At 35.7% G+C, this 72089-nt stretch overlaps 2 protein-coding genes and 3 pseudogenes across 3 annotated transcripts; all 5 read right to left on the bottom strand.

The window, feature by feature from the left end:
- Positions 1-18834: 18834 nt before the first annotated feature.
- Positions 18835-26754, bottom strand: LOC106836024 (olfactory receptor 8B8-like). Of its 2 annotated transcripts, XM_044752711.1 has the most exons (2): positions 25833-26748; positions 18835-18842 (listed from the first exon to the last, which is right to left on the bottom strand). In XM_044752711.1, exons 1-2 carry the CDS (start codon positions 26746-26748, stop codon positions 18835-18837), a joined length of 924 nt encoding a protein of 307 aa, XP_044608646.1. The 2 variants fall into 2 exon arrangements, with proteins under 2 accessions (XP_044608646.1, XP_014704118.1); XM_014848632.2 differs by lacking the exon at positions 18835-18842 and having other exon boundaries at positions 25813-26754.
- Positions 26755-41851: 15097 nt separating this feature from the next.
- LOC106835988 (olfactory receptor 8B8-like) lies at positions 41852-46207 on the bottom strand (annotated as a pseudogene).
- A 3369-nt stretch (positions 46208-49576) lies between these two features.
- On the bottom strand, positions 49577-50532 carry LOC123278877 (olfactory receptor 8C8-like). Its single transcript, XM_070491489.1, is given in 2 exon segments — positions 49577-50196; positions 50199-50532. Coding segments are annotated over 2 exon segments (930 nt in total). The 5' UTR covers positions 50509-50532.
- A 7078-nt stretch (positions 50533-57610) lies between these two features.
- LOC139041234 (olfactory receptor 8B3-like) lies at positions 57611-58529 on the bottom strand (annotated as a pseudogene).
- A 5735-nt stretch (positions 58530-64264) lies between these two features.
- LOC106835991 (olfactory receptor 8B3-like) lies at positions 64265-66016 on the bottom strand (annotated as a pseudogene).
- Positions 66017-72089: the final 6073 nt, after the last annotated feature.

Genomic DNA, 72089 nt, shown 5'->3' with positions numbered 1-72089 from the left:
ATATGCACTTTAAACATTACCTTCTCAATGAATTAGGATCCCTGTCTGATTTATCTTTGTAATCTAAATGTTTAGCATGTTTCCTGACCTAGGCTTTGTCCTTTCTAATTTAGATTGCTTCTGCTTCTTAAACGCCATGGAGCTGGGGTATGGCTACTACGAGGTTGTCTCTTACAATGTAAGTTTAATTTGATTGGCTCTAAAATATTCTATTTAAAATTTGCTGAAGAACTACTACTTAGCTAACACATTTTTTTAATTTTAAAATGTGAGAACATTTATTGTCATAAATCTTGTTGGGTTCATGGATGAACACAACACATCTTTCAAAATATTTCACACTAAGGTGACCTGACTCTCCAATATTTATTTCCTGTTTAATTTTTTGTTCATTTTTCTCTTGATTTGGATAAAGTATTTGTAACCTAATATATTTCATAAAATTAATTGAAAAGAATTCTAAATATGGACACAGATCTAGTCTTAGAGTTGTCAATTAAAATATTGCCAACAGTCCTATACACAAAGTTGAATCGGGGAAAAGGGTGAAATTAAACAATGACCTAGATATAGAAATTCAGTTTATTTATAAAAATAGATCATGCTAAATTTAATGGTGTTTCAGTAAAACTTAAATTCAAAACCCCAGTTTTTTTTCTTTTTGAATGCATAGTTTCTAAGATTTTACTAATGCTTATCTATTTGAATAAAATAATATATTCTGGTTAAGGAGAGAACTCCTGTTTTAACTCTCATGAATCTCAGTACTTACTTAAAGCTCTCTGTGTGGAAAGAAAGAAAGAATCTGAAAGACAAAAATCAAGAAGTCATCATATTAAACCTCTAGTACACTGGCATCAAACACGAAACTCTTGTGACTCGTTACAACCACATGGAAACACTATCCTATAACTCAGCAACTAATTATTAAAATAAATTGGTTGGGTATCTATGAGGTAGTAAACCTGAGGAATTAACAGTTATCAAAGTAATTGTTACCTCTGGAGATCTTGTACTTTAGTAAGGAAAGGAGATATTTTCTGGGTAGAGATGCACAGGGCATTCTTCAATTGGGAGCTGGGACTTTTCAATTAAATATCTAGTCATTGAAGTTCGTTTGACTGAAATGTAAAACTAGCTAAGACTTTTCAATTTAGATAGATTGATTTGAGTTTAGACACCAGCACTATTTTAGAAATGTAAGTATGCAAAATTGTTTTATGTCTATATAAATATAAATGTATATATAATAGTCCCCTTTTATTCATGGGAGACACATTCTAAAACCTCCAGTGGATGCCTGAAACCGCAGATAGTACAAACCCTATATTAACTAAACACTTATCATGTACTGTGGCTGTAGCTTTTATAGTTTGAGGTGCGACAGCAAAACTAACACCAATTTCTTTCTTCTTCTTTACTATTTAACAATAGATCTTTTTTTTTTTCTTTTACCATAAATCTTAGCAACCTCAGCATACTATTTCTTTTCCCCTTTTAAGTTGGGAACTTCCACCTTTCCACTTAAAGAAAGCATTTTATGGCTTCTTTTTGGCATATCAGAATTACCAACAGCACTACTTCTGCACTTTGGGGCCATTGTTAAGTAAAACAAGGGTTACTTGAACACAAGCACTGCTATACCAGGACAGTCCATCTGATAACCAAGATGGATACTAAGTGACTGATGGGCAGGTAGTGTATACAGCATGTATACTCTAGGCAAAGGGATGATTCATGTCTTGGGCAAGACAGAGCAGGACAGTGCAAGATTTCATCATGCCACTCAGAACAGCCTGCAATTTAAAACATGAATTGTTTACTTCTGAGATTTTCCATTTAATATTTTCAGACCACAATTGACTGTAGGCAACTGAAACCGCGGGAAGTGAAACTGCAGATAAGAGGTGACTGCTGTATAGGCAAATATGTGAGTATTTAGTTGTAATTCAAATCTATGTGTTAATTTTTAATAGTATCTGTCTTTTTAATGCTTCTTTTTCTTCTTTTATGGTTTTAATCATTTTAAACAAGTGTTGTATTCTCAAGTAGAAATTCAAGAACATAATACATAACAGTCCTCTCCACTAAGTTCGGAACGGGTAAGAAATAAGATATATTGGAGACAAAATATCATCTTTAAACCATAAATTTGGTGTTGAAGACGCTAACATATTTTAAAACAAATGGACTTTGTTGTACTTTGTAATACTTGATTAATAGTTACTGATCTGGTCACCAGGCTCACCTCTCCCTACAGTTATCAGGGCCTGATGTTTGATACAGAGGATCATAACAGGGCACTTGCTTCATGAAGGCAGTCAGGCTTTCTATAAGGAAAAGAGAAGAAGGGACACACTATCACCCAATCAGGTAAGGGCCAGACAATGGGCAGGTGATTCCACTAATGTCCCTCCACATGGAAGGAAAGTTCAAGAGCAGAGGATAATGATCTCTTCTATACTCCACGATAGTGTTTTACAGATTAACATTCTACTAACAGAAATTATTGAGGTCCTAATGCTACTATTTGTTGGGTATGTCACGTCCCACTAATAATGGTTTATTTCATTTTGTGTTTGTTAAGTGTTTATTTTTCCCTGAGGAAATCTCCTACAGCATGACTCATAAAAAAATTTCCATCCAAAGCATTTTTGCATTTTTTTTTAGTTCCCCTAGGATTATTACCTTATCCTGAGGGAGGGAACAAAAGAATTGCCAAGAAAGTCAAGATGTTAAGCAAATATAAAAAGATAGGAGATACTGGGAATATTATGGAATAAAAGGGTTTTAGGGGGTTAGAAGGAGATAGTATACCAGAAGAAAATGCTAGAATTTTGATTCAGGCAAATTATGAAAGACAGTATTCATCATGGTATTTATTTCAGATATACATACACATTGGCTGCTATTTTAGATTTTTTCCATATTATCTTATTCTGCCAGCGTAATGTCACTATGAATCTCTACATGGTATATTAGTTGATTTGCTTTTGAACAAATATATGGCTTAGATTTAGTAAAAAGGAATAAAATGTCAATACCCTGGATGATGAATTTAGAAATGTTGGGACTCCTGGGATAGGTTTTCAAAATAATATTCTTTTACTCACTGATATCTCACTTATATTTTAAAGTAAGCAGCTTCCTGTACTCTTGAGATATATCTCCTGGAAATTGCTACCAGTGTTAACAAAAACATCTCTTGCTGTTCTAACACTCTTTTAATTTCTTTTGGCTTTTTCATTTTTCCTCAATAAAATTTCTTATTTTTTTCCTCTGCACAATTTCTCCTGTTAATGAGAAAAACAATATGCTTACTATGTGCTAAAATTTGAAAACCTACTTTTTATTTCTAACCAAACTCTAAGACAAATGTCTGTTATCTAATACATTGCCAAAACTAAATGGAATTGTTTTCTGTCAGAAATTAACAAGTGCTTTCATATATTCTACTTGTGTGTTAAGATATGAAAGTGTAGCAACTTTAAAACTTTAAAATAATTTCTGATGAATTCATGCTTGTACCTTTTGGCAACGTTTCTGCAATTCCTCTCCCCCTCCTCCTCACCTCTGGTAACCACAAATCTGACCTCTTTTTCTATGAAAGTGTTTTCTTTTCATTTGCTTTTAGATTCCACATGTAAGTGAGATCATACAATATTTGTCTTTCTCTATCTGACATATTTCACTTAACATAATGCCTTCAAGTTCCATCCATATTGTCACAAATGGCAGAATTTTCTCTTTTTTATTGCTGAATAATGGAATATTCAATGGAATATTGCGATTCCAATACACAATGGATTTTTGTATATATGAATTTGCAATGTAATATATATATATATGTATACCACAACTTCTTTATTAACTCTTCTATTGATGAACACTTAGGTTGTTTCCCTATCTTGGGTATTGTAAATAATGATGCTATGAACATCAGAGGGCAGATATCTTTTTGAGTTAGTATTTTTCTTTCCTTTGGATATATTCCTACAAGCAGAATTGCTATATCATATGGTAGTTCTATGTTTAATTTTTTGCTGATTCTGCATACTGTTTTCCATAGTGGCTGTACGAGTTTACAATCCTATCAATGGTGCACAAGGGTTCTCTATTCTCCACATCCTCATCGACATCTCTTATCTCTTCTTGAGGTTGACTATTCTAACAGGTGTGAGGTGATATTATGAGCAAATTTGGAATTGTATCTGTATCATATGAATTCTACTACCAACACTAAAGACATGCTTACAATAGCAGAGCCCTCAGGCTATAGACATATTGCTTTGTTGTGTAGGTAGATATTTTGTAATATTATTCAATTAATCAATTATAGAAACTACAATATTTGTCCCAGAGATAGATGTCATTCCACACTGCAGAGGAAAAAGTAACAAAGCTTTAAAAGAAAGAAAGAAGAAAGAAGAAAGAAGAAAGAAAGAAAGAAAGAAAGAAAGAAAGAAAGAAAGCAAGAAAGCAAAGGCCCTCGTTAAGGTAGAAAATGAGTTCCACTTGATTAAGATGAGTACCAGCCATGAAGAACCCCAAGAAAATCGGAATAACCCTGTGCTAAAATTCCTCATATGAATTCTGTTGCTGCTCAAGAAAATGCTTTTCTTCTCAAAGTTTTCTTCAGAAAAAGTGTGATATCCTTATTCCTCAAGCTGTAGATTAAAAGGTTCAGCATGGGTGAGAATTTGTATGAAATATCCCTTGGTTCACAGACACTGCATTAAAAGATTGGAGGAACATGAATGCTGCTGCCCCAAAGACAAGTGAAACAGTCATTATAGGGGCACTGCAGATGCTGAATGAAGGCTTTATCCCTGCCCTCTGTCGAGTTGATGTGGAGGATGCTGGAGATGGTATAAGCATAGGAGATGAAAGAAGGGCTGGTGCACACTAAAATCTTCATGCCTATTAGAAGAAAGACCACAATGTCATTGGTGTAGGTGCTGTTACAGGAAAGCTGGAGCACAGGAGTTTTTCACACAGATAACGGTTGACAATATTGGCATGACAGAAGGTTAGTCTTACCATACAGAGAGGGTGGTCTGGGAACCCCAACATCCCGTCACATATGTCCAAACACGAAGAACAGATTCATGGAGACAATATGCCATTATATAGCAGTGACTTGCAAATGACAACACAGTGATTGCATGCCTTTGCTGTCAATATGTAGCGTTTGGCAATGACAAAGAAGCAGAAGAAAGAGAGTTGAGTAAGGTACCCTGTATAGGAGACTATGTTTTTCTCCATTACAAAGTTAATTAGCATTTGGGGGTCAAAGACAGAGAAGTTATAGGTATCTATGGATGGTAGACTGAAGAGGTACTAATATGTGGATGTGTGAAGGTGTGAATTTAGTGAAATTAATGAAATCAAGCTCAGATCGGCCACCACAGCAACCAGATAGATCCCTAGGAATAGGAAAAAGAAAGGCACTTAGAGTTCTGGCCTATACATTAAACCCTTGAGGATAAACTCTGTCATCAGGAAGTAGTTTCCATCTATCATTTTTCTGTAGGAGTCAATCAATGGTGATGAAAGAAGATCCAGTTAAAGGAAAATTGAGCTTTTCTGAACAATTTCTCAATCATGAAATGGCACACAGACTGATATTCTCTGGACCCTTGGGGTGACGTTTCAGACCCTGAGGTATGCAGTAACATCTTCTGATTTACAGAAGGGCTACAGTGTCAGATGGTTGGTCCAGAGTGTCTGAATAGAAAAGACTGGAATGGCTGGAGCCTATATAGAGTTAATGATAGTTTTAAGATACAAGAGTGATGAAGACTTGAAGTACATGATAATTTGGCAGATGATTTTTAATTGAGTTGATATTTGGTCTCCTGATGCTAAAGTATTGAACTTTCAGTCTTATTTTTTAACCATGTGTTGTGTCCCATGTCACTGAACCTCATCCAATCCCTAGGCTTAACTCAGAGAGATGAATGCACATCAGAGATGGTGTGGATCAGATTCTCAGGATGAGTGAGATTCAACATTGTGTGAGGTACATGGGTAAAGTGAGGAAAGATGTGAAGTTCAAGGACGGAGTAAGTATAATGTAGATGGTGATTGATGGAATGAGGCACAAAGATGGAGAGGTTAACAATGTAGAAGGCTAAAATAAATTGAGGAATAGACTGAAGCTCATATATTATCTGAGGCTCAGGGGATGGGGTAATGTTCACATGTGGGGTAAGCAATTGGGGGAGATCTTAAGCATGGTTAAGGGTTCAATAAGTCGGGAAGATTAACAGGGGTAGGAAAGGATTAGAATCTCTATTTTAGATGCCTCAAATAAGTGGAATCATGAAGAATTTGCCCTTCTGTGACTAATTCATTGAACTTAGCTTCATGGTCATATTTTTTAAAAATGGTAGGGTTTCCTTCCCTTATAAGGCTGAATAATATTCCATTGTATGTATATACCACATTTTCTTTATTCTTTCATCTCTCGATGGGCATTTGGGTTGCTTCCATATCTTGGCTACTGTGAATAGTGCTGCAGTGAATATGAGATTCTCTTTGAGATTTCAGCTCTTTTGCAAATATACTGAGAAGTGGGATTGCTAGATCATAAGGTTATTAAAAATTATTTTTAATTATTTGAGGAATGTCCATACTGTTTGTCATGTATTCACTTTTAAAGCCATTTATTTATGAAACATGTAATGCAGGCCTACAATCCACAAGCCCCTGCAAAGGTCTTGCAAAGCCGTGCACCGAGAATGCAAATATGCATATCTTTGCCTTAGAAGAGAACTTCATTATAAATTGGAAATTTTTGAGAAAGAAATCTTGAAATTGGTGACTTGACAAGTGGAATTGTCAGAAGAAAAGCATTATTAGAGTTAAAGGGGTATGAGGAAGGTACGGAGGCAGAAAAACACAGGCATATTGGGGAAAGAATGACCACTTATTTTTAATTAAGGCCAAGAATACATGTAGAATAAGCTGAAAATCAATTCAGAACACTAAGTCAGAATAAATTCTCTCAAATTGGTTGTTCTTTTTGGAATTGATCTTTAATGTTATGAAGAGTCATTAAAGGATATTGAAGAGCAGAATGACATGATTAAACCACTTTCATAAAAAAAAAAAAAGATCCCAGGTGTGATTTGTATTGAATGGGAGGAGGAGTCTTCAGACAGGACTTCAGCAGAAGGTCCATGCAATAATAAAGTAAATGTGACCCGAGAGACAAGAAGACTTTACATGGTAGAAAATATGAGATACAGAGCATGAGGAAGAAGTTTAAAATGACAATGTTTTGGGATCTTGGAAACTGAGGGAATGGCATTGTAATTAATAAAAACGAGAAGATATTAACAAAAACCAGATGGGGAGAATGTTGATGAATTCACTATTGTTAATGTGAAGAATCAGGACATAATTCAACTCTCATCCTGGTGTGTACCAACAGGCACAAAAAATGCAATTCTAGCCTATCCCACCATCACCACCAACACTAAGACTGTTCCTTCATAAGTAGACAAATTCTTACCTGACTCAGATCCCAACTTACATATCATTTTCTTTAAGAAGAAATTTGCTCTTGTAGGGCTGAGCCAAACTCTTCCCCCTGTACTTCCAAGTGTTTTTACTCTATTGTAGAATTTACCACAGTGTATTGAATTTGCCTGTGGTTACTTTCCTGTCTCTTCTTCCAGACTGTAAGTTCCTTAAATAAAGGAATTGCATTTTGTTGAAAGAAACTTACAAAGTATTTGTCACACCATAGAAGCTTATTAAATGATTATGATGGTGTTAGGTGTAGTGATAGCATGGTGGTCACAGTGAGTTGGAGAGGACAAAGCCAGCAAATTAAAGGAAAAAGTTACCTTAATAGTAGTGAGATTGTTGAAGTTATATGGGGTGAACGAGATTATTCCAAAGAGTAGATAAAGGGCAAATGGCAAGTGGAGGTTGGATAACACCCACATTGGATAGGACTACCACTATAGCCAACAATGCAGAGTCTAGCACTTCATCTTCCTTCACCTGTCCATATCAGAAGCCCAATTTCTCTTCCTTGTGTACAACCTATCACTCTAATGATTGTCAGATCTATTTTACATGCTATATACTTAACACTACATTTAAGAGATGGAAAGAGACCCTTAACAGGAGAAACAAACTGATAATAATAATTGTTATGAATTAAACAAGACAACTAAAGCACTTACTCACTAGATGTTGTTCCTAACTAGATAGCAGGATTGACAAGGGTTACCTATAATACATGTGCAGTTTCAAAATACATATTCAATAGACCTGTTGCATGCAAATAAAGATTACAAAAGTTTGAATTCTACAAAATCTTCGTGTCTTCTGTTTACATACAGTAGAATTAAAAACATTTTAGGTGCCATTGTTTTGAAAAGATTGAGAAACATGGACTAGTTGGTAAGCTCCGGGGAGGCCAGGACCCTATATATTCCTTATTTACCTTTGTGTTACAGAACGTAGAACACCAAACTAGTGTTATATAATGATATGTAGTGAGAAGTGCTGAATAATTATTTTTGACTCAATAAATGAAATTATTTATACTACCTATTGGTATATTTTGCTCTGAATCTTCTTTTATAAATGTAATGATAATTTTAATTAACTTTTATCTATTTGGCCAAAGAGTTCTCTCTTTTTTTTTTTTTGAGGAAGATTAGTCCTGATTTAACATCTGCTACCAATCCTCCTCTTTTTGCTGAGGAAGATTGGCCTTGAGCTAACATTCGTGTCCATCTTCCTCTACTTTATATGTGGGACGCCTGCCACAGCATGACTTGATATGTAATGTGTAGGTCCCCGCTCAGGATCTGAACCAGTGAACCCCAGGCCGCCGAAGTGGAACACAGGAACTTAACTGCTACACCACCAGGCAGGCCCCAGGGATTCTCTTTTTATTTAATATAGGGTAGAGATGCATAATCATTAAATTTCAGGAATAACTAATATACAGGCTGGTTATACTTTGGCACAGTTTAGACTTACTAAGAGGAAAAATACAATCAATTTTAACTATGGAACAAGCATCAGGTAATAAGATTATAAACATAATGAAAAAGGAAACAAGAAAAAGTAGTGTGCTCTCTAATATTCAATCCTTAATTTGTAACTTTCATTTAGAATTCTCTCCAAAACTGTAGTTAATCTAATGAGTCTCTGTGCTTATTCCTAATCCCCCTGCATACAAGAGAAGATCCATAGTTCCTCAGTAAAAACCTGAAATGAATCCCACAAGATAAGTCCTCTTTGTGTCCTAAAGGAGATGAAGTCCTCATGGATTTATTAAAAGTATTTGTTTCCACAGGGAATTTTTGAGAGCTCATCTTTAAGTGATGTAAGATGCAGAGATAATTCATTTTCCATTTCAACTTCTAGGGGATTTCATCTCAAAGGAATTAAAGTCAGATTTAAAAAATGCAAATTATAGTGTTCAAATTAAATGTGTGAGAACAACTTTTATTTCCTATTTCCTAATGAGAAATATGTCTAGAAATTATTATTTTCTTTACTGAATTCTTCCTCCATCTCCATCCCTTTTCCTCTCAAAAAAGGAGCATCAGCTAAGATGGGGCAAATACTAGGGAGGTAGGATAATTATTCCTATCTTCAGGGGCTTCACCCTAGAGTACTCTCATGATGAACAAGACTTCAAGGTCTCTCAATTCTTAGGCCCAATATACTACAGTTTTTAGTAAACCAAAAATATAGAAGACTCATAGTTACTTGGATCATGAGAGACTAATGAATAAACTGAATGCCAATCTATTTTCTAATTGAGAAATATAGCTGCCATCATAAATTATGATATATCTTGAATAAGTAAAATAAAATGCCTTTCCACATCTACATAGCTAATAAGGGGTGCAACTGGACCTTGAGTTTTCATCATTCAGAACTCCTCCCATTATATAAAATACCTTTTTCCCACCCCTCCTTGGTTCCTCTACCCTGCCTTCCACTTCTCTATTCTCATTGACATCAAACATTTCTCCCTTAAAAATGACATTAAAATGTTATGTTTTAGAGTGAATAAGCATCAAGAGCTCTTGTTGCTCTTAAATGAAGTACCAATGCGCTGTGACACCAAAATACCAATCATAACACAATGAAGTTGTACATTAAGTGCTGTCAGGCTAGTTTATGTACATATATGTCTACTCATGCATGAAATGGTTGTGGAAATGTATAATAGCTGTGTGTGTTTTTGTGGCATATTGCTTATGTACTCTTTGATTTTTATTTGTATTAAGAACAAAAATTTAGTAATAATTCATCTCACAAAATAGAGAATCTCCTTGGAGACAATTTCCAGGATTGCATTTTTAGAAAAATGCTATGTGCTGTATGTGCATGTGCATGAGAGAAGAAGGAAAGAGAGAGAATCTCAGGCAATGAAAACTCATAGTTAAATAAATTTCTTAAACTGCACAAAATAGATTTAATATAAATACTATTTATTAAATAGATCTCATAATTAGGACACATCTTCTGTTAAGTAATGTCACAAAAATTTGTATAATTATAGTCATGAAAAATGTCCAGCATGAATTTTCATTGAGTTGTATTATTAGCATGTGAATGGGACCCACTTTGAGCAAAGATATAGTCCTGCCTGCATGCTTCTTGCTTCTGCTTTTGTTTCCTCTCCTAATTCCTCTGGAAGCATCTCTGTCATGGCACCGTCAATTCCATTGCTCCTTGCCCTTCTGCTATTTTCGTGCAACAAAACTAAATGAGACTGCACCTCTAAGTTGTCTAGTCACTCCCCCAAGCTGATGAGCATTACAATTCTGTGCCCATGATGGCTCTGACCTCAGCTAAGTCTTCCTTCTAACCCTCTGTCAGTCTCAGTACCTACTAGGGATTATTTTAAAACTTCCTTTCTCTCCTGAGATTCCACCTTCATTATCACGTCTAGCAGATGACAATCTCTTTCTCTCACCTGATGGAGAAAGAGAATCTGGAAGTAATGAAAATAGTAAGACTTCCCCCTCCTGTCCAAGGGTAGTACAGTCTCCTGGCTGATATTCGCTGCCTATAGGATGTGCTACTATCTGTTTTCCCCTCTCATTCTCTAGGCTCAGCCTCTCTCTTCTCTACAGGCTACTTTCTCTCAGTTTCTCACCATGCTGAACTATAGTAATTCAAAAAAATTTTCATATAGTTCTACTCCTTATTTGTCCTTTAACATCTGCCCTGTGTCTTTTCCTCTCCTCTTAGCACAATCTTCTTTTGTTGTTGGTTTTGTTAATAGACTTTAGTCTTTTATGTTTAACTTTAAATTTTTTTTTATTGTGGTCTAAATAGTTTATAACATTGTGAAATTTCAGTTGTACATTAATATTTGTCAAACACCATATAAATGTGCCCCTGCACCCCTTGTGCCCACCCTCTCCCCCTTCCTTTTTCAAGAGAAGTTTGAGGTTCACAGCAAAATTGAGTGGAAAGTATAGCTCAGCTATGAATCCAAATCCCCCTTCCCCACACAGATGAACAGCCTCCTCTACTATCAACATACAACAGGAGAGTGATGCATTTGTTAAAATAGATGAACCAAGATTGACAAATCTTTATAACCCAAAGTCCATAATTATGTTAGAGTAACTATGTATTGTAATTCTATGGGATTTGACAAATGTATAACAGCATATATCCACCATTATAGTATCAAACAAAGTAGTTTCAGTGCTCTAAAAATGTCCTGTGTTCCTCCTGTTTATCTCTCCCTCCTCCCCCAAACCCTGACAACGACTGATATTTTTACTCTCTCTAGTTTTGCCCTTCCCAGGATGCCATATATTTGGAATCATACAATATGGACACTTTTTAGGTTGGCTACTTTGACTTGGTAAAATATGTTTAAGATCCCTCCATGTCTTCTTATGACATAATTTGTGATTTCTTTTTAGTGCTGAATAACATTGCGTTGTATACATATACCATGGTTTAGTTGTCTATTCACCTGTTGAAGGGCATCTTGCTTTCTTCCAAGTTTTGACAATTCTGAATAAAGCTGCTGTAAACATGCAGGTTTCTGTGTATACCTAAGTTTTCAGTTCCTCTGGGTAAAACCAGGGAGCATGATTCCTGGGTCATATAGTATGAGTATGTTCAGTTTTGTTAGAAACCACTAAATATTCCTCCAAAGTGGCTGTGCCATTTTGTATTTCTACCAGTAATGAAAGTAACTTCTTGCTGTTCCACATCCTTGTCAGCATTTGGTGTTGATATTTTGTATTTTAGCCATTCCAGTAGATGTGTGGTAGTGTTTCATTGTTTTAATTTGCCGTTCCCTAATGACCTACGATATTGAGTAGCTATTGATATGTTTAGTTGCTGTCTGTATATCTTCTCTGGTGAAGTGTCTGTTGAGATCTTTTGCCTATTTTTTTAAGGCAAGTTCTTTATTTCCTTATTAAATTTTGGAGTTCTTTGTATATTTTGGATGAAAGTCCTTTATCAGATATGTCTTTTACAAATATCCTCTCCCAGTCTGTGGCTTATCTTATTCTCTTTAGATTCCCTTTTGCAGAGAAGTTTTTAATTTTAATGAGGTCCAATATATCAATCCTTTCTTTCTTTCATTGAGCCTTTTGCATTTTGTCTAAAAAGTCATTGCCAAACTTAAGATCATCTAGATTCTTCTCCTACGTTATCTTCTAGAAGTTTTATAGATTACATTATCTTTTTAAAGGATTCTTTTGTTTGTTTCTAAAACTAATATGTGACTGCTGTGGAAAATACAAAAATAATATAAAGTATAAAAATTATCTTCAGTATCCTTAGCGTGTTAAGATGCAGATTTTCAAAATACAGCATTTATACATATGTGCATGAACGTGTGTATCTGTGTACATTATATTTATGTGTATTTATATATAGTCACACGCATATATAATATACATTGTAAAAATTGAGATCATATTTTACATAATGTTTACAACTTGTATTTCCACCAGAGTATATAGTTCATACACATTTTTCATGTTAATATTTTCTACAACATAAATATAAAAAGTCTACAGTTTCTGATTGAATGCTTCCACCATGTTGTTTAATGAATTGCCTATTGATGAGCATTTATAATGTTTCTCATTTTTCACAGTTAATACCGACTCTACATTCATATGTATTAAAATATACTCATTTTAAATTCTTTTAAAGTTCTAGAATGTAGCTCAACCTAATAACATCATACCTTTTCATACATTTTAGACTTAATTACAATAATACTTAATAAATAAAGGGAGAAACAGAGTCAACGTACTTGACTGAATATTAATTATATTTTCCTTGTTTTGCCACTGCACCCTAAAAAGCTCAGGAGGAACTGGGGTAGAGATAGTTTTTAGCTGTAAGAAAACTATTAAATAAAAAATGCCTCACTGTATTTTTCCCCTTTTATAATATATTTCCAGTGATGTGGAATGGTTACTTTATTCTCAGACTCCTGAAAAGTGGAAGAAAATTTCAGAGTAACAAAAGAAGTCTGGTTAAAGTGTAATTCCTATGTAAGTACATATAAAATGTCTATTCAAAAATAAAAGTCATTGGTTGAATTAAACGGTGAATTTCATGAATACACAATTATATTTTGTTATTCTGGTCATTGGAAATCCTTTACAAATGAAGTGCCAGAATACCAGTCTGGTTTGCATATTACAAGTATTTTCAGGATGACATGCTATCCAGTTCCCCCATATCTAGCAAGTAAACCTTTGTGCACATCTCTGCTTATCTCCTTGGAATAAATTCTTAATGTTCAGTTATTGGATCAAAGGAATGAACACGCTTAGCTCTTTTTAATATAATTGTCATCCAAATAAGTTATACATTTTACTCCTACCACAAGTGTATGAGAATGCCTTTTGTCTATAATCCCAGCCAAAACTGGATGTAATTATTTTTCAGTTCTTTGTCACTTTGATAGAAGGAAATGATATCTCAGCATTGTTTCAGTATACATATTTTGTTACTACTAAATTGATTTTTTTCATGTATTTGTCAGTCATTTGTATTCTTGTCTTAAAAAATTTCCTATTCTTGTGATTGGCCCATTTGTATGCTGAGAATGTTGATTTTTTTCTTCACCATCTTTAAGAATATTTATTTTGGGCTTGTATTTTGCAATATTCTCCTAATTTTAAGCCTGCTTTTTCTTATTTTTAATATCAGACATTTTAAATCCTTATACATAAGATAAATGTAAATTATAAAGTATAATAATGAAATCAAAACTTTGAAACTACAATCCATATAAAGACTGAAGTGTTGTGAAATATGAGTGAATGTCTGTGCTCTTTTTCCCTCTCTTATCCTTCGGCTCAGCCTAGATGTCATCACTGCTCAGAATTTTGTGTTTTAAAAGTCTCTATATTTTTACTAGTTTTACTTTTTATGTGTTTAATTCATGGAAATATATTGCTTACTATTTCCGATTTTCTGCTTTACAAAATTGCCGTTATTACATCTCACAACTAGAAGGACCTGCAGCTAAGATATACAACTATGTACGGGGGGGGTGGGGGGTGGCGGGGGGGTTTGGGGAGATAAAGCAGAAAACAAAAAAATTGCCATTATAGGAAAGTAGTAAAGAGCTGGGACTCTGGAGACAGATAGCCTGCATTCAAGTCCGAGTGAACACCTTTGTAGTTGTGTAACAATGCATGTTAGTTAAGCTCTCTTTTCTCACTTATAAAAGGAATATGGTATATGCTATCTACCACATATAAAAGTCCTGAGAGGTATGAGTTAATGTGATGCCTGACATACAGTATGGGATATTTTAAGCATATTTTAGCACAATCATCATCATTATTATTTTATAACAATTCTTCACTTTACTTTTTCTTTTCATTTTGTTGAGGTAGCATTGGTTTATAACAGTATATAAATTTTTAGTCTACATTATTACATTTTGATTTCTGTGTAGACTATACCATGTTTGCTCATCACGCAAAGATTAATTATCATCCATCATTGTACACATGTGCCCTATCACCCTTTTTGTCTTCCTCCATTCTGCCTTTCCCTTTGGTAACCACCAATATCACCTATATCTATGTGTTTGTTTGCTTATTGTTCCAGTTTTTATCTTCTACTTATGAGTGAAGTCATACAGTATTTGACTTTCTCCTCCTGATATATTTCACTTAGCATAATACCCTCAAAGTCCATCCATGTTGCCACAAGAGGCAAGATTTCATCCTTTTTTATAGCTGAATAGTGTTCCATTGTGTATATATACTACATCTTTATCCGTTCATCCCTTGATGGGCAATTAGGTTGTTTCCAAGTCTTGGCTATTGTAAATAATGCTACAATGAACATAGAGGTGCATATATATTTATGCATTTATGCTTTTGTATTTGCATAAATACTCATAAGTGGAATAGCTGGATCATAAATAGTTCTATTCTCAATTTTTTGAGGAATCTCCGTAGTGTTTTCCATAATGGCTGCACCAGTTTACATTCCCATCAGCAGTGTATGAGGTTTCTGTTTTCTCCACTTTCTCTCCAACACATGTCATTTCTTGCCTTATTAATTATAGACATTTTGACAGGTGTGAAGTGATATCTGATTGCAATTTTGTTCGCATTTCCCTAATAATTAGTGATTTTAAACATGTTTTCATGAGCCTGTTGGCCATCTGTGTATCTTCTCTGGAAAAGTGTCTGTTCAGATCTTTTCCTATTTTTTTAATTGGGTCATTTGTTCTTTTTGTTGTTGAGATGTATGAGTTCTTTATGTGTTTTGGATATTAGCCCCATATCAGATATATGGTTTGCACATATCTTTTCCCAATTATTAGGTTGTTTTTTCACATTTTTGATGGTTTGCCTTGATGTACAGAAGCTTTTTAGTTTGATGTAGTCCCATTTATTTATCTTTTCTTTTGTTTTCCTTGCCAGGTGAGTCATAGTATTTGAAAAAAATGCTGCTAAGACAGATGTTGAAGAGTGTACTGCATGTGTTTCTACTAGAAGTTTTATGGTTTTAGGTCTTACATTCAAGTCTTTAATCCATTGAGTTAATTTTTGTGTATGGTGTAAGATAATGGTCTACATTTATTCTTTTGCCTGTGGTTGTCCAGTTTTCCCAACATCATTTTCAATAAATAGTTTTGAAGATTCCTCCATCTTGTTGCATGTAGCTGTAGCTAATTCATTTTCACTACTGTATAATATTCCTTTGTGTAAATATGCCAAAATGTACAGGACTACCTTCTGTTGGTGGATATCTGTAATATTTACAGACTATTGCTGTTATGAATGATGTAGTCATAAATATTATGGTATATTTACTTGTGCACATATGGAAAAGGTTCTATGTAACATAATTAAGAGTGGAATTACAGGATTATAACAAATTAATTCCAATGCTATCATACTAATTTATACTCACAAGAATTTATAGATACCTCTTTTAAGCTACACTTATATAAACACTTGATTATTCTCAGATATTTTAAATTTTTGCAATCTAGTGGCTATGAAGCTGTATATCACTGTGATTTTCATTTGTATTTCCTGGTTAAAAATGAGATCAAGCATATTTACATAAGCTTAAAGGTTATTTATGGTTCCCCTTGAACAAAATTTCTGTTATATCTTTTGCCATTTTTTCTACTGGATATGTTGTTCTTTGAATTGTAAGATTAATTTTTATGTTAGGGATATTGTCAGTTTTGTATGTTCCAAATATCTTCTCCCAGGGGATGTTTCCTTACACTTTCTATGAAGTATCTTTTAACCAAAAAAAAAAGTTATTAAGGGCTGGCTCAGTGGTGCAGCAGTTAATTTAGCATGCTCTTCTTCGGCGGCCTGGGGTTCACAGATTCAGATCCTGGGTGCAGACCCATGCACTGCCTGTCAAGTCATGCTGTGGCAGGCATTCCACATGTAAAGTAGAGGAAGATGGGTATGGATGTTAGCTCAGTGCCAGTCTTCCTTAGCAAAAACAGGAGGATTGGTGGCAGATGTTAGCTCAGGGATAATCTTCCCCCCAAAGAATGTTATTAATTTAATGTAGTCAAATTTATCAGACTTATTTTATGGTTAGAGTTCTTTGTGTCTTTCCCTACCCTCACAGTCATAAATATGTTTTCCTTTATTTTCTTCTAGATGTTTCAACTATTCTTTTTTATTACATTTTAATACACATGGAATTAATGTCATGCAAGATATAAATCAAATTTACATATTTGATTAGATTTAATTCTAGGTTCTCTTTTTTCTACTATAAATCAAACAATCTTTTTCTTTTTATTAGTGGAGAACAGAAATACAATTGATATATTTGAATGTTGACACATCCACCTTGCTAAACTCTATTATTATGTATACTAGTTTTGTAGATTCTTTTGCATTTTCTGCATAACTTATCATAGAAATTCCAAATAATGACAGTTTTGTTTTTTCTTCTCTAATCTTTGTTCTGTTATTTCTTTTTATTCTTTTACTGTATTGGCTTGGACCTCTAAGACAATTCTGATTAGTTGTTGTGGTGATAGTGGATATAATCATCTTGTTCCTGATTTTCAAGGGCATGTCTCTTACCACTTGAAATGGATAATTCCTGTAGGTTTTTGGTAGATATCCTTTAACATATTAGGGATAGTCCCCTATATTCCTAGACAGTTAAGTGCTTTTTATATGAACAAGTACAGAATCTTAATAAAATTATTTTTCAAATAATTATCTTGAATAACATTTTTAGATTTTCTATTATTAAGCCCTTTGTGGTCCAAAAATAAAACTAGTTAGGATCTTTTTATTCACTGCAGTATTTTACTAGTATTTTAAGGGATTTTTACACCTAAAATCATGGGTGAGGTTCCTTTCTCAATTTTTACTTATCTGCCTTTGTTTTCAAAATTATCTTGCTCTCATTAAATAAGGTGGAAGGCATTTCTTTTTTTCCTAATCTATGGATGACTTTGTCTACAATTGGAATGATTGTCCTTTGATAGTTTGGCTCACTTACTCTACAAAGTCATATGAGTCAGTGTTTTATTTGTGAGAAGACTTTTAACTACTGATTTGGCTTAGCTCTATTCATCTATTTTTTCTTTCAGTGTACTTTTGTTGTTCTAATTTGCAAATTTTAAACATTTCTACTTTTGAAATTTAGGGCTTCATGGCTCTCATTTCTATCTAAGTACTTTTCTGAATCCCATAAATTAAGTATAAAATATATCATTATTGTTTCTCTTTGACCCATAATTTATGTATAAACACTTCTATTTTTTAAATTTCTAAATGTTGATGAAGGTGTTTCTTATTTGTAATTGACTTCTAAAATGATGACCTTATGACTAGAGAACACACTGCAATATTGACTCTGAAATATATTGAAACTTGATCTTTGGCATAGTACACGGACAAGTTTTGAAAATATTTTATATATGCTTAAGAAAAATGTGTATTCTTTAACAATATGGAACAGAATGTTTTACATTTTCAATAACCAAATATGCTACTTGTGTTGTTCAAATCTTCTGTATCTTTATTTTATCTTTGTTCGCATAGACTAAAAAACAGTTGGTAAGTAAGTAGTGAAATCACCCATAAGGTGGTAAATATAAACAATGCTTTACTGTAGTACAATTTTTACAATTTTTAATTTTAATTTACTCCATATAATCTAAGAATTGTATATTTCTGGTCAGTTGAATATTTTATTATTATGTAATGACTCTTTCTATCTCTGATAATGCTTTTAATCTCAAAGACAATTTTGTCTAAGAATAACACAGCTACCCTTGCATTCTATTGGTTATTATTTTCCTGATATATCTCTTTTCTGTCATTTTACTTTCAGCTTTTCCATGTCCTTATTAGGTGATTCTCTTGAAAACAGCTTAGAGAGAAATTATTTTATTTTATTTGTTTATTTTTTTGAGGACGATTAGCCCTGAGCTAACTACTGCCAGTCTTCCTCTTTTTTTGCTGAGGAAGCCTGGCCCTGAGCTAACATCGTGCCCATCTTCCTTTACTTTATAAGTTGGACGCCTACCACAGCATGGCTTGCCAAGCAGTGCCATGTCCACATCCTAGATCCGAACTGGCGAACCCCAGGCTGTCAAGAAGTGGAATGTGCAAACTTAACGGCTGCGCCACCGGGCCGACCCTGAGAAATTATTTTATTATTAGCCAAATTTATAATCTCCATCTAGTGAGTTTAGCCTAAACAGATTTGTTATTGTATATAAATATTATTATTTATTATCAGATTTTTTTTTACCATTTTTATTTTTTCTCTCTGCCTTGCCTTTATTAATTTCAATTTTGTATGTTTGTTTATTTTCTGAATTTGTATCCCTACTCTTCAGATTTGGGAGCATCATTTCCTGTTTGTCTTCTTTTAGCAGTTACCCATATAATTTGCCACGCACACTTGAGGCCTGAAGTGAATAGCTTTAGCTCCATTTGAAAAATCTAAGGAACTTAAAACTTCATTCTGACATTCCCATACTAACATTCACATTAGTTTCATACACTATTTCAGTCCTAAATTTAAGAAATATTCTTGTTTGACTTATTAATAGAACTAATATATTAAGTAGACAATGGTTGTTTAGATTTAATTACACATTTGTCAGTTTTCTTGCTCATAATTCAGACTTTCCTTTTTGATTACCTTTCTTCTTCCTGCAAAACATTGTTTAGAAATCCCTTTTTTAAAATCTGTAGCAAAAAACAAAACAAAAAAACCCACCTGCATTGGGTTTGTCACTATCTTGCACATGTTCATGAAAGATAGTTTTGCAATTTGCAAAATTCTAAGTTTTGATACTTATTTTCTTTCAGCATCTTGAAAATTTTATTAAGGTCGTCAGTGATATCCACATTGCTAAATTCATTGGTCTACTTTTGGTCATCATCTTACTCTGCTCTCAAAGTCATCTGACACTGTTAATCACCTTCTTCTTGAAATACTTTCTTCTCTTGGTTTCATGGACCCTTCAAGCTCTCTGAGGTTTCCACCTACCTCTCAGTTTCTTTTACTGACTCATCATCTTCTCCCAATAGTTTAATGTTGGAGTGTCCCTAGACTCATACGTTGGACCTCTTCTTTATATACACTCACCTTTGATGATCTTCTTCAGTCTTAAGGGCTTAAAATCATTTACATTTTAATGACTTCCAAATTTATATCTCTGGCTTAACCTTCTCTCTAAGTCTCATACGATTACATCAAAATCTTCTTCAATATTGCTTCTTACATGTCTAACAACTATCAGAAAGCCACTATGTCCTACACTGAAATTCTGATCTTGCCTCCAAAATCTGGTCCTCCTGCAATATTTTCCATTTAAGATAATGAAAATTCAATTCTTCACTTATTCAAGCCAAAAACTTTATCAACACCATTGGCCCGTTCTTTTTTTCCCACACAAATTCCAATCAAAGGCAAATACTGTGACCTCCACCTTAAAAACTATCTGTATACAACTGCTTTTTACCACCTCCACCATCTCTCATTTTCTCTTGCCTGCATTATTGCAATAGCCTCAAAATAATTCTCCCTGCCTTCACCTTTGCCATGCTACTCAGTGGCCTGCATGATCTTGTTCTAAGTCAGTTTATGTCACTCTTCTGCCCCAAAACTCCAGTACTTCTCCATCTTACTCAGGGTAAAAGCTGAAATTGCTACAATCGCCTGTAAGTCCTTATACAATCTTCTCCTCCACCCTTACCTCTTGGATTTTTTAATCTACTTCTCTCCTCTTCCTTAACTGCTCTAGTCACATTGACTTCTTTTTGTTCCTCTAATTGCCCAAACACTTTCCCAGCGCAGGACATATGCCAGCTGACTCCTCTTCTCTAGATATCTCCACTACTTACTTCCTCACCATCTTCAAATTTTCATTCAAAAAACAATTTAGTGAAACTTTTCCTGACCACCTAATTTAAAGATGCACTCCCAAAATTTCCTATGTTCTTTTCTGCTTCATCTTTTTCATTATAATTATCTTCCATCATACCATATAATTGACTTATTTTTTCATGGTAAACTACATACAGGCAGGAATTTTGGGTTGCTTTATTTCCTGATATATTTCTAGTGCCTAGAGCACTGTGAGTCATAGTAATAGATATGTGTCCTATGAATGAATGAATGGATTATTTCACCATTTTCTGGTTTATTGTTGTTCTTAGAAGTCCTTGGCAGTTTGTCATTCCTTTTAGTTTGACTCATCTTTTTTCTTTATCCAGTTATGTTAGTGTCTTGATCTTTCTCGTTCTGTAGTATTGTAATTTGTCTGAAAATGGGTTTACTTTTATTTTTCCTACTTCATGTATCTTGTGTTTGCTGTTTCCCAGCATGACCTGTCCCTCTTCCTTTTACCTTTCATACCTCTTACTTATTACCTTCCTGTCATTAACTTTGCTCAGCCAAACTAGCCTGTGACTGTGGATTCACATTTTTCATTGGTCTTGAAAAATGCTCAGCATTCATCTCTTCAAATTATTTCTATCATGTTCTCCATTCTTTCCTTCTAGTATTTTAATTAGACATTTATGACACCTCTTCCTTCTATGTTCCACAATCTTTATGCTCCTTCATATTTTTCACCTTCTAGTGTCTCTGTGCTGAATTCTACATAACTTCTTAACATTCTTCTTTGAAGTTCTGTCTAATCAGAATTGAGTTTATTTTTATTCCAGTAATCCTATTTCTAAAAGCTCTATTTTGTATTTTTGTGTATCTTCTTGTTGCCTGCTAATTTCTATGACTCTATATGCTAGTTCTTTATCATTTTACATATCATTGATTATAATTACATATCTAATAACTCGAATATCTAAAATCCTGAAGGTCTATGTTTTTATTGCTGTTTCTGATGACTCTCTAGAGATTGTTCTTTTTTCCCAATATGAGTTTGATGATCTTTGACTATAAAATTACATTTGATTTGTATTAAGCGAAAAACCCAGAGGCTTAAATTGAGGATCCTAAGATGCTTTTCTTCTATAAGTATTTATAATTCTTTATTTGTCTGTGTTTTCTTTCAAAAAACCAAGGGCATCACCACTGTGGTACCCAGCCTGTCTCCTTCTAGATTCTCAGGTTTAATTTAGGAGTTCTATGTTTAAGTCCCTGAGTTGGTTACTGGCCTAATTGAGTGATATCATCCCATGCTCTTATGCAAGCCCTTATGTGTAACCACACGGATTGCTGCTCCAATATCAGTGGTTTGTTTTTGAAAGTTTGTCTTCCTTCCTTTCCTCCATGCTTCCTTCCTTCCTTTCTTACTGTTTTCCTTGGCAATTTCCCATATATCCTACTTGCACAACAACTTAGTTATATGTTATATTTTATGCAGGATTGAGTTATTTTGTAGGAATGGACCTTACCAGAATATCTAATTCACCACACAGCAGGAGGTGAAAGTGAATATCTTTTATTTGTTATTGTTATATTTACAGAAGTGTTCACCATATGGTGAAAATGGTTTTTTTCTTATGGTTTATCCTTCAGCCTTTACCCAGAGATTAGACAAAATATTCACATATATTCTAGTTAGCTCTTTTATAGTTAAATTTTTATATTTAATTGATACACATGGTATTTATTTTGGAATATGGATTAATGTAAATATATACCTGTATATTTTTTCTAAACAACAAATATATCACTATACCACTATTTATTAGAAATCTACCATTTCCTTATTGATTTGGAATACAACCTTTATTATGTTCTAAATATTGACACATATTTGAGATTATTTCTAGGTTTTCTACATTTTTCCACTGATCTATCTATCTACTATCTACCTATCTTTCTACTCTAATTCATTTCAGAGGAGTAACCTATGAATATTTTTTTACTTCCTCTTTCTTTTCCACGTCTTAATCAATTGAAATCATGTTTCTTCTTCTGTCATTTCTATAAACTTCTCTTGCCAAGTTTGTAGATTCCCAATACAAAGGACATGATTTGATGTTTGTCTCATCTAACCCCTCTACAACAGTGAACACTACACACCCCTCTTTCCATCTTGAAGTAGTTAATTAACTTTCCTGACACCACAAAGTCTCCTTTCTATAAAGTTTATAAGTGCCACATATTTTCCTGTCCAGAGACAATTTTAGAATCACAGAATGGTCGAAGTGGAAAGTTCTAAATCACCTGTTTTCCAAACAGTAATATCATAATAATTTGAAAAGACTTTTAAAAGCTCAGATTCCCAAACCCTGCTCAGAATTTATAGTCTAATTGAGTACATCTGAGACAGAACCATGAGATCATAATTTTAAATGTTTTCTGAATGAATGGAGCATATTCAAGTTGTGAATCATTAATGTAGCTCAACCCTATTAGTATATAAGTCAATAAATTGAGACACATCACAAGATGTTTAAAACATATGGAATATCTGACATTATCCAGCTAAAATTATTATTTTGCATGCTACTAATATGAGGTTATGAAAATGAAATAACGTTGCTCTACAGTGAAAAATTCTGAACTATACCCCTTTTACTACAGCTTGAATCCCAAGCAAATGAATAACAATCTTCACAAAAATCCTTTAGGTAGATATTATTATTTTTCTGATTTTAGAGATGAGGAATCTGATATCTTGAAATGTTAAATAACTTTTCAGAGTCACATAATTAGCAAATAGCAGAGTCAAAATTCAAGCCCAGGTAGTCTACCATCAGACACTGTGAGCATACTCACTCTACGTTGCTTCTAGGAGTCTGCCCAACTTGTAAGTTCCTCCTCTGACTCCTGAATACAGACAACAATCTAGATAAAAGTAACAAATCTTTGTTTTGCATCACTGTGCTTTAAGAGAGGATAGAAAAATGCTATGAAAGTAAATTATTCCAAAAACCATCCTAAGAGGGAAAGTGCTAACAATTCTTTGATGACTCTTCTTCTTCCCAAATATCCTCTCTTTATGACTCAAAATTGAAACATATAGCAAGCATTCACATATTCTACCAATACTTATTGAGCCTTTACTAAGTCCCAGCTACTCTGCCAAGCACTGGATGTGTAAAACAGAATAAAGTGCACATAGTGCCTTCTCTCACAAGGAAGATAGAGAATCAGGCAATTAGAAAAGCATATGAAAATTGTTCTCATTACTTTGTGCCTGGCCTGACTGCTACACCCTGGGAAAAATGAAAAAGAGCACCTAGACTTTGCAAATTAGTTTAGACAGGGTTTCCTTGAGCTGGTATTTGAAGCATTAAAAGAAAACAAAGTGGGTTAGAAACAGCTAATAAGAGTGTACTAGAAAAATAAAAGCAAATAGAATATAACCATGGAAGAAGCCTTATTGTTCACTGAGCAAAATGTATTTTCAAGGAAAAGTGGCAAAAGAAAACAAGAGATACCCTCTACATACTCTATAAATTTTCATGTGATTCTCTTACTATTTTTGGAAATCCAAGTTGGCTAAGCATATAAATCTCTCTTACATCACATACCTCTTTTACTGAACTGAAAATTTTCCTGCAAATGATTTTATTGAAGTTTTCTTATAATTAAATAAATAAAATGAGATTGTATATCTAAGGGGCAAAGGAATTTCACTACAATTGGATCTATACCACACTATGGTAGGCACAGAATGCTGTGAGTGTATATCTGAAGGTTATCTGTTCTTGTCTTTCCATCCAGGAAAGACTTCCCAGGGGTTCTGGATTGGCTGATGCCTGAAGGATGGACAGACTGAGCAAGGCAAATCCAGGGTACAGGAAGAGCTTGTGGAAAGGTATGCCAAGGAACAAGAGCTTATTAAATTTGGGAAAGTTCAGTATAACTTTAGCAAAGGTCTAGGAAGAAAACAGGGAAGAGGGTGTTGTAGTGATAGAATATCTGGGTGAAAAATTGAACAAGGACAAAATATTAAGATCCCTGTTTGTCAGACTGTGGAGCTTTGGTTTTATCTTGAAGGCAATTACAGCAAATAGAGTAAACTAAGGTAAACGAGATCTTCTTGGAAGCAAGAAAAGAGCACTCTTCTTTTGGTGTGAAGAATGGATTTTAAGTGAGAAAGAGAAGAGATAGAGGCCAGTTAAGAAGTTGGCTTCTAGATGAGAAATGACAGTGCTATGAGGAAAAAAAGAAGGGTCAGCACTTGAATAAATTGGGTGTGGAAGACACGTAAAGAGAGAGGAATCGAGGAAGATGTCAATGTGGGGTTTCAGCAACTAGATAATGGTGCCACTCACAGTGACTGTGATCACAGGACAAGAAGAGAGATTGGTAGGCTTGTAGATGTTTCTATGATAAGGTTAATTTTCACACGTTAAGTTCAGATGCCCGTGGAGCATTCAACGAGAGATATTAATTGATTAAAATATAGATCTGAAGATCAAATGGAAATTCTATCTATAACTCTCTATGAAGGAATTGTTTCCATAATCTGGACAGTTTTATCTGCTATGAACAAGCATACTTAATTAAAATGGTTTAAATATTCTTTTTAAATTGTAAGAGTAAAACACTGGGAGGAAAGAAAGAGAGAGAGAAAGAAAGGAAGAACGAAAAAAAGAAGAGAGAATAAGTTTCTCAGCTATTAGGCCCCAAATACTACGCTACAAACATTTATTTGCACTAACTTTTCTTCCTGATGACCCAGTAAAGTAATACAATGGCCTTCTTTTCAGAGCTTTCAACTCAAGCTTTCTAACTCTAAGCCCACCACTCTTGCTCTTACATTTCACTTCTTTCTGTGTAAAAGAACACTATAGGGGAAGAAAAGAAAAATAAAGCAAAGCTGTATTCTCTTATAATAATTAATAGTACTCCAGCTCAGGAAAATGATTTTCTACTCAAGCTTTTTTTCAGGGCAACCTTAACCTCCTTGTTCCTGAAGCTGTAGATCAGAGGATTGAGCATGGGCACCACAATGGTATAGAAGACGGTGGACACTTTACCCTGGTCCATGGACAAGACAGAAGAAGGATGAAGATACATGAATGCCCCTGACCCAAAGAAAACAGAAACAACAATTATATGAGAGCTACAAGTGCTGAAGGCTTTAGACCTTCCTTCAGTGGAACGGATGCGGAGGATGCTGGAGAGGATAAATGAGTAAGAGACAATGATGTTAAGGCTAGGTACACTAACATCAAAGCCCACCACAATGAGAACTACCAATTCATTGATATGAGTGCTGGTGCAGGAGAGCTCCAGGAGGGGGAGGATGTCACACATGTAATGGTTGATGGTGTTGGCATCACAGAAAGTCAATCTCAGCATACATCCTGTGTGGGCCCAGGCGGCAATGAATGCCCCCACATATACAATCACAGCCAGCAGAGAACAGACCTGAGGAGACATGGTGACTGTGTACTTCAGCGGCTTGCAAATGGCCACATAACGATCATAGGCCATCACTACCAACACATAGCACTCTGCATTGACAAAGAAGCAATAAAAAAATAGCTGAGTCATGCACCCTGCATAGGAGATGGTGTTCATCTTTGACACAAAGTTTACCAACAGTTTTGGGGTGATGACAGAAGAGTAACAGAGATCAATAAAGGATAAATTAAAGAGGAAGTAGTACATGGGCGTGTGAAGGTAAGAATTCAGTCCTATGAGGGTGACCAAGCCCAGGTTTCCTGCCACCGTGACAATGTAGATTCCTAGGAAAAGAAAGAAGAGGGGCAGCTGGATCTCTGAATATGTGGTTAAACCCACAAGGATAAACTCAGCGACTAAAGAACTGTTTCCAATGTCCATTCTCTTCCAGTGGGATCTGAAAGATAGGAGAGTAGAGTCATATTTGAGGCAGAACCCAGATTTCTCATGTACTCCCTGTCCAGTCTATTCTGGAACCAAGGAACCTGGAGACTCTGGTGAGGTTTCCTATTTTATAGAAAGCTGGATCTGGCCCTCCTCAAGGAAGACAAGCACATAGGAGGCATCAGCATAGTTCCAAGTATTACTCAGAGAAATGTTTCAAGAGGTGAAGAAGTACAAGTATTTTTCATCTTTTCTCTGCTTTCATTTGTCACTAATACCTTTTATTCTTTCATTTAATCCAATTGGTACTTGTTAATCCCTACTCACCACACTTTGGCTACCCTGGACTGACCACAAATCCAGACTGGATGCTGTGTAGGGTGGAGATCATGAGCACATGTCCATAACAGAGTTTGGGAAATAGTGACACACAGAGCCTCTTTGGCTTCCCAAGCGTATACAGCAAGAAAATCATTAAGTCAGGAATGGAACCTGGGTCTCCTACATAGAAAATTCTCTAAGAGGCAGAAGGATTGTAGGAACTTCAAACCCTAGAATCTCAACACTACTTCTAATCTCTACTTTCCTCCCACACAGACTCTAATCATCTGCGCCTCATGGACTGAGCTGGGGAATACAAACAAGTCTATTACATTTCATGCCTCTGAGTTTTGAAAGACATAAAAGTGTAAATGATTCAATTCTCACTCTTCTTTGCTTAGAGGCATGAGAACTGTCCTTGTTGTTTGCTCTCCACCACTGTTCTCGAAAAAGAAAGTTCTGCTGCTGTAGGGAGTAATAGAACTGAACTAAAATCCCTCCTCTTCCATCTGTGTGGAGGGGATCAGAGCATTTATAAATCTCAGCCTTGAGAGTCAGTCAGATAAAGATTATGATTTTTAATTATGATTTTCCCCAGAGGTGATCACTGAACTACAAAAAAGGAATATAAACAGCACTCTTGGTTTCAACATAATTAGCATCGTGTACAGTATTTTATTCTGAGCTTCATGATCTCAGGGGTTTGATCCAAAAGCTTTCCCAGGAGCCCTCTATAATTCAAATCCTTTAGGAAAGACAGATTTATGAGATTATTTACATAGCAATGAAGCAGTTTTAACCCTGGTGTCTTTGGGGCCTCAAAATTCTACTCAAAATTTCATTTCGGGGGGCTGGCCCAGTGGCATAGCAGTTAAGTTTACACACTCCCGTTAAGTTGGGCCAGAGTTCACTGGTTTGGATCCTGGGCATGGACCTACACGTTTCTTATAAAGCGACACTGTGGCAGGCATCCAACATACAGAATAGAGGAATGTGGGTACAGATGTTAGCTCAGGGCCACTCTTCCTCAGCAAAAAGAGGAAGATTGGTGGTGAATGTTGGCTCAGGGCTAACCACCCTCAAAAAAAATTTCACTTCAATGATTGCACATTTTCCCAGGACAAATGAGATAGAAAACTTCTCTCTCCCTATCTCTATTTCCTACTGCTTCTTTGACTTTTAGGTGCAATTGCTATCACATAGCTAATGACATTTAAAATAGCTATCAAAAAATGTTACACGCAGATATACGTCCTCCCACAGTTACAAATTTTTAACATTATTGCATACCTGACCATATGTTTCATACTTTATATTTTTTACGGCAATCACTTCCTTTTGCTTTTTCCTTAGCACTCCCTTTCCTGTTTTAGCTCAGTTCAATCCATCACTCCAAGTTGTTCATGTTTATAATCTAGAACGCCTTCCAATATTTCCCTACTTGTTCGTATAACCAAATTCAATTAAAGAGGCTCTACAACTTATTACAAACTACATATTTTTTGACCTCTTGCTTTTGTCATTTAACCGTACCTCATTAAAATCTCTCTAATATTCTCTGTTTTGGATGCATCATAACATATTCAACCACTCCACCTTGATGGAAATCCATAAATTTTTCAGTCTTTTCTAACTTCAAAAGCTATACTAAAATAATCATCATTGTGCATACATCGTGATATACCAGCACTTTTATTTCAACGGAATAAATTCCAAGAATGTTGTCTTTCAGATCAATATCAGATGATTTTCCCAAAGGCTATAAAAGTTCACATTTCCCCAGGCATTATATGAAACTACCTTTTCCTCTCCTAGCATATCTATCAGCAAAAAATGGTACTTGTGTTTTATAAGTGTGACAATCTGGTAGATGTAAAGTGATGTGTCACTTTAACTTTAAATTTCATTCCCCTATTATTGATCTTGAGTATCTTTTTATAAATTTGTAAACGTTTGAATTTACTTTTCTGTAACTTGTCTGATAATGTCCTTGCCCCATATTCTGTAGTGTTGTTTTTTCACTTCTTGTCCAATTTTATAAATTTAATTTTAATAGAATGGATATTAATCTAATGTTTGTCACCTGCATTAAGCTATATTTTCTAATTCACAATCAGTCCACTGATTCGCTTAAGGTATCTTTCCCAAAACAAAAATTTTTAAACTTCATGCAATGAAATATGTCTACTTTTATATCCATAGCATATACATAATTACACAACATATCACAGCTCTCCTACAACTGCCTTCATTTGAGAAACTGTTCTCTCTTACTTGCATTATTACAGAGCCCTTCTGACTAGGTCCTTGATTCAACCATTGTCTCATACAGTCTATTTCAGACACAGCAGCCAAAATCATTTTCCATTTCACTCAGCAAAAAAGGCCAAGTTTCAAAATGGTCTACAAGATCCAACATGGTCTTGCCCCTTGTTACATCTCTGTCCTCGTATCCTTCAACTCTCCCCCTCACTCTTTTAATTCAATACAATAGACCTTAGTGTTTTCTAAACATGCAAAAAGTATCACTTAAGGGGTTTTTCAGTGGCCACTACTCCTGCCTAAAAGGATATTTTTCCAGATAGCTACTTTAAATGTTGCCTTCTTAATGAAATAGCCACCAATTGTGATCCATCTTTATATCTTTAACATATAACATATTTCTTGACATAGGGTTTGTCTTCTCTTTGGATTGCTGCTTCTTCTTAAATGCCATCTACCTAGGCTGGGACTAGTATGAGGCTGTCTTTTAACATTCAAGTTTATTTTAGTTGTCTATAAAATATTCTATTTGGAGAATTTTCTTAAGAGATTCTATTTAAATAAATAGTCTCTGTTTATTTTTAAATCAGATAACTCTTACAGTCATAAACCTGGTTGAGTTTATAGATGAATACAGCATATCTGGTGAATGATTCACCGCTAACAGGACTCAGTACTCTGATATTTCCTTACATGAGGCTCTATTGCAGAAGGAAGGGGAATATAGAAGTCAGTATAGCTGATTTTCTTTTTAATTTCCTCTGTATTTTGATGAAGACACTAGTAACTTTGTGTATCTCAGGAAGTTATGTTTTTTAAAAAAGTATACTAACATAGATCCAGATCTGGCTATAGGGTTGCCAATTAAAATATTGCCAAGAGTTCTAAGTCAAATGAGTGAGAGGAGAAAATGTGAAATTAAGATATGACCTGTAGATGGATGCTCAGTTTATTGGTTAAAAGCAGTCATAGCTAAACTTAATGGTATTTAAGTAAAAGTCTCAGTTCAAAAGCCAGGTTTTTCACCTTTTCATTGCATTTCTTCTAAGGTTTTACTAAAGATTAAATATTTGAATAAAACATCATATTTAATTCTGATTTTAATGTACAGCTCTTGTTTTAAATCTGATGAATCTCAGTACTTACTTAAAGCTCCCAAATAAATCTAATTTACAAAGAGAAATTAATCTGAAAGGAATAGCTCATGAAGCCACCATAATAAACTTCAAATTAGCAGACATCACCGCCCCCAGGCCCCTGTGACTCATGACAACTACTTGACAGCATCAGACCTGTCACTCAGTCATTAATTAATTCAAATAATATTAATTGAGCATCAATGAGGTACTAGAAACTGAGGATATAACAGTTAACAAAGTAATGTTACATCCCTAGATATCTTACATTTTGGTGAGAGGTAGAAATATTTTCTGGGTAGAAGCACAGGACATTCTTCAGTTAGGATCTGGGGCTCTTCAATCAAACACTCATTCATTAAAGCTCACTTAACTTAAATGTAAAACATGCTAATACATGCAGATTATAATATATTAATTTGAGTTTAGACATCAATTCTATGTTTGAAATGTAAGCATGTCAATGGGTCTTAGATATATCATATGAGAGATTAGAGAGATAGATAGATAGGTAGATAAATAGACAGATGGATAGATGATAGATGATAGAAATAGAAATATATGGCTTGTAGTTTGTAGCTAAACATGTCAGCCACTGAATGTCTGGCAACTGTCCACAAGAGTCAAGACTATATCTGACTGACCCATAAGAATCAAACTAGACATCTCTCCACGGCAGATAACATAAGAAGACATACTTGTTTAGGCCTGCCCATAGTTGTAGGTTTCCTGACTGACCAGACAAGAAAGGACGAGTTTGGTGGAAACCTCAGCATGCTAAATCAACTCCATTTGCCATACTCATTGATAATGCATCTACCCTACTTTGTGTGGTGAGAAACTGTAAAGCCTTACTGGTATTCCATTTTCTTCTCCATTGCCTTGAAGAGAAGAGGTGACATTGAAATATTTTTTTATGCATACACTTGAGTGTGTTCTCTGTGCAAAGACCCACTCATTTTGAGGGAAAATAATCTGCTTCTAGAGGTGTTACGTTAAGATTGACAAATACCGATAAAATATTTATAATACAATGTGATACATACTACAGTAGAAGTAAACACCAATGGGATGAAAGCCAAGGAAGGTAACCCTCCTCCAATCTCGGGGAATCAGAAAATGCTTCCATAAAGATAGGACTAACAGGTAATAGGAGAAACAAAAGGAAGAGATCATCGATCCAAACAGGGGAAAATATATGGATGAAAGGTTAAAATTGTACCAACAACAAAATAAATGTTTCCCCGGTGTGATACATAATACCTCACTCTGCACTGTATAATCCACAGTTGCTTATCTGGCACATGGAATTCTGCCACATTATGATTTCTATAATGAGTTCCAATTCCAAACTAAGATTTCAATAAACAGAAAGCACCATTTCATCAATGTAATTTCCCATAAATTCAGATCTCCTTAGCGAACAGGGAGATATTTAGAGATTTAGGGAAAATTAAAAGCCTCTTTTTTTTTCTTTTTTGGAATAATAGGGTAGTAGAAGTCTTTAGCCTGAGTATTGCAAGGGCAAATTAAAATTTCACTGAGTTTTTGATCCACAGTATTTACTAGCGTGGGATTTCAATCCAAAGATTCAAGTCAGAGTTCTGTCAAAATAATGTTAATTTTTTCACATTTTCTGAGCCCATAGTAGTGGTGAATGAACTCTTACCCGTAGCCCTTATTTTTCATAATTGTCCCCTTCTAGTTTTAGTCTTTTATGTTGATTTATCTTTATTGCTCATGGCAATAACTGCCAAAATGTTCTTTTTCATCATTTTTAAAAATCAATTCATTTCTCTTGAATCCATGGCAAGCTCCCAATATTACGACATATTGATAGAATTGGAAGAGCCATTATGATTGCATTACGAGTATATACATGCAAAAACCAATGGCCAACCACTTATTCACTCTCCACTCCACTGAGTGTTTCTGACTTCTACCTTCAGGCTCAGGTCTATCCTGATCTCCAGAAACAATTTTTATCCAGACAAGTGAGACACAAAATGCTCTAACCCAATATTCTGTTACTCAGCACAAAGTTACTTACTCTGAACTTCTATTATAATTGTGATACTTTACTCTGATTCAATCATCATGTTTCATCATATTTCTGATGATTGAAGTACATTCTCTATGCCTAAATAAATCTATATTTCTATATTCCCAAACTGTTATCATCTCATAGTTGTCAAAAATAAAGCCTGAAGAAGTTCTTTAGGAAAGACTTTATCAAGAATGTAGAAAAAGTTGAGAAAATGAAATTACAAGAATTAATTCCTCTTTATAATGCAATTAACCTAAGCACAGTAACATACAACATACTCCAAATCTATACAATAGGATCATACATTGACTCCACTACCCGCACAGACTAGTGGAAATTCTTAATGGAGTTGGCAAAGAGAATTCTCTCTTCCCTGGACTGCTCTGGATAACTTTGTACATATTACCCTACCTCCACTGGTTTCTTCTGTGGGAGGCATTCTATACTAGGCAGGCTGTTCCATATACTCGGGGCTTTATTTTCAGTATTTGCTTCTATATTAGTTTAATGTTCAGTTTAAGTAGAGCTCAAATCAAAGTTTTCTAACCTTAACTTTTTGTGAAATTTAGGGTAAACACATAGAAAAAAGTCTATAAAATAAAAACTTATTGTAATTTAAATAAAATGAACAGCACATAACCAACCTGCAGACCTATAAATAGATTACTGTCAGCACCCCAAACCTTCTGTGTGCTCCATTCTTCCATTCTCCATCCTGACTCTATTGGAATAACTTCCTGGCTTCTCTTGTAGCTTTATCACCTATGTAAGGCCTTATTGTCATCAGCATCTAGCCCACAGAAGGTTTAAGAGAATATCAAAAGGGCACACTTTGGCCCTTGAATGGTTTCCATCATGTTTAGATCTCAGTCTCATACCACACTTCACTACAAAACATACTGGGAAATGGATTTTCTGGAATAAGAGGTGAACAGTACCAATCTCTGCCACATTGGACTAATCATATTGGTGCCTACCAAAGTCACTGATGTGAAGATTAAATAATTGTTGAGTGTGAGAACTTAGTGCTGACCCTTGAACTTAGTAAGCACCAATAATAGTAATGATTATTATAGGCTACCTTTATGTATTACCATTTATTATATAGGCCAGTATAAAATAAGAATATGTTCACAAATTCTAAATTAGGCAATAGAAATGTTAAATGTGAAATGTGAAAGATACTTTCTGGGCAATGTTTCACCTTCATCATTCAAGATCCCCTTCCTCAGGGCCGACCAAGTGGTGTAGTAAAGTTTGCACGCTCCGCTTTGGTGGCCCAGGATTCACAGGTTCAGATCCCGGGTGCGGACCTACACACCGCCCATCAAGCCATGCTGTGGCAGGCATCGCATATGCAAAAAGAAAGATTGAACAGACGTTAGCTCAGGGACAATCTTCCTCAAGTAAAAAGAGAAAGATTGGCAATGGATGTCAGCTCAGGGACAATCATCCTCATCAAAAATTAAATAAATAAGTAAATAAAAAGACCCGTTTTCTCACGAACCTCAAAGTTCTTCCCTGAAAACACATAGACTGACAGATGTAACAGTGCAGAGCAAACTGTAAAACAGCAGCCCTTCTAAGAATAGTTATACCTTCCTGCACATATATTAATATTTGAAGTGGGTTAATTCTACTTTATGTCAGAGAGAATTTAAACAGCTTAGGTCATTCCATCAGCCCTCCCTATCACTGAGAAAGGAGGAAATGTCTGTCTCAGAATGTACAACTTCCCCATGCTGAGAGTGATTTTAATGTTCAACGGTACATATTTTGTACAGCAACACCCTGAATATAAACCAGCTACTTCATTTGATACTAAACTGAATATATGGTGAAATCTCTCATGCTAGGGAGGACACTGAGTGTGCCAGACTTCGACCATGTCTGTTCCCAACATGGAGATTTGCTGACACAATCAATTTCCAGGACTAATTGAAACCATAGAAGTCCAATTTTAGAATCTATCCACATATGGTATGTAACTCCACTACGTCGCATGATGAAACTCTAAGTTTATATCTTTCTCTTGCATTGCCTTGTTTATGATTGTGACAGATAGCACATTCCCACACATTGCTAGCCACTTAGTAGGTAACAAATGCATTTTGTTTTGCTTTTACATGAAGAAATCATTGAAGCAATAATCATTTCCTCTTGCTGGATTCATCAAGTACTTCGTGCTCAGACTTGCCTCTCTGGAGCTGGAACCAGGAAGCATCTACCTGAATGTGCTTAAAAAAGATTAAAAGTGGGTTGCATGCCATGCGATCAATGTTAGGCAGTGATCTCATAAAATACAAGACTTGAAGACTCTATGTGTGTGTTTGTGTGTGTGTGTGTGTGTAGGGAGGTTGTGCGAAGAAGAATGGAGCAGCAGAGGATGGTGTTCGATAAAGTTGAGGAGTTAGAAATTAAAGTGACATAGAACCCAAACCCCTTTTGCTTCTGGTTTTCCTCAGCTCTTAACCACAGTGCACCCTAATTATGTCCATTCCAAACCTGATCCTGAGTTACAATAGCAGTTCTTTCAGAGAAAATTTACATTAAACAAATTCAGGATGCAACCAGGGAACTCACTTCCTAATCTATAACTAGGAGGCCCATTTTCTGTTACAGCTCAGGGACTCCAAGCTTTTGCACTGACTTAGAGACACTCACTTCCTAGTACACAGATATAGGCAAACCCCATGGCCCTGTTAAACTCTCAGCTGTGACAACTTCGATAGAATTACACTTTCTCTCATAACTTTTTAATGCCATTTGCATAACTCAAAGAAGCAAAAACTATAAAGAATGACTCTATGTTACACATGCAAAACATCCTAACTTCATTTCTCTCTTTTGAGAGAAGTCTAAATAGACACATAGAGCTTAGGTTGCTAACTAAAAGCTATAGTTAAGTTGCCTCTTTTAAAACTTTGCCACACTAAACTTTACAAGCTGTATTTATCCATTTTATTGTTTTTTCCCCAAAATAATCTGAAATAATGGAATTTAACTTGAAAGAAATTTTATCTTTTCTAGAAATGAAACATTTAACTTATATTTGGAGCTTCTCAGATGAAACAGTATCAGGTTTAACACACACTTTTGGCCACCTTAAACAGTGATAAAATACATAACAAATGGACCTTTACAACGTTTACAAATGTTCCCAAATAGCACAAATATTATTTTCTTATTTAGATACACTTCTCTCTTAATAAGGAAAACAATTTTATCAAAAGGGAGAGAGAAAATGAAAAAAGCAAAAAGAAAACACCAACCATGATCAACTATTTTATACAAATGGAACTTAAGTGAAAATCAAGCATGTTCATTTTGAGGTCAGGGGATACACTATGAGTGGTCATTTAAAGCCATTATCCAAGAATTTAGCAATGCTGAACAACTAAAAAACAAACAAGCAAGCCAACATACCAGTGTTGCTAAATTTCACAATATCTAAATCTTGAGCGGATATTAGAAAACAAGTAAAATGGAAAATATTATTAAATTATCTTACAAAATGTTGAAATTGTTACTTGATTGAGGATAAAGGATTTTTAGAGTAATCATTTTTTCACTATTTTCTAAAAAGAAAAATAATAAACCATTCTATTCCAGAAAAGACATTGTCACAGTTTGATTTATCCACCAAATATTTGTTTCAAATTATCATTGCTATGCTAAATGCAATTGGATATTTTTATACCTTAAAATTCACAAGAAAGTAGTATAAGGAAGTCAAGAAATATGGAGTGACTTAGTTGTTCCAAGGTCCTCCAACCCTTTAGGGTTAAATTTTTTAATATTAAATAACTTGAGCATTTGTCCTGTCCAGAAAAATGTTGTGATCTCTGTAATATTTCTGCAGCCTTCCAGAAAGGGAAGGAGAGTCATAAGAATGGGCTATAATTATCCATCATTTTCATTTTAGATTCCTTCTTCCTAATTTGAGTTTTACTTACTATTTACTAACTTATATCCTGAAAAAATGTCCTTTCTCTACCTGCTTCCCCAAATTTGACCACAGCTTTTCCATTTTTATTCCCCTAAACAACACAAATGTATAGTCATTATGCATCATAAACTTATTAAATCTTTATGGATTGTATATTTATAGTACTATATAGAACAGGATAACAATTCAGATTGAAATGTGCTTTCTAAAACCTCATGATCACTGCCTAACAGGGGCTTCTTATTTATTGGCCAAGTGTCTTGTTGAGTCATGGTCTAATTACATGTTCTGAACTCCTTTCTCTCTCAATTTCTGAATTATAAGTACTCGCAAACTCTCCAAATTCATTTTTCTTAATTTTGGAGAAGAAGTCACTTTTATATTTGAGCCAATCGTTTCCCAACTATACTAGCGAGAGACCTCCAGAGTCTCAAGACAAGCTTATTGGTATGGGTCAGTACAAGGTCCATCCTGAAAATCAGGACAGGTGATTGTTTTGTCTGATGTGCAGACACCAATGGAGAGTCCATGAAAATGAAGACACACCAAAATATTTTCCAAAAAACAGCAAGCTAAATCTCCACAAAGTGACACTAATGCAATGGAAATAAGTGATTTACCTAACAGAGAATTCAAAATAACTATTATACTGATGTTCACCGTAGTAAGAGAACTATATAAGAACCAAGTGAAAAAGTGAAAATGTCAAGAAAGTGATAGACAGAGTAAACAGAGACCGTGGAGGTGGAGAACACAGTAACTGCACTTAAAATTTTACTAAAAGTGTTCAACAGTAAACTAGATATAACACAAGAAAGGATCATTGAAATTGAAAAAAAGCCATTGAAAATTATTGAGTCAGAGAGGCAAAACAAAAGGAATGAAAAATTGTGAAGAAAGCTTAAGGGATTTATTGGACACTATCAAGTGTATCAACACACACATTATAGAAACCCCAATAGTAAAAGAGAGTGAGAAAAGAACAGAAAGCTTATTAAAAGAAAAAAAAGCCTGAAAAATTCCAAAATCATAACAGCTTCCCATGACAGTGACCTATTTATAGAAAGATAAATTCCACAATAGTTGCCTTGTGAATACATCCACACAAAGACTAAGATCATCTACTTATTAACTTTCCACTTTACTTATGTGAGCCAGTCTAACTTTCATCTTCAGACTCAGGTTTATGCTGATTTCCAGGAACAATGCTTATCCAGGAATGTGACATATAAATACTCTAACCCAAAATTTTGGGACTCAACACAAAGTTGCTTATTGCTGAGTTATCTCTTAACTGGAATTACAATTATGATGCCTAGTTCTTATTTAATCATTATGTTTTATCATTCTTCTGTTGATTGAAGCACAGTCCTTTCTCTATGCCTAAATATTTCTATATTTCAGATTCTTATCATCATACATATCAAAAACATTGCCTGAAGAAATTCTTCACAGAAAGATTTTGTGAAGAAAGTAGAAAGTGTTAAGAAAATGAAATTATATAATGTGGAATGAGAACTATACCCTCTTTACATTCACTTAAATAATAACAATGATATATAACCTACTACAAATCTATACAAGGGATTGTACATTGACTTTCCTCCTCCCACAGATGCTGGTGGAAATTCTTCATTGAGTGTGGAAAAGGGATTGTTTCTGCCCTATATTGATCTGGTCTGGATTTCTCTGTACATTACTCCAACTCTGCTGGTCTTTTCAGTGTGAGCCATTCTGTACTAGGAAGACTGTCCCTGCATTCTTGGGCTTTTATTTTCAGTCTTTGCTTATGGTTTAGTTTAATATTTATTTTAAGTAGAAGTATAAGCAGTTTTCTAATCTTAATTCATTGTGAAATTTAGCATAAATACATATAAAATTCTACAAAATATACTTCAACCCTTATATAAAATGAAAAGCTTGTAACAACCATGCACATCTAAAATAGAATATTGCCAGCATCCCAGATTCCTTCTGTGCCCCTAAATGATAGTAGCTCCATGTACCCCTCCGTTATCCATCTTTACCGTGTTATAATCACTGTCTGGCTTTCTTTTATGGCTTCATCACTTAAACAGAGCCTCTTGGTAATCTGCATCCAGCCCACAGAAGGACAAAGGGAATGTAGAGAGGATCATTATAGTCTAGATCATTATAGTCTATACTTATGTATTCCCATTTATTTTATAGACCAGTATAAAATAAGACCATATTCACACATTCTAAAATAGACAATGAATCTGTCAAATATAAAATGTGAAAGATACTTTCTTGACATTTTTCTTATTCTAGCATTTGCTTTGATTTGTGTTCTGAGGAATTTTATTCACTGAAACCATTGTTCATGTTTCACTGATACTTAAAAGTAGAGTAATTTTGTATAATAATAATAACAATACCCTGATAGATTTAGAATCAAAACACTGAAGTCCTAATATCAGCTTGCCCACTAAAAGTTGTGATTTGGAACAAACCATGAACACTTCTCAGCATCAGTTTCATCATCTACTAAATGAGAACTAAGATCCCTCTCTTGTGTTTCTCATATTACTTCCCTGGGGAATACAGACTCTAACAGATATGGCATTGCAGAAAAAACTGAAGCACGTAATATAGAGATTATATTAATATTTATCTTAACCTCTATATTAATATTTAAAATGGTTTAATTTAACTTTATGTCAGAGACAGGATTTAAACAGCCAAGGTGATTTTGCCACCCCTCCTGCTCACTGAGGAAGATGAGGGTCTCTGTCTTTAAATGTAAAACTTTCCCACACTTGAGTGGGCATATTTTGTATGACAAAGCCTGCATATAAACCACCTACTTCATCTAGTGCTCAGATGATAATCCAGTGAAATGTCCCAGTACTCAAGAAAAAAAACAACTATACCATACTTAGGGAAAAATCCCACATCTGACCCCAACATGGACATTAATTCAATAAAATAAATTCAAGAATTAATTTTAACTGTATAAGACTGATTTTAGAATCTGTCTATAAGTAGCATGTAGCTCTATTCTGTCGCATTATGAAAATCTACATTTCCATCTTTCTTAGCTTGACTTATTTATGTTTGTGACAAATAGCTCAATGCTACACATTGCTAGGCACTTATAGGTACAAAATGCTTGGTGCGTGTGTGTGAAAGATTAATGAGCAAATTTAAGAAACACATTTGGCCACCTCAAATAGTGATAAAATTTTTGACAGAATTGATGCACCCCTCCAGTGTCTACAAAGTTTCCCAAACAGCACAGACATTATGTATGTACTCACATACACGTTTTATTAAGAAGGAAAACAATTATATCAAAACAAACATTAAGTAAAAGAAAAGCAAAAGAAAAACTCCAACTAAGATCAACTATTTTATATAAATAGAACTTGTTAAGTGAAAATCAAGCATGTTGACTTTTCAGATCAGGTGATGTACTATGAGTGATATTGAAAACCATAAGTCAAAAATTTAGCAATGCCAAACACGTAACAAACAAACAAGCCAACAAACTAGTTACGTTAAATTTCACAATGCCCTAAACCTTGGGGAAATTAGAAAATTGGTAAAATAGTAAATATTATCAAAGTTATCATAGAGATGTTTCAATTATCATTTGATTAAAGATTAAGGATTTTTAGAGTAGCATCTTTTTATCTCTCTCAAAAGAAAAATAATCCAACATCCTGTTACAGAAAAGAAAATCATCACAATTTGGTTTATTCACCAAATGTTCCTTTCAAGTCGCCATTGTTCTCCAGTCTGCAATTAGAGGGTTTTGGATCTTAAAATCCATAAGGAATTTGGATATGGAAGACAACAAAAACAGAAGTGATTTAGTTGTTTCCAGGTCTTCCAACTCTATGGGTTTAACTTGTTTAGTATTAAATAACAAGATGTTATCCTAGCCAGAGAAATCTGGCGATCTCCATAATATTTTTCAGGCCTTCCAGAAAGGAGATGAAAGTTATAGAAAGTATTTTCTTTTTCCCATTATTTTACATTTTAAATTCCTTAATCTTAACTTAAGTTTTGATTATCACAAATTACTTATCTCCTGAAGTTGCTGTCCTCTCTCTTCATGGTTCCCTCCAAATGAAGCCACCAATTTTGGCCTTCATTCCTCAAAACTTTTAATATGTGGTCATTGTCCATTATAAGTTTTATCAAAGCATTATGGACAGTAATGATAATTACAGTATTTAAAGAGCAGGATAGAAATTCAGATTGAAATGCATTTTTAAACCCCATGGTTCTTTCTCTACAGAGGACTTTTTGTTTATTGGCCATGTGTATTTTGAGTCCTGGCCTAATGATCTGTTACTGGGCTCCTTCCTCTCCCATGTCCTATTCTCTGAATTACAAGCACTTGCAAACATTCTACTTGGGTTTTTTAATTATGGTTATTATTTTTCAGAAAAAAAATAAGCTTTCTATTTGAGCCAATCATCTCTCAACTATCTGAGCCTGAGAGGACTTTTCTTTTACAAGATAAGAACCATCATACTAATTTCCTAAATATGAAAACTGAAACTGCTATACTGAGAGACAATCATGCATTATCCAACAAAGCACAGTCAACTTTCAAAATAGAAAATTTTTCTCATATTTCATGATTACTGAAATAAAAATAATAAGATGAAGAAGATGAAAAGTATACTTGAAAAAATCATTGACTGGAAATCAGTAGCCTAACAGTTTATCTAGGTTTTTCATTAAGAAGATATATGACTTCAATAATTAACTTCTCTGAACTTTAGTATCATGTCTCTGGAATAAATATATATTGATGATCTATTATGTGTCAGTTTCAAATTTATAAAGATAAATATGAAATCTTTGACCAAAAAAGCTTAATGCACAGTGTGTAGAGTTGGAAAGTGTATTGTATTTGAGACTTTATAGGACTTGCTGTATCTGTGAAACACCAGCATTCAAGGAGGCACATTCCAGGCCAGTGGAGGAGGAAAAGACAAGAGTAGAAACATAGCATCTGATTCCTGATTCCAATAGCACATTATAAGTGGCAGATAGAAAGGCCCCAACGGCAAATGTCACTCTAGTGTTACTTGATCATTTGCAGAACCACTTAACTTTTTCCAGGAGAGAAAAAGAAACTCCATAATGAAACAGAAAACACAGAGATAAATTTACTCTTTAATGTCATTCTTAAACAGGTAAAATGGTGAAAAAGAGAAGAAATTGTGAAATGGTGAAGAAGGAAGATCCACTATTAATACTCGGAAATAAATTGAGAGAAGACGCAAATTTCCGTTGCTATGGTAACAGATATACAGGATAAGAAGGCTTCCACTTAAACTGTTGTAAGGAAACAAACAGAATCCATGAGTCCTATAACCACACTTGCAGAGACACTCTTTCTGATCAAAATTTTCTCCTAGTCAGGGTTTTTCTCAGAGCAATTTTAACATCTTTATTCCTCAAACTGCAGATTAAAGGATTCATTGTGGGGACCACATTGGTATAAAAGACAGAGGAGGTTTTTCCCTCATCCGTAGACCCAGCAGAAGAAGGTTTCAGATACAGACATACACCTGATCCTAAGAAGAGAGAAATGGCAATTATATGGGAACTGCAGGTACTGAGGGTTTTAAACCTACCCTCCATGGAGCTGATGTAGAGGATACTGGAGATGTTGAAACCATAAGAGATAAAGATGGTGAGACTGGGCACAGCACCATATATGCTGGAAACAATGAAAATTACTAGCTCATTGATGTAGGTGCTCATGCAGGAGAGCTAGAGAAGAGGGAAGATTTCACAGAAATAATGGTTGATGGTGTTTGCATCACAGAAGGTAGTATCTGCTTGCATCCAGTGTGTCCCATAGTACCAGAAAATGCCGTCAAGTATGAGCAAAGCATGAGGCTGGAACACACTTTAGCAGACATGGCAGTGTTGTACAAAAGAGGTTTGCAGATGGCCACATAGCGATCAGAGGTCATGGATGCCAGCACAAGGCATTCAGAAGTAGCAAAGAAAGAGAAAAAGTAAAGCTGGGTCATACACTCATTGTATGAGACAATATTCTTTGATATGAAGTTAATCAGCATTTCCGGAGTAATCGCGGTAGGATAAGAGAGGTCTATTAAAGAAAAATCAAATGGAAAAAAGTACATGGGGGTGCGTATGTGTGAATCCAGCCCAATTAGAGTTATCAAACCCGTATTTCCAAACACAGTGTCCATATTGATTATTAGAAACAGGAAGAACCGTGGGAGCTGGAGATCTGCTTGGTCTGTTAATCCCAATAGAATGAATTCCGTCACAAAGGAGCCATTTCTAGGGGACGTTCTTCTCCAAGTGTTTTTCAAGAGAAAAAAGGATTACGTTAGAGGAAAATCCAGCCCTTCCCATGATATTTGGTTGTACAAAAGGGGATATATGCCGGGAATATCTGTTACCAGCCCAATCTGGACCCAAAACGTCTGCCTTTATCATTATCATGGCATTGAGTGATACTCATTTTCCTTTTGTTAGATCCATTATCAGCAAATATACCAAAAGGCATCAATTTATCTTATAGAAGGGAGGCCATTGTTGCAATATATAAACCTGACTGCTGAAAAAAACAAGGGAGAAAGGAGAAGAGGGTTGGATCAGAACAGAATTGTCCTACCCTTATCTCATCATTTCTTCATTCACCAGATAATTGGAGTAAATATCCCTTCCCTAGTAAAATTGGAAGCAAGAACTCCAACAACCTGGTGCTGGCTTCTAATGCAAATTAGACTTGGTGGGTGGGAACCAAGAACCTTGTTTCTAATTCAAGACAAAGGAACCAGAGTCTAGGAGAAGTTAAGTTACTGTCCCATGTCAAAGAGTAAAAGCCATAAATGCAGAAGTGTTAGGGTTCCATCCATGGAGAGGGAACTCACTGACTGAGAAACTGCACCCTCTGAGCCCCTTAATGTCTTTGAACATTCTCTGCTCTCCCCTGAAACAGATTCTTCCTCCAGTTTCACTTAAGTCTCAGAATTGCACAAAATGGGAAAGAAAGTGTCAAATCTTAGATCTTTGAAATTTCATCTCACTAATAAAGGGACATTCATAAAAATAGAATTTAGAAACTCATCACCCTTAGGCCAGAAAATCTTAGTGCTTCCTCATCATTATTATTTACTCCTGTGGTCCTGGAAGGGCAATTTCAAGCTCTGAAGCTTTGGATACTTTGACTCTGAGGATATTGCAATAGATGTAATTTCATATATGCTCAGGAAATATTTCTGAACCACAGAGAACAATTTCTGAATGTGACTTTGAGACCTTTCAAGCTGGAGGGAAAAATAAAAACTTTTTACTATTGTAGCGCTTCCCACTTGAAAAGATGCAGATGAATGAATGTGAGTTTAATGATAGAATGCAGTTGGTTATAAACAGAGTAAAGCTTCCTCAGTCTCTTCCCCAGGGAATAGATTCTATGTGTAAAAGGGAATTAAGGGGATTGTTTTTACATCCTAAACTATGATCTCTCTTTAATTCCTTATGGACTCAATATTTTACTCAAGTTTTCCTGTCAATCCAGAGATTATAAATCTCCCAAGACAGACCTAAAATAAATTCCTGTCTCCCTCTCGTCTTCTTCTCTAAAGAAAATATATTGAATTGTTCCTTTTCCTCTTCTTCTCTTGTCCTAAATGAAAAGTTCTCTGCAATGGTTCTATCTCCAGGATTCTTCATTTCTTTTTCTGTAATTTTTCAAGAATTGCAGTATCTCACTCCAACCATTTTTTGTCCAAGGGCTATCTCTGAGATAATTTAAATGTCTTGTATCCCTTCTAGAGTCAAAAATTTTAAAACCTACCAGAAATTTCTACCTGACTATTCTGCAGGGATCTTATATGTAACATTTCAATAACTGAGATCTTTATTTCTTCTCATTGTAAAAGGAATGGGGGCTATGGAGTTAGAGAGTGTGTGTGTGAATCCTACTTCCACTCAAACTAACGATAATACCTTGATCAAATTACTTAATCTTTCTTCCTCTGCTTCATCTTTGTGAAATAGGAATGGTAAAAATAATTTCTGTTTCAGTGGATTGTTATGATGATTGAATGAAAGAGTGTAGGTAAAATGAGTCGAACAGTGCTTGGTATGTGGTAAACAGTCAATCAAAGTCAGCTGTCATCATTTGCGTTCTCAAAGCTTCCAATATATTCTCCATTCTAACACTTATTAGACATTTTTGCCCCTTAATTCTGCATTCCTCTAGAAACTATAAGTTCCATAAGGACAAATGTCTCTTCTATCTATTTTACTGCTTTTCTCATCATGCTATATATAGTGCAGAGTACATAGCAGGTATTACATAAATAATTTTCTAAAAATATTATTATGCTATATATAGTGCAGAGTACATGGTAGCCCTGAGCTAACATCTGCCACCAATCCTCCTCCTTTTGCCGAGGAAGACTGGCCCTGAGCTAACATCCGTGGCCATCTTCCTCTACTTTATATGTGGGATGCCTGCCACAGCATGGCTTGCCAAGCAGTGCCACGTCCGCACCTGGGATGCCAACTGGCGAACCCCAGGCCACCAAAGCAGAATGTGCGAACTTAACCACTGTGCCACCAGGCTGGCCCCTGATCTAGGTTTTAAGGATCTAAACACCAACTTGGGGAAAAATACATCTATAAATACTGAGTAAACTACTCTGACAATATTTTATTACCTGGGTAGAGATTACATTGATTTTTTTTTATTATTTATTATACTATAAATGAATGTTCTGTGATCTTTTCAGTACATGGTATGTTCGATGGTAAAATAAGAAAAAGAAGTGTTTTCAATATATGCCATAGTAATGTAATTATTTAAAACTCAAAATAGACTTATAATTAAAACAGAATTATTATTATTTTATTAGATAGCATTTTCATTAAAATATTTTCATAATCCTTAATCAAAATGTTTGCTTCCTTCTGGAACATATTTTTTTCTATCATGTTTTGTGAATTAAACAGCCATTACAATCAAAGACTCTTAATAATTATAACTATAACCATTTTTTTTGTTGTTGTTAAGATTTTTTTTTTATTTTTTCCTTTTTCTCCCCAAAGCCCCCGGGTACATAGTTGTGTATTCTTCGTTGTGGGTTCTTCTAGTTGTGGCATGTGGGACGCTGCCTCAGCGTGGTCTGATGAGCAGTGCCATGTCCGCGCCCAGGATTAGAACTAACGAAGCACTGGGCCGCCTGCAGCGGAGCGCGCGAACTTAACCACTCGGCCACGGGGCCAGCCCCGTATAACCATAACCATTTTCAATGACCACAGCAAAATATATTGAGTGAAAGAATGAAACAGAGATTTAAATCATTTTTTAAACAATCCCAAAATATGCAATTGAAATTATTCAAACCCTGTAACAGCTTTTTTCTTTCATTGATAAATTTAATGTAAAACCAACTTAGAATCAATTTCACTTTTTCCTTTTAAATACTTCAAAATAACAAAGAAGCCCTAATTTGCAGAAGGTTTGCACATTCTTAGAGCAATCATACCAGCTTAGATGTTACTAAGAGGATACATAGCTGGAAATGGACAAAGTATAGGAAATGAGGAGACAGAGACTGAGTCTTCTGCCTGGAAAAGATTCAGGATTCAATCCCTGGCCTCACATCGCCACAGACTGCAGATGGATGGGTGACCACTTTACTCCTTGAGCACCTGAAATACACACTCCTCCAGCATCCCCATGGGCTTCTTGTCCACAATGGGCATTGTTCCCTCTTCACTTGGCTGCTGTAGCTGGTGACAAGGTGGTGGAGCACCTCTTCAGTTGGGCTTTTTAAATGGAGCAGTGAGTGCCATTTTGTCTCATTGTTCTTGCTGCTTGCCAAAGACATGGGAGTGATCACATCAAACCTCCTTTACTCTTGACCTTCCAGGAGCCCCTTTCTAGACTACAATAAGTTAGAGCACTCAGGCTGAAACCCCAACTGGACAAGGCCAAATTTCACGGGGTTGGGTTCTGTACCTTATCCTGTGATCCATTTGCCATGCTGTCTGCTATGCAGTGGTTAGAAAACTCTGTCCCAATTTTTATTATTGAAGGAGAAAGAATGAGAATTTTGAATAAAAGGATCTAAAAACTTTTCCATTAGTGATTCAGCCTCTGTTCTATGGCAAATCAAAGACATAATAACGTTTCAATTCCTTTAGGTGATGAAAGGAACTTGGTTGATAAACAGGCACCATTCCATGAGCACCAAAATAATACATTTCTAAAATTTCTAACATCATGTTTTTTCCTTCAAAGTTAAACTGTGGGATATTTCCATTTCAAGTTAATGTTATTTATCGTACTTAAGGCAAATTATAAATAATGTAATTAAGTTTATACATTTGATATGATTTCAACATGTGTTAATATGGTTTGAATGTAACTAAATCAAATTTTTTTGGATTTAAATTGTTTGTGGAGTAAATATCGTAGAATAAGAAAGATGTAGGTGGCAATATCCATGTCTTTAAGAAATTCACCAAATTACACATACAAAATTTCCAAACATGCAATAGTTGTAAAATAAGCTTACGCATTCTGAAATTATTTTACATTGTTTTCTTATTTTATTAATTAAATTGTAATAATTTAAAAAACACTAGGCTTGGATTTAAACAATTTTACTTATACATATTATAAAAGGTTTATTTAATTATAAAGTAAGTCAATTAAATTTGACAGGTCAGCACAAGAAATTCTATCTGTAAAATGAGACTGTTGAATTCACAGAATCGAGCCAGGCTGTCTGCTGATTCAGACTCCACCAGGGAGTGCTGATGCCCGCATATAATACTCAGACCACAAGTTGTGTGAAATGCCTGTGATTCACATTTTACTCTTTTGTTTAAGTACCAAGGATTTATAGACACGTATATTATGTATCTTATCCTATGTCTTTATTATAGCATGTGAACTTCTAAACACATGTCTTTTAGAGTAAAAGTCAAACCAAACAGTTTTAAGCTATCTGTTTAACCAAGCGCTTTAGTGGATATAGACAAAAGAAGGATAGAAGTAGATACTAGGTATTCAAATTCTACTTGTGGAATAAAAGTTTTAAACAAAATTGTGGCAGTAAGATAAGTATTATAATAAATATTATTAGCTGATTATCTGCTCTAAAGCAGTAATTTTAATCAGATTTAAGTGAAGTGCTTAACTGGAACAGTTATCTCATAAGGCTATTCTTATAAACTGATGCTTTAGAACTTTCCAAAACTAACGGTATCTTTGCATAACCATAAAAATTACAGAGACAATTAACTACATCCCCAGACAGGGATATATCCTCTGAGGAACGTCTTGCCCTAAACTTACTGAGAGTCGTAATGGACAGTGGACAGTTTATCTTGTGTGTAACACACAAAATTAAAAAAAAAGTTGTAGCGTCTTGTTTTCTATTGATTTTCTTGTTATAGCAACTTCTTTTTGTTTCCAACTGACAGCACAATATTTAATAGGCTTCTTAAAACAAACATACTACAATGAAAATTGTGACACGCCTCATGAGGGAGGCTTGTCCCCAAACTCCTCAGTCTCACTATGCCGGGAAATGGTCACTATTATAAAAATATTGTAATAAAATATTTCAGTGTAATTCATCTTGTTTACCCCACCTTAAATCAAACTTCTCTAGGGGCAGGTGCATTTTTCTAGTTTGGCATCACACCTTGTGGACCATGTCTCTGCAACAGGCATCTTAGTTGAGGCCAACATTCCCACGAAAACTCCCACTATCAACCTCATTCTGAAGCAAATCTTCAGAATTAATCTCTCTTCCTTCAAAATTCTGTCTTTTCTTCCATTTCTTTGCGGGATGAACAGTAGTTTCAAAAACTGGTCTCTGCATCATTAACTGTGTGATCTCGAGCAAGTCACATAACTATTTCCTTATCTAAAGAACGCAATAAGGAAAATTATTTTTTAAAAGGATTTGTAAAAACTGTGGCACACTGTATGGATCACAGATTTAATCTTTATTCTAAGAGACAAAATGGAGGAGTCATATTCACATACTGAAAGAATAATCCCAATAGGACAAGGTTTCTGTCATATATTTTTGTATTTTGAAAGCTGGAAAACAGATCTTCTTCTGCACAGGGGAACCCTTATGACAGAGTTAGGAAAACAAAGAATCTTGACATTACATGTGGCACCCTATTCTGTAGCCAAGAATATTATTGTGTAACTTTTAATCACAATCACAATCCACAGATACAAAGACAAGTTGGTGACAATTTCAATTCTATTCATGACAAAATATCAATAGATCAATGCAATAAATAGAGGCAATCATTATTGGAGGGGATTGAGAAAGGTGGGCAGAATAGTGTGGCTCATTCTTTCTCAAGCATCCTCAAGAATAAAAGAAAAATCCTTGGTTCAACAAGTTCTTCAATTCCTTTACATATGTGAGATGGAAAATCCAAAACAAGAAGCACTACTAAAAATAACACTGAATGCCACAACTAGAAGGACCCACAAGTAAAATATACAACTATGCATTGGGGGGATTAAGGGAGGAAAAGCAGGGGAAAAAAAAAGGAAGATTGGCAACAGTTGTTAGCTCAGGTGCCAATCTTAAAAAAAAAATTAAAAAATAACGCTGAAATATTCAGGAGTATTTTATAACTCTACCATGTCCTCAGTTTTGTTATTCCTTCTCTGTTTTAATGCAATTACGACTAATAAAACCCTTGAAACAGAAAAGGAGTCTATATAATTGTTTCAAAGAAAGCAAGAAAGAAATTAAATGGTCAGACAGCATGCCACTCATGGCTTACCATGCCTTACATACTACCAAAAAAAAAATAGTAGGTAGTGTGATCTGTAGATAAGAAAGCTTCTCAGCTCATTGTCTCCAACTGGTATAGAGTCAACTAAACACTGAGGATGACTCTTGTATCCAAGAATAAGCCCATAGAGTTACATTATGTGGCAAGAGAAGCAAAGATATTAGAGCAGAAATACTACCAAGAAAACTTTAGAAAGACAACTGAAGAGAATGAAAAAAGAACAAAAGGAAGAAGTTGAGGCAGAGCAAGAAGAGGCAAACAACACAGAAAAGGGGGAACAGATGGTTCCGCTCAGTTTATAATTCTCTTCAGAGTTTCCTTCATAGCAAGTTTGACATCCTTGTTCCTGAGGCTATAAATGAGAGGGTTCAGCATGGGCACCACATTGGTGCAAAACACTGAGAAAAATTTTCCCTGGCCCACAGACCCAGCAGGTGATGATTTGACATGAGTGAGCAACCCACATACATAGAATAAACTGACCGTTATTATGTGGGAGCCACAAGTGCTGAAGACTTTGAACCAACCTTCAGTTGATGAGATGTGAAGGATGTTGAAAATAATCAAAACATAAGAAATAAAGATAATGAGGCCAGATACTACAACAACTGTGCCCACAATACCAGACATCACAAGCTCATTCGCATAGGCGCTGCTACAGGGGAGCTGGAGGAGAGGGAAGATGTCACACATGTAATGGTTGATGATGTTGGAATCACAAAAGATCAGCCTCATCATACACCCTGTGTGCACCATGGCACCGGCAAACCCCATCACATATGAACCAGACATCAGCGTAGAACACATCTGAGGGGACATGGTGGCCGTGTACAGCAGGGGTTTACAGATGGCCACATAGCGATCATAGGCCATGGCTGTCAACACATAGCACTCAGCATTGGCAAAAAAGCGAAGAAAAATAGCTGAGTCATGCATCCTGTAAAGGAGATGAAGTTACTCTCTGAAATAAAACCAGTTAGCATTTTGGGTGTAAACACAGATGAATAACAGATATCAATAAAGGATAGATTGAAGAGGAAAAAGTACATGGGGGTATGAAGGTGTGAATTCAGACATATTAGATTAATTAAGCTCCAATTACCCACCACTGTGACCACATAGTTCACCAGAAACAGAAAAAACAGGGGCAGCTGGAGTTCTGGTTGGTCTTTGAAACCCATTAGGATAAAGTCAGTCACAAAGGAGTCATTTTCCACAGCCATTCACTTCACAGGTATGATCTGTAGGAACAGGCATAGAAAGTGACTCTCACTCTTTGTCTCCAAAGGAAGAGCTGGATCTGTTGATTTACAAGCTCAAGGCTGTCTGAGGACACACAGAAAGGCATGTAAGGAGTAAGACTTCCTATGATTTTCCTAATGATTCCTCATTTCCTCCTATATCACCTCTTATGTTGTTTGTTTTTGTCTAGAAAGAAAGTGAAAGACTGCCAATGTCTTTACACATCATTTCCGCCTTTCTCCCCAGTCTCCATTAAGGATCAAGGCTGAAAAGAGAAATAAATAGATGGTGTTCCCCAGAACCTTGATTTTTGCAGTTGGGGTTTGAAAGGAAATTAGCAAGACAAAGGTTATTCTACCCTCACCTTCCTTTTCCTGGAGTCCTCACTGCTGTGGGATCTTAAGTCCCCTACAGGACTTACCCTACAGTCCTGAGGGCGTTAAAGACAATGAAGGAGACCATATACATCAGAAGTCTGCTCAGTCTTTGACATGTTAAAAGAGGTATTCTGGGAAGCAGTGCATGATTTCTACTTGAGAATTTGCCCTGAAAGTCCTCTTCATTTTGAAGGAGGCAAACAAGCTTATATGATCTCCACAGCAATCAGTTAACTCCAATGAGAATCTATTCCATACCCTATAGTTCTGGGAAAATTGAATAGAACCCAGAAAATTATTGTCTCCCTCATGATTTCCTTACAAGTTAAATGAGCCCACTGAGGGTGGAAATTACTGAGCCTGTGTTTATATCCTGTGTCATAGACCCAACTTTTGCTCCTTCGAGACTCAATGTTCTACTCAATTTATAGTTTCACAACAGGAATTCCTAATCCCTACTGCAGGGGAATAAGTGTTCACCTTTGCCACTTTCTTCATAATCCCCTGAAGGCTATGCAGAGTTCTAAAAGAGGAAGGCCTGGGGTTTTATCACTTGCCATTTCTAATACTTTCCTAGAGCCTCTGGGATTGCATTAGTAAAATACTAAATCATAGTTTTTAGCACTGTCTATGCTTGTGGATTTTATCTCCATAGATAGATGTCACTAAATGGTTAAGAGAGTGGGGATGGGCCTCTTAAGTTACACTAGTTTTGGACTAGATAATTCTATGTTGTGGGGTTGTCTCGTGTATTACAGGATACGGAGCATCCCTGGCCTCTATTCATTAGATTCCAGTAGTAGCCCCCCTTCACTAGTTGTGAAAATCAAAATGTTCTCCAGACGTTGTCATGCATACCTTGGGTTAAAATCATCCATATTTGAGATTATTCATCTATATGTATAGCCTGGAATTCTGCTATAAATGCCTCTCAAATGACTCTCTACCTTTATGATGGTAATAGAGATTCCCTTGTCTCTATCATGTGCTGGATCCTCTTTTTCCTCAATAACATATCCCCCTATTTGATGGTTTTCTTATTCATTTTGGTACAAGACATACTGCCTTGTTTTCTTGAAAAAGATCCGTGTAATGCAAATTTTACTGATCTTGCATGTCTTGCATGCATTATTTTATCTTCTTATATATCAGCCATTTGAATGGGAATAAACAACTAATTTATAAGTCACTTTACCTCAAAACTTTGGTAGCAATTATCCAATCTTTAGAAGCTCACTACCTCCCTGAATCTTAATAATTTTTTATCAAAACTGGCTACTTTCTCTCCATTTTGGAATCTTTTAATATCTTATATTTGGTTCCATTGGTTTGAACATTCACAATATTGTTTTTTTTTTTTTAAGATTTTTTTTTTCCTTTTTGTCCCCAAAGATCCCGGGTACATAGTTGTATATTCTTCGTTGTGGGTCCTTCTAGCTGTGGCATGTGGGATGCTGCCTCAGCATGGTTTGATGAGCAGTGCCATGTCTGTGCCCAGGATTTGAACCAACGAAACACTGGGCCACCTGCAGTGGAGTGTACGAACTTAACCACTCGGCCACGGGGCCAGCCCCCACAATATTGTATCTTGATATGTGTCTGATTATAGATTAAGAAGAGCATTAATTCAGTCCACTCAGGAAAATCAAGTCCTTCAGTTCTAGAAAATATTTCTTAAATTATATACATTATTATTTCATCCTCATTGCACTTTCTGTCCTCCTTCTGGAACTTTTATTATTCAGGTGCTGAAGTCCTGAATTTCCTCTTTTTGTGCTGCATTTTCTCTTCTATCTTCCATCCTTTTACTCTACTTTCTGGGGATAATTTAAACCTGTTCTTCCAGGACTTCTGTAATTTTTTTTTCTTTTTGCTATAACCTCTAATATTCAAGGGTATGTTTTGGTCCGTTATAATGTTTTCGGAAGTTTTCTTCTTCTGAATTGTCTCTTTCCTTCAAATTATTTCTGTTTGTTCACTTTGTATATTTTATATCAGAATTCCTTTGTAAGTGTCTCAGCATACTTGTCCATATAGTGACATTTAGGAGTGAGTTTCTAAAAAGTTAACTAGCATCTCCAAGTAAGAGCTTTGTGCTTGCCAACTGTGGGCTTCATGTATAACGTCCTATTTCAATGAGCAACTCTTATTGGTAATATGAATAGGTCTTTTATCATGTGCTTATTTGAATACCCCCCCAAAAAAATCTTGCAATATTCCTTCAGGATATAATCCTAGCCTTCAACATTCTCTGAACTGAGAAGAGGAAGAAGGTTAATGACATCAACATTCATTAGGTGAAAACTTCTCCTTTCTCACCTTGTTTTCAGGACGGTAAAACTCTCCCTCAAATGCGCATATAGTCTCCAAACTAAGAGACTCTGTTTTACTTTCTTTACGGGTAAATCTCTAGTCTTTTATTGGATGATAATGGAGGCAGTCATCTGGCTGCATGGAGAGGTAGAGGAGATCTGAAGATCCAATTACTTCTTAAACAGACTTTTAAGCATTCCATTTGTTCTGTCTTCACCTTCATGATGTCTTCTAAGGATGCCTGTTACCACAAAATTCATGATATATGAGAGATAATATGGTATAGCCAGTTGTCTTCTTGGCTTCCACAGTTCTATGTTAATGTCAGATATTATGAGTATGCCTGATATTGAACCTGAAGTGAGTTTGCTCACCCATTGTGCAGCAAGCCCATCTCTGATACCAGGTGTAGATTAAGAATGTAGGCATTTTATTGTGAAGTACTGAGCACGGAAAATGGGTAGCTAATGCTGTAATCCTAAACTCCATGAAAAGCTATAAGTAAGGGTTTTTATTTGAGTTTTAGGTAGGGGAGGGGCCATGTGCCCTTGCTGGTCAGCAATTTTCCCACCAGCCTGTGTTTGGCCTTGTAAGGTTGCTTTAAGGAATGAGGAGGAGGAAATAAGGGATTCTGCATGTGGGTATCCTTGCCTGTCTACCTCCGTGGTAGATGGTGGACTCCAGTGTCAGGAAGCTGAGGAGTTGGTGACCTGGAAAATTTAAGTTTTTTGATATTCTCTGGACATCAGTTTTCCCGTAATAATATTCAAAGACCTGTGATTAGCCAAAACTTTAGTGTAAGCCCAGCGTGAAGCCACCTGGGCTGTAACAATTTGAAACTTCTATTTGGTTGTAAACCTCAGGAAGTCAAAGGTTAAAGAAATAGGTATTTACATATGAGTGTAACTGAAGAAGCAGGGCAAGGGGATGAGTGCTTTCAGTTTTAACCCCATATATCCTGGGTTCAATGTAGGGGAACTGATATTAGGGCCAGTATCTTGCCATTTCAAATAATGCTCATTTATCTACTTTCTAGCTGCCAAAATTTCATGGTTGTTTGTGACTATGTGTTTGTTTCTTCCTTCTTTCTGTCCTTATGAGTAATGCCATATTTTAATCTTTTTTCTATCATATTAGTGAGTTTCAGAAACAAATAGAGACAAGTTGCCTACATTAAGTTTTTCTTTTTTAACTAGAGTTCTCTGCTTTATTTCTAGGATGACACCAAGGAACACACTAAATCAGCTGGAGCCTGGAGCCTGGCAGTAAAAGCTCCAGGTCTTGAGTAATTTTATTCTAGTCAGAGTACATGGTGGATGAGGCCTAAGACTCCATCAATAGATTATCTCTTTGTTTTAGAGATTTTACTGGTTCATTTCATCCAATGAACATTTATTGAGCCTTTAGACTACAAGACGCAGTGAACACTCACAGAATGAGATATAGGCAGTGCCCATATGATTTCTCAGTGTAATTAGGGAGAGAACCAAAGAAACTGAGATTTGTACCACTATTACTTGTGAGCCAATCACAGTGATAAATTCTTTGTGCACATTCCCCCAGGCTGCCCTTACAACCACCCTCTAAATCAGACATCTTTGTTCCATATATCAAAAACCTAAAGGTGAGAGGGATTAATTGGAGGATACAAAGCGAAAACAGCTACTGTCAGAGTAAGATTCATACTTAAGTATGTATGAATTCAAAATTGATTTATTTAATCACTACACTATGCAGACTTGTGTCATATGTTCTATGACACAGTTTTGTACAGGGTATATCATTCAGGATTCTTTCTATTTAAGTGACTCTTTCAATGTAAGTGATAGGAATCCAAGTCTAACTTGCCTAGATAAAATAGCCTATACTGAAAATGTGTATGAAACTGATCAGTCATGATGTACGTGGCTTCTTATTTGGCTAGACAAGGTCAAACATTCATGGGAGTGTGCCTTCCTTCCCAGTTTTTGTCCTTGTCAGTTCTACTAGGTTTTAATTTCAAATGGGCTTTTCCCATATAATGAAAACAGGACTACCAGAACCCCTAGATTTAATCTTACCAATTCAGCAACTCTAGGGGGAAAAATAAGTTTGTTAAAAATAATTTTGGTGGGAAAGATTATATTCAAATTATTTGTGTCTAATCACTGTCATCAAGATTTGACATATGCAAATTTGACAGGATTATGTCTTGTGAAGTGGGCAAGTCAGTCCATCAAAATCAGTTAAAATGTGTTTCCTATATCAGACAAGGTCTAATCATAATAATAAATGGCATACTATGTGCTTCCTACAGATGATATTTAAAACAGAGAATTGCTTCTACAGATATTGCAAGAAGGAAACAGCAAAAGTTGTCACCTGAAAATATAAAGACTAATAAGCTCCAGAAAATATCTACCACTCCCAGGACTGGTGGAACAAATAGAAAGAGGGAGAGGCTACAGAAATTCTACAATCTCAGAGGAGAAGTTCTATGGGATTTGTGCGTGAGTTAATGGAGAATTTGGAGGTGCCCTCTGACCTGTACTTTGACTGCTGAAGTAGAGGCCCGGACCACAGTGCAGGTCTAAAAATTCTTAGTCAGATTGATAGGAAGTTCCTAAGCAAAGATCCTATATCAGAAGAAACCCATGTTACACAGAAATTGGCCAGGTCTTCTTTGACAACACTGCTAAGCCATTGACTGGGGACATCTCAGAGTAAGCATGGTCTCTGTTTGAACACAATGTTGGATCCAAAGAAGTATCAGCTACAGACTTTTGTTAATGATGCTCCTCATAGCAGGTTCTCTTGAAAGGGAGTTGAACAGCACATCTATGGCTACTACAGTCCATCCCTCCAAAACTGAGTTGTACTCCAAAGTTCTTTATCACTTATTTATTTATTTATTATTCTTGTTATTTAGTATTATATTTTGTTAATTATTACTTACAACAATAAAATTTACTGTCATTGTTATTTGAACAAGATAAGACTATTCAACAAGAATTTCTCACCTTCCAAATATGTCTGACATTCTAAATGGGAAAAGCATTTGAGAAATAAGGAAATCATAGAAAACATCATCTGCTTTACATATGCTTATTATCTTATTGATGAGACAAGGTGCTATGGTCAAATTTTGAATCCTAACCCCCATAGATGATGATGTTAGGTGGTGGGGCCTTTAGGATTCATGAAGATGGAACCTTCGTGAATGGGATTATTGCCTTATAAAAGAGTCTCCACAGGGATTACTGACCCCTTCCACCATGTGAGCCTATAATGAGAAGTGGGTGACTCAGAAGAAGGCCCTCATCCATTCATGCTGACACCCTGATCTTGGACTTCCACTCTCAAGACTGTGAGAAATAAATTTTTGCTGTCTATAAGTCACCGAGGCTGTGGTATTTTGTTACAGCAACCCAAATGAACAGAGACAGAGATTTAAAGATGCTCACAAAATATGCTAGAAATATAGTTTATCATTAATATACATCGTTTTTATGATAAACCTCATTAGATAAGTAAAACAATGTTTAACATGTTTCTTCTAACTTAATGTGCAATATTTTCCTTTAAGCGCTAAATAGAAACTCTATAGTAAGGACTACATGCTCTTTTTCAAAATGTTAGATGTCATTTTAGATAGTAATGAACGCACATTTTATAATAAACCAGTTACCCCGCTTTATTGAGATCCTAAGATACATGTGTATTATGCCTTTAATCATACTCTGTTAATGCTCCTTGGCAATAAAAGGTGGAGTTATGTTTATTCTCTTCAACATTAAATGAACTGGGCTGATAGAGGCTCTTAAAAACAGGTGGCACATGGTACAGATTTTCCAATTGTCTAAGGAAACAAGAAAGGACAGAATATAAAAAGAAAATTGGTTAAAAAATAGAACAAAAGGAAAAGATCAGAGGGATCTGATTATACTTTAAGTGATATACAGTTTGTAATGAAGACATTTCATTAAATCCTGTTGCCTATATCAGCAATAATATTGATAAGAATGAGAATGTTTCTATAGTATTTGGCACTTCTGTGTTTAGGTGAACAGGTTGTAATTTTAACTTTCAGTGACTTATGAAAACTTATTTGTCCATATTAGGAATAACCCAGGAAAGAAGATGGGGAAAACATAAATGTACAATTTTTTCCTTTTATAAACATGATCCTGGTTATTTAGTAAACTGGTATGAGATGTGAGAGATACCAAGGGAAAAAATGAGACAAGATCATCTTTAAGCGAAATAGTAAGACAAGTCTATTACACCACACATAACAGTCTGTGGAAGCAACATGGTTATGGACAAACCTAATCTTGAAAAACACCAATAAAATTAAATTAAAAATTGAATTTCCTTATATCATTGCTGCTCTGAATTTGAATATGTTTCTCCTCTAGATTTTGAACAGTACTTTCTTCAGTGTAACTGTGATATCCTTATTACTCAAACTGTAGAGCAAGGGATTCAGCATGGTTATGACATTATTATAAAAAAAGAATAGAAGAAAATTTTCTCAGGTCCATAGATCCAGGAGATGATTATTTAAGAAACATGAGTGCTGGTGACCCCCCAAAAAGAGAAAGAGTAAGATGTTGGAGCTACACGTACTGAAAGTTTTGAACTGCCTTGAGTGGATTTGATATGGACACTGTTATTGAGGATAAAGATATAAGAAACTAGGGTGGTAAAATTGGGTAGTGATATTAATTCCCATGAGAATGTGAACTACTATCTTATTGACATAGGTGCTGGTAAAAGACAGTTGGAAGAGAGGAAGGATGTCACACAAATAATGATTGATGATATTGACTTTGCAGAAGGTTAGTCAAGCATGCACCCTGTGTGGGGAGTGACACCACAAATCCAATCATATATTCAGCAAAAGTTAGCACAAAACAGACCTGATGGGGCATGGTGACCTTATATGAAATGGATTACATATGACCACATAGTGATCATAGGCCACTGAGGTCAACATATACCATTCAGAGATGAGGAAAATGAGAAAGAAAAACAGCTGAGATATGCACTTGATGTAGGATATATTCTCTTTCATAAAAGTTCATCAGCATCTTGGGGGTGAAAACAGAAGGGTAACAGAGATCAATGAAGGATAGATTGAAAAAAAAATAGCCTGTGGAGGTGTGGAGGTGAGAATTTAGACCAATAAAGTGATCAAGCCAAGGGTGCCCACCATACTGACAATGCAAATCATTAGAAACAGGTTAAAATGGATTTTCTAGAGCTCTGGATGGTCTGTTAATCCAACAAGAATAAAAGTCAGTCACTAAGGAGTCATTTCTAGCCAGCATTCTCAACTTTGGGAATCTATGAGAACAGAAGAAAATTTCATCAATGGAGACCCCAGCTGTGTTCTTACAAACTCTCATTTATGAGAAGGGGACTCAGACTGGAAGTAATCAAATAAATGCTCCATTGTTTCACAGGTTCTGAGTGTACTACCACGCACCCTTCAAAATCAGTCATGAATCACTTCCTGTTGGGGATACGTTCTTTGAAACGCATCTTTAGGCAATGTTATCATTATGCAAACGTCATCAAGTCTACTTAGAAAAATCTAGATGGTATAGCTGACTACACTCCTGGGCTACACAGTAATAATCTTATGAGACCACCATCATACATGCGCTCTGTCATTGATTGAAACGTTTTTATGCATTGCATGACTGTAAATCACTCTGTCTTTTGTTGCGTGAGCTGCTTGTGACAAACAGCTGCTCCTATCTTTACTAGAAGATAGAGGAATGGAGTTACTGAGGAACAAGACTCTCTGCTGATGAGCTTCTGTATTGGGGATGTATCCTGCATCTCTCCCTCTCCTTCACCTAATCCTTCACTTCCTGGTTCCTACTCATGTTTCCAATACCCTCCTAGATAACTCACTTCTCCTGTGATGATGATCAAGAAAGAGAGAACTCCTCTAGGACAGAGACTGTACAGATATTCTGCTTTCTAAAAGGAAGTCTCTCACAGTCTATAGGGCTTGCAGATGCTTTACTACAAGATTCCATGAAGTCAGTAATTGATAACAGGTATTGAGGAGAGCCTTGGCAGCCTCAGATTTATAATTAACCATACACTCCTGTGTTTCCACACATTACCTTCCTTAGTTCCATTCCAGCTGGACATGAGGGTGAATGTGCTTTCCTTGGTTTTGTAGGAGAGCATGAAAGAGAAACATATTTATTTTGAGTTCTAAGTAAATTATTTTTGTGAAATGTATCAAGCTGTATATTTATTGTGATATGTAAAATTTTCTATATGTATAGTATATTTAAATAATTTTTTTTTAGAAAAAATAAATCTGTTTTTCTGATGTTGCCATTTTCTGGATCTGTCACATGGAACTGCTTTAGCTTTCCCGCAACTGGACTGATGATGAAGCCAACATAGAGAGATATGTTGAGAACAATGCAGACAGTAGAGTCAGAGTCAGAGCTTCATACATTTGAGTTTCTTGTTATTCAATATAAATACATTTCCTCATTTGTCAGCATCTGAGAGAGTGAGAGAAAAATAAAAACTTGATTAACTCACTCTCTTTCCATTGAGGAACTCAGTGCTGACACTTCTTGCAAGTTTCACCTTCACTGTCCTGGAAGAACTGGTTTTGGAGATATCAAAGCTGAGCAGATGTAGTTACAGAATCATTTTCTCCTTTTATTGGCAAAAAAATTAAAGCATAGATCTCACAGTCTGAGTGTTCCAGGAGTCACTCTGAGGTGTAGATAAAACTTGTAGCTATAAATTTACTAAGACAGTTTAAAGGGAAGCCACAGACATTATGCCTCAGCTACCATGTCATAGAGCACTTGGCATTTGCTTAAGTCATGATCTTTTTGACCTGAATAGAAATCCAGGTGAAGCTTTCCCCTTGGACTTTATCATGGTGGCAAGTTCTTCAGGGAAGAAACTGGTGTCTGTGTTTACACCCTAATCGTGACAGTAAATCTTAATTTCCCGTCAAGGATTGTACATTCCCCAGGGCGTGGGTGAAAGGATCCTCTGTTGTCCCTTATAAAGACACTAATGATTAATATCATTGACAATTTCACTAATTATAATTCTAGGTAACATATAAGTTTCAGTAAGGATTTATGAACATTTCAGTAAAGTTTACTTACTACGCCCTTTTATTAACATCTTGAGTACCTTTAAATTATCATTGTGCATATTTTATAAACATATGGCAAAAGGATTCTTTTTAAATTCGTTTCAGAGTTTATTGTTGTAATAAAAAAGTTATTTGATATAGCAGTCCATTATTCCATGAAAATTTACTTTGTTTTGTCCTGACTCAATGTCTTTGCATTTAACAGATTAAAATCAAATCTGTAAGAAAAATTGCTGTTAGTAGGATTTCTTTTCACGAAAACATGACTTTAGAATTCCTAGGTATGTATTAATTTCTACTTATGCTTGTGAGAAGACATCTAAATTTTATTTTGAAATGAGTATAGATGCCCAAAAATTGCAAAAATAATGTATCATGTCCCTTGAACTCCACCCAGCTTCCTACCATGGTGATATCTTCAACAGCTGTAGTATAATAACAAAACCAGGAAATTGACATTGGTACAATAACGTTAACTAGACTTCAGGGCTACAGACATTTTTCAGCTTTCAATAGTTTTATGTGCATTGAGTGTTTGCATTGCATATGTTTGTTTGTGTCTGTGTGTGTGTGTAGATCTATTCAGTTTGACTCTTTGTATACATTCACGTAACCACCACCACTGTTAGGATACAGGACTATTCCACCACCGTTTAGGAACTCCTTCACATTACCTCTTTAGAGTCACACCATAGGCTCCCACCTTCATCTCTGTCTTCTGGCAACCACTAACGTGTTCTACATCTCTATATTTGAATCTTTTAGAGGACAGTAAATGAAATCATGAAATAATTAATCTCTGAATTGGCCATTAATGTTTTCCCCACATGTTGCATACATCAATGGTCTGCTCCTTTTATCACTAAAGTGAGAGTTGAACTTTACCCCTTGTGTCAGTAATTAGTTGGTACAAATCAGCACTCTAACTTCACTGGGGTGATGTTCAGGGGTTAACATAGTAAATTTTGCATAATAGTATTTTTTAAAAACACTAGTAGGTTTAGAATCAAAATACTCGAGTCCTAGTCTCAGCTCTGCCACTTATAAATTGTGATTTGGAACAAGCCATGAACATCTCTAAGCATCATCTATGTGATGAGAACCAAGATCCCCCTTCTCCATGTACCTCACAGTTCTTCCCTGAGGTACACACAGAGGGACGGATGTGACAGTGCAGAGAAAACTGAAACACAACACTCCTTCTAAGAGCAGAAGTAAAATTCTGTGTATGTCTCTGTTTTCTAAGTGAGTCTTTTCAACTTGATGTCAGAAAGACTTTAAACACCCCAGGTGATTTCACCAGCCCTCCCACTCACTGAGAAGATGGGAGTCTCTGTCTCGGAATTTAAGTCTTCCCACACTGAGTGACATTCTACTGTCTGTAGGTACATATTTATGTGAGAAATTCTGGGTGTAAACCAACTACTTTATCTGGTGCTCAGATGAATATCCAGTGAAATGTCTCAATGTTCAAGAGACAAACCAGTTGTGCCAGACTTAGGGAAAAATACTATGTCTGTACCCAACCTGGACGTTTGTTAACAATCAATTTTCAGAAGTAATGGTGACCATATCAGACCAATTTTAGAATCTATCCACATGTAGGATGTAACTCTATTACATTTCATTTGAAAATCTACCGTTATATCAGATTCTTACATTGCCGTATTTGTTTGTCACATACATCACATGGCCACATATTGTCAGGGACTTAGTAGGTAAAATAGGTTGTTTTTTTTTTTAACCAAACAAATGTACGAATGAAGCAGTAACCATATTCTCTGGTCAGATTCAGCAAGTGCTTTCTGCAAAGCCCTGCCTCTCTGGAGCTGCAACCATGGACCATCTACCTGAATGTGCATATAAAGATTAAAAGTGGGTTCGATATTATGCGATCAACGTTAGGCAGGGCTCTCATAAAATACAAGACTTGAAGACACTGTGTGTGTGTCTGTGTGTCTGTGTGTCTGTGTCTGTGTAGGGAGGCAGTGTAAAAAAGAGAGGAGAATACGGTTCAATAAAGTTGGGAGTCGAGAACTTAAAGAGATATAGAAGTCAAGACTGATTTTACTTCTAGTTTTCAGTAGCCCTTAAACACAGTGCATCTTGACCATGCTCATTCCAAATCTGATCCTGAGCAACAAAGGCAGCTTGCTCAGAGAAAATTTACATTAAGTAAATTCAGCATGTAAGCAAGGAATTGTATTTCTGGGCCTTAAGTAGGAGGACCATTTTCTGTTAAGCTTAGAAACTCTAAGCTTTCACACTGGCTTAGAAACAGCTTTGCCCTAGTACACAGGCATAGGCAAAATCAATGCCTTACTTGCTTGACTCTCAGCTGTGACTATGTGAATGGAATCATAGTTTGCCTCATAAACTTGTCAGAGCCACTGACATAACACAAAAGAACAAAAACCACTAAGGATAACTATGCTGTGCATGTAAAATACCTTGACTGGATTCCCTACCTTTTGACAAAAGTCCAAATAGATGGACACAGAGTGCTTATTGCTAACTAAAAAGTGCTTAATTTGCTTAACTATCTGCTAGGTTGCTTCTTTTAAAATGTTAATCACCCTAAATCATTACAAACTGTTTTTAAACTGCTTTTATTGGTTTGTTTCTAATTAGTTGAAGACAGAAATTAACTTTAAAGAAAGTTTATCTTGTTTGTAAATGAAAGAGGTTTCATTAGAATTTTGAGGCTCATGAAATGAAAGATTAGTGACCAGATTTAAGCGACTCTTCAGGCTACCTCAAATCACGATGAAATACATAACACAGTGTGCTTACCTCTGCAATGTAAGCCCTCCTCTTTCCCAACAAAAGAACCATCAAACTGTTTTCCTAAACAAAAAACCAAAACCAAAACAAAACTAATACCCACCCTGAGAGAAATTCATGTTTTACTCTAAAACAAAGCAGCGTCAACTTTCAAATTGGCAATGTTTTCAAATATTGCATGCTTACTGAAACAAAAAGAATAGAATAAAGTACACAAATTACAAAGAGTAGAAGAGGAATTAGACTTTAGACTTTTCTTTATGAAGATGTATGACTTTTAGTAAATCACTAACCATTCTAATTTCACTTTCCCATCCATACAATAAATATATTTTGTCAACCAGTTATGAGCTGCTTTGATTATATAAAGATTAAAAAAGGAAACTCTTTACCAAAAGAAGGTTGATACATAATGTTTACAGAAACAAAATGGATTATACTTGAGATTCTTTACAGAATCTTCAATCTCTGGTGTTTAAAGAAGACATATTCTTGCTCATTGAGGAATGGAAAGAAGGGAGTAGAAACGGAGTATATGATTCATGCTTCCAATAGCAAGTAGCACATAAGCACAGTGCTCATTGATACAATGTCACTCTAGTCTTACCTAATTTGGTAATTTGAAGACCATTCATCTTTTTCTACAGGAAAAATTAAGTTCAAAATTACAATGAAATAAAACAGAGATAATATATTTCTTTATTATTTTTCTTTCTTTTTTTGTGAGGGAGATTGGCCCTGAGCTAAGATCTCTGCCAATCTTCCTTTATTTTATGTGGGATACCACCACAGCATGACTTAATGAGCTGTGTCAGGTCTGTGACCAGGATCCCAACCTGAGAACCCCGGGCCGCTGAAGCGCAGCATGCATACTTAATCACTATGCCACCAGGTCGGCACCTAATTTCCTATTTAATGTTATTACTAAACAGGAAAAAAGGTAGAGAGGATATTGTGGAAATGGTGAGGAAAAATTAAGACATCTTCTATAACGACTAGAAATAAATTGTGAGAGAAGACTCAAATTTCTTTCACCATGTTAAGGGAAAAAAAGGATAAAAAAGCTGCTGCTAGAAATATTTTAATTAAACATACAGAAACTCTCTGACCTGTGACCACATGCACAGCCTAATACAGTTTCTGATCAAAACTTTCTCCTACTAAGGTTTTACTCAGAGTAAGTGTAACATGTTTATTCCTCAAGCTAGAAGCTAAAGGGTTCATCATGGGAACCATACTGGTGTAAAAGACAGAAGAGATTTTTCTCTCATCACTAAACACAGGAGAAGATGGTTTGAGTTATGTACACACGCATGATCCAAAGAAGAGAGAAACAGCAATTACGTGGGAACTGCGGGTACCAAAGACTTTGGACCTGCCCTCTATGGAGCTGATGTGGAGGATGCTGGAGAGGATGAAACCATAAGAGATAAAGATGGTGGGACTGGGTACCATGACATAGATGCCCACCACAATAAAAACAACCAGCTCATTGACATAGGTGTCTTTGCAGGAGAGTTGGAGTAGAGGGAGAATGTCACACTGGGGTTTGCCTCACAGAAGGCGGTATCAGCATACATCCAGTGTGGGCCATGGCACCAGAAAATGCCATCAAGGATGAACCAAGCGTGAAGCTGGAACACATTTTAGGAGATATGGTAACATTATACAGAAGATGCTTACAGATGGCCACATTGCATGATAGGCAGTTGATGTCAGCACATAGCATTTGGAAATACCAAAAAAAGTCAAAATACAAAACTGGGTCATGCACCTCACGTAGGAAATAATATTCTTCCTGGATATGAAGTCAATCAACATTCTGGGTTAAGAACAGAAGAATAAAAGAAATCTATGAAGGACAAATTGAAGAGGAAAAAGTACATGGGAGTATGTAGGTGTGAATTCATCCAAATTTAAATTACCAAGCCCAAGTTTCCCGACTCAGTGACCATACGCATTACTAGAAACAGGAAGAAGAAGGGGGTTGAAAAACTGGCTGGTCTGCTAATCCCATCAAAATGACTTCTCCCACAAAAGAACCATTTCTAGCAGCCTTTCTTCTCTAAGGGAATCTGTGGACACAGGAGGAAAAAGTCACACAGAGAACAAATCAACTCTTCCTACAATATCTCCTATCATAAGAGTGGAGTGTGGAGTGGAAGACTTGAGATTAGCTCAGGCTCAACCCAGAGAAGCTGCTTTAAGATTATTATGAAACTGAGTGACAAGGACTTCCCCTTAAAAGAATCTTTATGAGATAAATTAAAACAAAGAGCATCAAAACTTCACCTTACAGCGGGAAAGCTGCTGCTTCCATACAATAATATTGCTGGGAAAACCAAAGGAAAAGGGAGAAGTTTGTACCTGAATCAGAATCATCCTTCTCTCTTCTCAGCATTTCTTCACTCACTTGAACCTTCTCCTAACCAGTAATATTGGAGACAGCGACTCTAGCTACCTGGTGCTGTCCACGAATGCAGATTAGAATTGCTGGGGTGGAAATGAAAGCAATGTTTCTAATCCGAAAATAAGAGACCAGAGTCTTGGAGAGGTTAAGTTACTGACCCATGCCACACAGCAATAGCCATAAATCTAGACGCACGAGAGTTCCATCCACGGAGAGGGAACTTATTGACTGATATCATGCATCCTTCGAGGCCCATAATATCTCTGATCATTCTTGTGGCCCCCTCAAGAGGTACTTTCATCAATTTTGCTTGAGGCTCAGGCCTGCAAATACAGCAAAGAAAGTACCATATCTTAGATCCTTGGGCTTCCATCTCAAAGGGAGAAACATTAATATAAATGGAATTCAAAAACTCACTCTTCTTAGGCCAGAAAACCTTGGTGATTCTTTATCATTATAATTACCCCCATGGTTGTGGAAGTTTAATTTCAGGCTCTGAAGTCTGGTTGCTTTTGTTCTAAGAGGCCACACTCCACAAGTAATTTCTGATTTGCCTTGGAAATCTTTCAGAAGTATAGACCATAATTTCTGATTATGGCTTTCACTCCTCCCAAGCAGCAGACAAATATAAACAATCTTTCTTATTACCATTTTTACTACTTGGAAAGACACAGAAAATTTAATGGAGTGTAATGATGTAATACACGAGGTTATAAACAGGGCAAAGGCTTCCTCAGTCTCTTCCCCAGAGAACAGTTTCTAGGTGTAACAGAGCAATCGAGGAGTGTGATTACATTCAGAACCATGATCTATCTTTAGTTCCTTAAGGACCCAAAATTTTACTCAAGTTTTCCCTTCACTACAGGGGTTGTACATGTCCCAAGGAAGAGCCAAAAATAAACTCCAATTTACCATTCAGCAAGAAGGTTTAAGAGGAAGCCCTGGACCCTCCTACCTTCATGAACATGTTGATTCAAAAATGGTTCATGTACAGATACCATTTGTAAGAATTCAAGATACTAGTTAAGGGGTCCTGCACCCAGTTCTAGTGTGAATCAGTCATATTGAAACTGTCAGAGAAACTCAAGTTATCCTCTTGTCATAACACTTATCTTTGCACAGCACCTTGTGACTGGATCAAAATCCTTTATTTCCTAGCTTCTCACTGGGGAGGGAAAGAGGTGCTTATGCATCCAATGCCCCCAAATTTTGAGGGGCTGTCTAGAAGACTATCTTCTGTATAGCCTGTCTCAGAAAGCTGAGGGACAAGGGACACAGCATAGTTTAGCTGCCCAGGGTGACAGAGAACCAAGATGGTGGTTTGGGCTAGAAGTCATCATAGTCCCTCCCTCTGGCTCAGTACAGAGCTGGCAATTGAAAACCCGTTTCTTCCAGCTCCTCCCTAGTGAAAGAGGAAGTTGCGCCATGCATGTAAACTCATATAAACTGAGGGTGACCTGAAGAATTGGCTTCAGTCTTGCTTGTTTTACAATACTGTTGTGACCTGGCCTACTCTGGATGCCTGGGGGGACAATAAGATAGAAAAAAGTGGGCTGGACAAATACAAAAGTTGAGAGGCCTCTAGAGTCTCTATAGACAAGCTCTTTGCTCTGGATCTTAACCAGCACAAGGTCAGTCCATGAAGATAAGGACAGGTGACTCTTTTGTCTAATGTGCAGACACTAATGCAGAGAGTCCATGCAAATGAGAACACACCAAAATAAATTCCAAAAAGGAACAAGATAAATCTCCACAAAGTGACCATAATTCAGTGGAAATAAGTGATTTACCAAACAGAGAATCCAAAATACCTATCATATTGATGTAGACTGTAGTCAGAGAAAAATACAAAAACAAAGTGAAACTGCCAACGAAGAGACAGAAAACTTAAAAATACTAAATAGAGACCATGGCAATGAAGAATACAGTAACTTAACTGAAAAATTTACTAAAGGGGTTCAACAGCAAACTAAATCTAACCAAATAAAAGATAATTGAATTTGAAAAAAAGGTTACTGAAAATTGTTCAGTCAGAGAGGCAGAACAAAAAAAGAATGAAAAATCGTGAAGAAAGTTTAAGGGACTTATTGGACACTATCAAGCGGATCAATATGTACATTATATAAACCGCAGTAGTAAAAGAGAGTGAGAAGGAAATCGAAAGCTTATTAGAAGAGAAAAGGCTGAAAAATTCCCAAATCATGGCAACTTCCCATTACCGTGACCTATTTATAGAAAGATAAATCCCACAGTAATTCCCCTATGAATATATACATGCGGAGACCAAGGTTCAACTACTTATTCACTCCTCACTTATGTGAGCCAGCCTGACTTCTACCTTCAGACTCAGGTCTATCCTGATTTCCAGGAACAACGCTTATCCAGGAAGGTGAGATGTGAATACTCTAACCCAATATCCTAGCACTCACCAGAAATTTACTTATTGCTCAGTCATCTCTAAACTTGAATTACAATTGTGATATCTGGTTCTGGTTCAATCACTGTGTTTTATAATTCCTTTGATAACTGATGCACAGTACTTTCTCCATGCCTAAATATATCCATATTTATATATTTCAATTTTCTTCATCACAAATATCAAAAATGACACCTGAAGATCTTCAAAGAAAAACATTGTGAAGAAAGTAGAAAGGGTGAAGAAAGTGAAATTATATAATGTGGAATGAGAACTATACCATCTTTATAGTCACCTAAGTAATAATTTTGACATATAACCTATGACAAATGGATACAATGGGATTGTGCATTGACTTTCCTCCTCCCACAGACACTGGTGGAAGCTCTTCACTGAGTCTAGGAAAGGAATGGTTTCTACCCTGGACACGTCTGCTCTGAATTACTCCGTACATTACTCCACCTCTGCTCGCCTCTTCTGGGTGAGCCTTTCCCTACTAGGAGGACTGTATACCAGGGCTTTTATTCTTGTTATATTTGCATATAGACTTTTATATGCAAATCTGTATTTGCTTATAGATTAGTTTAATATTTAATTTAAGTAGAGGTATAAGTGAAGGTTTTTAATCTTATTTTATTGTGAAATTTAAATATATACGTCTACAAAATGTACGTCAACCGGTATATAAAACCAACAACTTGTAACAACCATGCAGATCTAAAAGAGAACATTGCCAGCACCCCAGAGCCCTCTAGGTGTCCCTATTTGATAGTAGCTCCATTGATTCTTCCATTCTTCATCTTGACTCTTGCAATCACTGTCCAGCTTTTCTTTATACCTTCATCACTTAAGTAGGGCCTCATGGCCATCTGCATCCAGAAAGCAGAAGGAGGAAGAGAGTGTGGAATTGATCATTATAGTCTACTCCTATGTAGTCCCATTTGCTGTATAGGCCAGTATAAAATAAGAACATATTCACACATTCTAAATTAGAGAATAGAGCCATAAAATATAAAATATGAAAAACAATTTCTTGACATTTTTCTTATTTTAGCATTTGCTTTTATTTGTCTTCAATGTTTTTTTATTCACTGAAACCATTGTTCAAGTTTCACTGATATTTAAAATTATGGTGAATTTTGTATAATAATAATAACAAATATCCTGAGAGATTTAGAATCAAAACGCCTAAATCCTAATCTCAGATGGAGCATTAAAATGTTGTGATTTGTAATAAACCATAAATACATCTCAGCAGCAGTTTCATCTATTAGATACAAGCTAATATTCTCTCTCCTGAGTATCCTATATTACCTCCCTGGGGAATACATACATTGACACATGTGACATTGCAGAAAACACAGAAGCACTGTAAGAGTAATTATAACACTCACCATATAACATAGATGTTATCTTAATATTTTATTAATCTCTACCTTATTATTTAAAGTGATTTAATTTAACTTTAGTCAGAGACAGACTGTAAACAGCCCAGGTGATTCTCCCAGCTCTCCCACTCACTAAGATGAGAGTCTCTGTCTCTGAATGTAAAATACTCCCATAACTGCATGTGATTTTACTGTGTAAAAGGAGCATATTTTGAATGACAAAGCCCTACCTATAAACCAACCACTTCATCCAGTGTTCTGATGATAATACAATGAAATGTCCTAATGCTCAAATCAAAACCAACTATGTCATACTCAGGGAAAAATCCCACATCTGACCCCAACATGGACATTAATTCAATAAAATAATTTTAAGAAGTAATTTTAACTGTATAGACTGAATTTAGAATCTATCTATATGCAGCATGTAGCTCAACTCTGTTGCATAATGAAAAACTACATTTGCCTCTTTCTCTTACCATGACTTATTTATGCTTGTGAAATATATCCCAATGCTACACATTGCTAGGCACTTATAGGTGCAAAATGCTCGTGTCCATGTGTGTGAGGCAGAAAGATCGGTGAACAGATTTAACACATAGTTTTGGCCACCCCAAATAGTGACAAAATATATAACAGAATGGATGCACTTCTGCAATGTCTACAAAGGTTCCCAAACAGCACATACGTTATCTACTTATCAACATACACTTTTTTTTCACTAAAGAAGGCAATTTTCTCAAAATTACTGTTATTTGTCAGACAAGTAAAAGAAAAGCAGAGGGAAAACTCCAACCAAGAACAAGTATTTTATATAAATAGAACTTGTCAAGGGAAAGTTGATATGCTGATATTAAGATCGGGGATGTGGTGAGTGATCATCCAAAACCATAAGTCAAAAATTTAACAATGCTGAACATCTAAAAGACAAACAAGCCAACAATCCAGTTATGCTAAATTTCACAATAACTAAATGATGGGGAGACTAGAAAATTAGTAAAATAGTAATATTACTAAAGTTATCTTAGAAAAATTTAAATTATCACATGATTAAAGATAAGGATATTTTTGAGTAGTCACTTTTTGTCTTTATCAAACGAAAAATAAATCCAACATCCTATTACAGAAAAGAAATGGTCATAATTAGGTTTATTCACTAAATGTTCCTTTCAAGTTTTCATTGTTTTCGCAGATACAATTTCATGGCTTTGTATCTTAAAATACATAAGTGAGTTGCATAAGATAGACAACAAGAACAGGAGTTATTTACCTGTTCTCAGGTCCTCCAACTTTTTTGGTTTATTTTCTTTAATGTCAAATGACTTAAGCTTTTATCCTAACCTGAGAAACCCTGTGATCTCCATAATATTTTAAAGGCCTTCCAGAATGAGAAAAGAGTCATAGATAGGGCTTTCTTTTTCCCATCATTTTAATTTCTTTTTGTTTTTTGATGAGGAAGATTTGCTCTGAGCTAACATCTGTTGCCAATCTTCCTCTTTTTGTACATGAGCCTCCCCCACAGCATGGCCACTGACAAGTGGCGTAGGTCTGCTCCCTGGAACTGACCTTGGGCTACTGAAACTGACTGCACCAAACTTAACCACTGGGCCACTGGAGCTGTCCTGCAATATTTTAAATTTTTCATTGCTTCATTGTAACTTAAATTTTGATTACCACATACTGTTCTACTTCCTGAAGTTCTGTCCTTTCTTGCTGGTTCCCTCCAAATATCGTCACCAATTTTTGCCTTCATTCCCCGAAACACTGTTAATATATGTCATCGTGCATTATAAGTTTTATCAAAGGTTTATGGATGGTGGAGGATAATCACAATATCTGAAGAACAAGATACAAATTCATATTGAAATGCAATTTTAAACCTCATGGTCCTTTCTTTACAGAGGACTTCTTGTTTACTGGCCAGGTGTTTTTTGAGTCTTGGCGTAAAGATCCGATACTGGGCTCCTCCCTCTTCCATGCCCTATCCTCTGAATTACAAGCACTTGCAAACATTCAAACATCATTTTTATTATTTTTATTATCTTTCAGAAACAGTCAGCTCACTATTTGAGCCAATCATCTCTCAACTATCTTAGCCCAACAGGATTTTTCTTTTACAAGAAAAAGAACCATCAAACTATTTTACTAAATCAAAAAACTTAAACTACTACAATGAGGGGCCAGCGCAGTGGCGCGGTGGTTAAGTTCACACGTTCTGCTTCAGTGGCCCGGGGTTCACCAGTTCAGATCCTAGGTGCTGACATGGCACTGCTTGGCAAGTCATGCTGTGGCAGGCTTCCCACATATAATGTAGAGGACGATGGGCATGGATGTTATCTCAGCGCCAATCTTGCTCAGCATAAAGAGCAGGATTGGCAGCAGTTAGCGCAGGGTTAATCTTCCTCGAAAAAAAAAAAACTACTATAATGAGACACAATTGTATATAATTCAACAAAGCATAGCCAACATTCAAACTGGGAAATTTTTCTCATGCTTCGTATTTAATGTAATAAAAGTAATAAGATGAAGTTGATGAAAAGTATACTTGAAAGAGGAGTAGACTAGACATCAGGAGCATAACATTTTATCCAGATTTTACATTTAGAAGCTATATGAGGGGCCAGGCTGGTGCCGCAGAGGTTGTTTGCACGTTCTGCTTCGGTCTATTCCACATGGCTGGCCAAGCACAAGGAGAACAGATAAAATGAGTATCTCCCATTAACAGCCTCTATCAGCAGC

The sequence above is a fragment of the Equus asinus genome, chromosome 20 (assembly GCF_041296235.1).
Source record: "Equus asinus isolate D_3611 breed Donkey chromosome 20, EquAss-T2T_v2, whole genome shotgun sequence".
NCBI classification, from domain to species: domain Eukaryota; kingdom Metazoa; phylum Chordata; class Mammalia; order Perissodactyla; family Equidae; genus Equus; species Equus asinus.
This window is presented reverse-complemented; position numbering and strand designations above follow the sequence as displayed.

What these genes read in the sequence shown, in the direction of transcription:
- LOC106836024 (XM_014848632.2), bottom strand. Translation starts at nt 26,748, where the DNA reads ATGGACATTGGAAACAGTTCTTTAGTCGCTGAGTTTATCCTTGTGGGT.